This window comes from Rhinopithecus roxellana, chromosome 7, assembly GCF_007565055.1.
Source record: "Rhinopithecus roxellana isolate Shanxi Qingling chromosome 7, ASM756505v1, whole genome shotgun sequence".
Classification (NCBI taxonomy): Eukaryota; Metazoa; Chordata; class Mammalia; order Primates; family Cercopithecidae; genus Rhinopithecus; species Rhinopithecus roxellana.
Window position 1 is genome coordinate 90,618,180 of NC_044555.1, and position 72,089 is coordinate 90,690,268.

A 72,089-nucleotide genomic window follows, 5' to 3' on the forward strand; every position below is an offset into this window, starting at 1 on the left:
ATAGAACAGATACGTGCAGGTAGCACCCCCTATCGGTATACTATGTTTGATACCTCAAACTGTTACTTGAGGTCTATGAAACCGTTAACTGGTCAGAAATGGGAAAAGCCATTCCATAATAGCATCCTTTAAGGAGAAGCTTCAGGAGACATTTCTTGTCTGCTAAACCTGGAGCCAAAGCAAAGCAGCTCCTCTTTTTCATATATTAGAAAGTTTTTCTTTGTTGCAGTTCCCACAGATTAAGGTAATTTCTGCAAAACAATGAAGTCAAACCAGTGATGAGAAAGTACAACCAGGAGCACATCAGGCCTTACGTGGAATTCTTGACAAAACTGTCCTTTGAATAAAAAGTTAAGGTTCACACTAGATGACCTTTTATAACCGGCCTAAAGCAAGGCTTTGTCTATGAGCCACGTCCATGGAACTGGAAGGAGTTGATGCATTCCAACATCAGGTCTCAGTGGCTGGACTGAGAAGGTTGGAATTTGTCTTTAACTCGACTATTTCAGAAGCACTTTGCCACCTCTATTGGAAACAATTTTATTCTGGCAGAGCTGGGGTGGTGGGAGGCAACGTGCAGGACCCTTATGGACGCAGAAGTAGCAGGTTGAGGGAACAGCCGCTTCCACAGGTGGTTTACTTGGTGGGGGTGGTGGAAGGACAAAAGCAGAAGTCACCCCATCAGTGCAAGTCTCTCTAGGGAACTCTGCATCCTTCCTTAGCAAGGTTAGAGTGATTCTAGATGACGCTAAGGTTTGTGTAGGTTGTCCGGCCGGAAATCTCTGCACCTTGCCCAACTCTTGAGCTGTATGGAGAGTGAGAGAGAACTGGTCCCAAGACCTTCCCTTAGCAGAGTTCAGGGTCTCTCTGCTGAGCTGCAGCTCCTGTGACTATTACCCTTCAAACATCACCCAGGCAACCCTGTGACCCTCGCCCTCCTCCCCATCCTGCGTGGTGCGGCTCTTGCCTGCCAGCAGCCTCTACTTCTCATCCTCATCCCCCTCACTCATGCTGCTGATGGAGGCTGAGGCTGCTTTGGGTGAGGAAGGGGGTGAGGTTTTGAGTGGAAGCCATGAGAAGGTGGGCGATGGGGAGCGGGAAGGGGACCGGCTCCGGGTTGGGCTGCTCACAGGGCTCTGCTTCGGGGATAAGGCCTGCAGCATCCGGCTGCTCCTCTCTTGGAACATCTGCTTCTAAAGAGAAATTGGAGAGGAGGCATCTGTTAACTTCACCATCTGAGACAGCAGCAAAACAAAAAGGTAAGGCAGGCAGGAGAGCCACTACCCCAAAACTCCTGAGCTCACAAACCTACACTCGTACCACATCCCATGTTGTCCAAGACTATGTATAGTAAGGAACTGAGTGACATTCAGGGGCAGTGACAGAAGAGTACAGTCACCACTGGTTCTTTTTTTATTGAGACAGAGTCTCGCTCTGTCACCCAGGCTGGAGTGCAGTGGACTGATCTTGGCTCACTGCAACCTCAGCCTCCCAGGTTCAAGCAATTCTCCTGCCTCAGCCTCCCAAGTAGCTGGGATTACAGGCACTTGCCACCATGCATGGCTAATTTTGTATTTTTAGTAGAAACGGGGTTTCACCATGTTAGTCAGGCTGGTCTTGAACTCCTGACCTCAGGTGATCCACCCACCTCGGCTTCCTAAAGTGCTGGGATTATAGGCATGAGCCACCGTGCCCAGCTACTGCTGGTTCTTAACACTCTTTCCTTTTTCCCTTCTTTTCTTCTATCCACAAAATTTAACTGAGTGTCTCTGATAGGCAGGCAAGCAGCCATGATCTACGGACTGGAGAGGTGACAGAAAACAAAACCCCTGACCTCATACCTTCACAGATATTAGGAGGAATCACACAATAAACAAAATATGGTATGTCAGATGGATCTGTGGTCTGTGAGAAAAAGAGGGTGAGATGATAGCAAGTGGGGCTGGGGGCAGGGCGGCTGCTATTGCAAACAGGGTGCTCAGGGAAGGCCCCACTGAGAAAACGCTTCTTGAGCAAAGAACCTGGAAGAGACGAGGGGAGGGACCAGGTGAATGGAAATCAGAGGGCAGCGACTCCAGACAGAGCACCCCAAGAAAGGAGCATGGAATGCACACCCAGGAAGCGTAGGCAGGGCACTGCAGCTGCCCCCAGGACTGACGGGTGGGGAGGAGCGGAGGGAGGGGGTTAGGAAGAGGTTGCCAGAGAAGGCACAGAGGGCTATGCCACGGAGGGCCTTGGCAGCCATCGTGAGAACTCTGCCTTTCAGTCTGAAGGGACCCACGCAACAGGTCCCAGGAAAGGAGGAGGCCATCGTGGCAGTGTGGAGCCAGCTGGTGGGGAAGGGAGAGTGGGAGGCACTGCGGGAGATCAGGCCAGAGACATATCAGGCGGCAGTTTCACGTACAGTCTGAGAAGAGAAACCTCTGGAGAGTTCTGAGCAAAGGATTAACAATCTGCTGCTTGTTTTCAAAGGACCATTCCGACTGCTGTGTTAGGAACAGATGGCAGTGAGGCGGGGGCAGGAGCAGGGGGCCCAGTTATGAGCCCATTGCAATAAGAATCCAAGGCTAGGCATGGTGGCTTATGCCTGTAATCCCAGCACTTTTGAAGTTCAAGTCGGGCAGATGATTTGAGGTCAGGAGTTTGAGACTAGCCTGGCCAACATGGTGAAACCCTGTCTCTACTAGAAATACAAAAAAATTAGCTGGGCATGGTGGCGGGCACCTGTAATCCCAGCTACTCGAGAGGCTGAGGCAGGAGAATCACTTGAACACAGAAGGCGGAGGTTGCAGTGAGCCGAGATGGCGCCACTGCACTCCAGCCTGGGCAACAGAGTGAAACTCTGTCTCAAGAGGAAAAAAAAAAAAAATTCTAAGATGGTGATGGAGCCTGGCCTGGCCCAGGATGACGGCAGTGTGGTGAAAAATGGCAGGATTCCTAGTATATTTTCCCCCATATTTTTACTGGGGTATAATAAACTAACCCTTTTTAGTGTATAGTTCTGTGAGGTTTTGTTTGTTTGTTTTTTGAGACGGAGTCTCACTCTGTCGCCCAGGCTGGAGTGCAGTGACGCGATCTCGGCTCACTGTAAGCTCCGCCTCCCAGGTTCACACCCTTCTCCTGCCTCAGCCTCCCGAGTAGCTGGGACTATAGGTGTCCACCACCCCGCCCAGCTAATTTTTTGTAGTTTTAGTAGAGACGGGGTTTCACCATATTAGCCAGGATGTTCTCGATCTCCTGACCTCGTGATCCACCCGCTTCAGCCTCCCAAAGTGCTGGGATTACAGGCGTGAGCCACCGTGCCCGGCCAGTTCTGTGAGTTTTGACAAATGCATACAGTTGAGTGACCACCACTGCAATCAAGGCATAGAAGGGTCCCATCAGTTCCCAAATTCCCTTGTGACCCTTTGGAGTCTCCCCTCCCCCAGCCACTGGCAACAGATCTGTTTTTTGTCCCTACAGTTGTGCCTTTTCTAGAATGTCATCAAAATGGAATCCTACAGTATGTGGTCTGGCTATGTTTTCACGGTAGAGCCAACAGGACTCACTGACAGATGGGACATGGGGTGTGGGAGGAACAGGAATCAAGTGACTCCAGTCTCAGGCCCAAGAAATTGGAAAGCAGTGATGCCATTTCCCAGTTTGGGGAAGACTGTGGGGTGGGAGGAGATTTTGGTGGTTAAGATCAGTTTACCAGTTTGGGACCTCATGTGATGGTTGCTGGGTGCTTTCAGAATGGAGCCCTTCCCTGATGCTCCCACTGGGCCTCCAGTGCCGCCAGCCTACGGTGCCTGCTGCCTGCTGCTCAGCCCCCCAGATGCTGCATCCCACCAACTCCTGAGCATCCTGCCTGTGCTGCCTGCAGTCTTTCAATTGCTCACATTTGAGCCTTAGCCCCCAGCCACTCAGTTCAATCTTTTGATACGAAACTGGCCCTGAAAGCCAGTTCTCCTATTTACCATCTTAGACTTGTCCTTTGGATTATTCATTTTACAAACCATTACAGAGATCTTCTGGGGACCAGGTGCTACACAGGAGGAAGGGGAGGAAGAAGAGGGTAGAAGAGGTAGTCATGTCTCAGCTGGGTCTTTGATAATGACCAGGAAGAGGTGGGTGGAGATGGAGAGTGGGTCCATGGGAGCTGGTAGAGGATGGCCTTTCCAAGCAGAGCACGCTAAGTAAGGAGTACTAAGTCTAAGTTGCTTGGTGTGGTCAGAATCCCAAAAGACCATGGGGTGGCAATGGTCTGGACCTAGAGCACCACAAGGAGACTGGATTTCCTACTCAAGAACCCCAGAAAGATTTTAATCAAGGGCGGAGTTTGATCAGATCTGTGTTTTGGAAATACCTTTGGGTGTCAGCATAAAAGCAAAGAAGGAAACCATGAAGAAAAACATTGACATTTAACTACACAAAATTTTTAAATTTCTGTACCTCAAAAAAAAAAAAAAAAAAAAAACCCACCATGAAATAAGATAAAAGGCAAATGAAAAAATCGTGGAATTTTTTCAACGTTTACCTACAAATGATAGATCTCGGTATATAGACAGAGCTTATAAATCAAAAAGAAGAAGGTGAAAAGCTTAGTAGAAAAATGAGCATATGGCCTGTATAGGCAAGTCACAAGAGAAATTTGTAAATGAGCCAGAAAAACTGTTCATCATCACTAGTAGTTGAACAAATGCAAATGGCTGAAATGAGATACATTTTATATATCAGATTGCTAAAGTTTTAAAAATTTGTTACAGCTAGTGAGGACTCAGGAAAAGGGTTACCCTCATGTTACTGCTGGTAAGAGGATAAAATAGCAATGCCTTTCTGAGGGGTAATTTGGCAATAGATGCAAAAATTTCTATTTTCTGAGGAGATAATCAGATATGTAAGTAAATCTTTATTGTGTATAATGAATATTCAATGCAATGTATAACAAACAACACTGCAAATTCTCTAACTAGGTTAGAGAAACCTGTACAACTCCAAGATGATATAATAAGCAGATGAGGAGAATCAGGTTCTTAAATAATGTTTCATCATGTGAGAAAATGCTCATGAGCAACTGCAAAGCCAAAATGATTTTAGAACACTATGTTCTGCATGATCTCAAGTTTGTAGAAGGAATGTACATATATGGAGATGGGAAACAGATGGGAGTGATAACCCGAAATGTTAACAGAGACTGCTCTGGGTGATGAGACTGCGAGTGATTTTCAGCCCCTTCTTTACTTTCTAATAGTTATATAATGAATATATATTACTTTTATCATCATAAAAAAGCATCACAGTAGGAAGAAAGAACTCAGGTAACCCAAGCAAGGAGATTAGGCAGAAGGGCAGGTGTTACACTAATGACATTGGTAAGGAACTATTAACGCCACAGGCACATCACCAATAGCACTGCCTGCCCCCAACACTCATTTTTCCTTTCTAAGCTCTAGCCCCTTACTTTTTAGAGTCCCAAGTTTCCTCTAGCAAATATAATAACATATGATGGCTGATTGCTCAGGTCTTTTCCAGATTTAAAATTCTACACGTCTGCTAATATACCAATTATTTACCTTCCATTAAGGCATTGATAATTCTGCCCAAAGACATCAAACCCCCCTCAAACAAAAAAAAAGGTGCAGTACAACAGCACTCCCTTAGATTAAACCCATTTATGAGACAAAATCAAATGCCATAAGGATTGGGTGGCCTATTATTAACAGCAACATTTAAAAACATTCTTGAACTTCTAGCAGGCACTTTAAAATATGTGTTTTTATTACTGTAATCTTTAAGTATATTTTTTGTGGCAGCCATTAGCCCTCCTGCTGTTAATGGATTGTCAGCATTTCCATTAGAAGTTCACTTTCTAAGAAATCTACGACTTGTCTACTGTAGTTTGAATCAAGCTCATAGCTGAGAATATTCTGCCTGAGGGGATGAAAGAACTTGAATCTTCAATGATAAACAACAGTGTCGCACTTCATAAAATGCAATATCCATGCAAAATAACTCCCAGCCTCAATTTGCCAGCTCTCTGATCTGTTTCTGGTGCATTTTGAAGGGTGGTTCCCCTGCAAAGGAGCTGAATTCAATACAGACAGGAGACAGTTTGTAATGAGCTTCCTGGGAAGAAAAGCACTTTACAAATATAACAAATAAGGAAGAGCATGCATGGCATTTTCCAAGAGTAAAGGTATTTGAATTCAGTCTCTCACTGTATTAAGAGGTTTCCATTTATAAAGTTTTCCCCCAAGAAAATAATCCCATTTATAGTCCTGTCCATATGAAAGTAATTTTCTATTTCTCTCCTACAAAGTTTTCCCTTTTAAGAAGTACTTAACATCAGTCAGATGTGGTGCCTCATGCCTGTAATCCCAGCACTTTAGGAGGCCGAGGCGGGCGGATCATGAGTTCGAGAGTTCGAGAGCAACCTGGCCAACATGGTGAAACCCTGTCTCTACTAAAAATACAAAAATTACCTGGGTGTGGTGGCGGGTGTCTGTAATCCTAGCTACTTGGGAGGCTGAGGCAGGAGAATCATTTGAACCCAGGAGGTGGAGGTTGCAGTGAGGCGAGATCATGCCATTGCGCTCCAGCCTGGGCGACAGAGCGACTCCGTCTCAAAAATCAAAAACAAACAAACAAAAAACCAGAAGAACTTAACATCTAGTGGGGCAATAAATGTCTTGACAAATGCCTTTAAAGGTTTCAGTATTTCAGATATATTCTGGTATATCTGCCAAAAAGAAATGAAAAAGTTCCTAGTACGATCTGGTTTGGTTTGGGCCTTGGGTAAGCAAGATGAAACTCAAGGAGAGAAAAGGGCCCATGCTTCAGTTCTGGCCAAATCAATAACAACAACTAACCCTTACACAGTGCCCGGCATGGGTGCCAGGCACTGCTCTAAGGGCGTTGAAGTGTGAGCCAGGCTGGGTGTGGTGGCTCATGCCTATGATCCCAACACTTTGGGAGGCTGAGGTGGGAGGACTGCTTGAGTCCAGGAGTTTGAGATCAGCCTGGGCAACATAGTGAGACCCCCATCTCTACAAACAATTTTGAAAAACTTAGCTGGGCATAGTGGTATGCACCTGTAGTCCCAGGTACTCAGGTTGAGCGGGGAGAGGGTTTAGGTGGGAAGATCGCTTGAGCCTGGGAGTTCAAGGTTGCAGTGACCCGTGATTGTACCACTATACTCTAGCCTGGGCAACAAAGCAAGACCCTGTCTCAAAAAATAACATTTTTAAAAATGAAGTATGAACCTATGTAATCCTCGCAACAGCCCTATGTGGCAGCTATGTTTACTTTCCCCATTCACTGATGCTATGACTAAGTCCCAGAGAGGCAAATGAACTTGCCTTAAGCCATCTACTCAGAAAGTGACCCCTTGCTCATGACCACCTCTCTTGTAATTAGCTAGTTGCATAGTAAGAAACTTTTCATGTTTATTCACATTTTACTTGTACCTTTGTTTAAGGATAAAAATTTTAGGCTGGGCTCAGTGGCTCATGCCTGTAATCCCAGCTCTTCAGGAGGCCAAAGTGGGTGGATCACTTGAGGTCAGGTCAGGAGTTTGAGACCAGCCTGGCCAACATGGTGAAACCCTATCTCTACTAAAAACACAAAAATTAGTCAGGCATGGTGGCGTATGCCTGTAGTCCAGCTACTCAGGAGGCTGAGGCAGAAGAATCACTTCAACCCAGGAGGCGAAAGTTGCAGTGAGCCAAGATTGCGCCATTGCATTCCAGCCTGGGCGACAGAGCAAGACTCTGTCTTAAAAACAACAACAATAACCTTTTTATTTTTTTAAAAAAAAGACACAAATTTTAAAACTGTCAAAGTCTCAGGTGGGAAATCTAATTCAGATCCACAAACTGTATTTTGTAGCTCTTTTCTCAAAATCAAAAATCTTAAAAATTAGCAATGCCTAAAATTAGGATGATTATTTAAACAAACAAACAAACAGAAAATAACAAGTGTTGGTGAGGATGTGGAGAAATTAGAATCCTGTGCATTGCTAGTGGAAATGTAAAACTGTGCGGCCACTATGGAAAACAGTAAGGCGGCTCCTCAAAAAAATTAAACATACAATTACCATGCAGTCCAGCAATTCTATTTCTCAGTATATACCCAAAAGAATTGAAAGCAGAATTTGAACACCAGTGTTCACAACAACCCGAACGTCCATCAATGGAATAATGGATAAAAAAGATGTGATGTACACATAAAATGGAATATCATTCAGCCTTCAAAAGAAAGAAAATTCTGACACATGCTACAACATGGATGAACCCTGAAGACATCATGTTAAGTGAAATATGCCAGCCACAGAAGGACAAATACTGTATTATTCCACTCATATGACGTACATAGAGTGGTCAAATTTATAGAGGCAGAAAGTAGAAGGCTGGCTGCCAGGGGCTGGGGGCAGAAGGGGATAGGGAGTTCTTGTTTAATGGTTACAATTTTTGTTTGGGATGATGAAGAAGTTCTGGAGATGGATGGTGGTGATGGTTGCAGGACAATGTGAACGCAACCATTTAATCCCACTAAACTGTGCACTTAAAATGGTTAAAATGGGCCAGGCACAGTGGCTCACGCCTGTAATCCCAGCTCTTTGGGAGGTTGAGGCAGGCGGATCACCTAAGGTCAGGAGTTCAAGACTAGCCTGGCCAACATGGCAAAACCCCGTCTCTACTAAAAATATAAATAGTAGCCGGGCATGGTGGTGGCACATGCCTGTAATTCCAGCTACTTGGGAGGCTGAGACAGGAGAATCAGTTGAACCTAGGAGGTGGACGTTGCAGTGAGCCGAGATCATGTCATTGCACTCCAGCCTGGTAGACAAGAGCGAGGCTCAGTCTCAGAAAAAGAAAAAAGAAAGGTTAAAATGGTACATTTTATGTTTATGAATATATTTGTCACAAATTTGTTCTTTGAGACAGAATTTCACTCTTGTCCCCCAGGCTGGAGTGCAATGGTGTGATCTCGATTCATTGCAACCTCTGCCTCCCTGGTTCAAGCGATTCTCCTGCCTCAGCCTCCCAAGTAGCTGGGACTACAACCGTGTAGCACCATGCCTGGCTAATTTTTGTATTTTTAGTAAAGATGGGGTTTCACCATGTTGGCCAGACTGGTCTTGAACTCCTGACCTCAGGTGATCCACCTGCTTCAGCCTCCCAAAGTACTGGGATTACAGGCGTGAACTACTGTGCCCGGCCGCCAGCTGACATCTTGACTGAAACTTCATGAAAGACCGAGTCAGAACCATCCATCTGGGCTGCTTCCTGATTCCTGACCCTCAGAGACTGTGAGATAATAAATGTTTGTCATTTTAAGCCACCAAGTTTTGAGGTAATTTGTTGCCACCAAAAGCTAACTAATGTAGCCATAGACACCACACTTTCTGCTTGCTGAGAAAGCCTAGAGACAGCAGTAGAGGGCTGAGTGCCTATCATAAATCTAGATGGCCTGGTCTCAAGTACAATTCTGGCACCCGGCATTGTCACAGGCCTTAGGGGGATGTTGGTAGACCTCAGTTTCTCTACAGTGACACACCCTGACCAAAGGAAAATGAAGCAAAATGACTGCATCATGTGGACATTCCTATGGTGAAGGATAGAGATATGACCAGGAGAAAGAGGCTAGCCCCAGGCTCCACCCTAGTGCCTACCAACTCCTGTGAGACCATGGGAATGTTTCATAGTATAACTTTTTAGGCCTTTGTCGATATCTATATATTTATCTATAAAATGGCTATAGTACTACCTTCTTGTGTGGTTAAAATGGGTGAGGGGAGGCCAAGGTGAGTGGATCACTTGAGGTCAGGAGTTTGAGACCAGCCTGGCCAACATGGTGAAACCCCGTTTCTACTAAAAATACAAAAATTAGCCGGGCATGGTAGCACATGCCTGTAGTCCCAGCTACTCGGGAGGCTGAGGCAGGAGAATCGCTTGAGCCCAGGAGGCAGAGGTTGCAGTGAACAGAGATGATGCCATTGCACTCCACCCGGGGTGACAGAGTGAGTGAGACTCCATCTCAAAAATAAATAAATAAAAACAAATGAATAAATAAAATGGGTAGAATAAATGTGCAAGGACATTGAAAAAAGAATTCAACCTGCTATACAACTTTCAGACAATAGCATCGTCATCATCTTCTTCTTGTTTACTATGATCATCATCATCATCACTACTTCCTACTCAGAGATAGCATGTAAGGGTTTCAATTTTAGATTGCCATCCTTAATGTCAAATATGAGGTCACTTGGGGAGACTTAAAGACTATGGCCAGGCATGGTGGCTCATGCCTGTAACCCCAGCGCCTTGGTAGGCCAAGGCAAGAGGGTCTTTTGAGCCCAGGAGTTCAAGGTTACAGTGAGTCATGATCACACCACTGCACTCCAGTCTGGGCAACAGAGTAAGACTGTATCTCTACAAAAAATTTAAAAATTAGCTGGGCATGGTGGCACACACCTGTAGTCCCAGCTATCTGGGAGGCTGAGGTGGGAGGATTGCTTGAGCCCAGGAATTTGAAGTTACAGTGAGCCATGATCATGCCACTGCACTCCAGCCTGGGCAACAGAATGAGACCCAGCTTTAAAAAAGACTATACCACAAGGAGCAAACTCAAATATTCCCTGGGGCCAGATGGGCTGCATAAATGTGTGAGTAAGGTTAGGGAAGGGGGAAGGAGCAGCGGAGCAAGGTGTGACTATGGCAAACAAGAGCTCATGCCTTCCCTAAAATAAATTTTAAAACATTGTTAAGGGCAAAGCACACTACGTCTGCGTACTGAATTTGATCCACCAAACACCAAGTTGTAATAAAGTCCTGTACCTAGCACCATGAGCAAGGAAAGGCTAAGGCTATCTATCTATTTATCATCAATCTATCTGTCTACACACACACACACACACACACACACACAGGTATATGGGGTTGGGGATTTAGGTCTTACCATACAAATCCTTTGCAGATGCTGGAAGGTTCCGTGAATAGGTCTTCCTCATACATCCATTCATTCATACATTCATTTAACCCAGAAACATTTATGGAATATCCACTATAAGTTACATTCTATGCTGCATACCAGTCTCATTGTACCAGAATTTGTATCTTAAATCCTTCTATTTTGTGCCTGTCCAAGTTTGGGTTGTTTGTAACAGTACTGTATTTGCCGGTAATACAGATCCTCTATTTTAAGAAATGAGTTCCAGTCCCAAATTCACAAATAAAGAATTATAATAATAGCATATTCATGAAAAGCAAATTGCTTATCTTGGCGTTTAACATCCTTGTAACTATTCCTGTATTTTTAATGTCAACAGAAAAAAAGTAATGTCTTAGTCTGGCTGATACGGTAAATTAATGGTAATAACAGTTTTGACACTAATAGCAAGTTTTAAAAAGAAAAACCTCCAGTCTCTACACTGGGTTTCATTTCTTAAAAATCACCTTGGCTTGCTGTCATCAGACTCCCAAGAACAATTCCAGCTACTATTTCACCTTCACTGGGAGCCTGAAATGACTAAGGTCTATAGTTTTTATGAAATTATATATATATATAACACACACACATACACACACATATACACACATATACACATATATACAAAAACACACATATATACACACATACATATATATACACACATATACACATATATACAAACACATATATACACACATACATATACACATATGTTCACACACAGATATACACACACATAGATATACACACATAGATATACACATAAATACACATATATACACATATATACACACACATACATATATACATATATACACATACATTTACACACATGTACCACACATATATATACACACATACACACACACACACACACACACACACACACACATATATATATTTTTTGAGACAGAGTGTCGCTCTGTCACCCAGGCTGGAGTACAGTGGCATGATCTAGGCTCACTGCAACCTCTGCCTCCTGGGCTCAAGCAACTCTCCTGCCTCAGCCTCCTGAGTAGCTGGGACTACAAGTATGCGCCACCACACCTGGCTAATTTTTTTTATATTTTCAGTAGAGACGGGGTTTCACCATGTTGGCCAGGCTGGCCTCAAACTCCTGGCCTCAGGTGATCCGTCCACCTCGGCCTCCCAAAGTGGGAAATTACATTTTTTCCTTGACTTTATTCACTCCAAGTGGAGAAAACATCCACCCCCTTGAGTTATTATACCAGCTCTTATCAGCAGAGACAGGTTTCTGAATCCCTGTAAACGAATGAACACCTACATGGTTTCATTAAAAACTTCTAGCTGCTTCTTCAGAGCCTGGAAATTAGCTGTGAAAATGTGAACTATTAAAATACACACTAGATTAAATAGGAAATTTCAGACCATATGTCATAGACACCAGAGAACAGGGTCTGTACTTTGTCTGTTTTTATGTTCTTCTTTATGCATAGTGCCATGCATAGACAAGAACATTAAGAAATGTACCAGGAATTAAATTATCTGAGCTGAAATTTTTAACAGGCCTGCAGAAAATGAAAAGGAGCCCAGCCCTTGGCTCTTCCACCTTTGCCAGCTCTTTCTAGGAGTCTTCGAAGGCTCATGCAATCCTTGTAAACCTTTCACCCCTCTCAGACTCAGCCGATAGGACACTGTTGGCCTATAACACCCACCTCTATAATCACTTAGAGGCCGCCAGGTATTAAGCAAAGCATCTCTCCCAACTTCCCAAACATTGTTCTTTTTCTATTACTAATTGAGTGTTTTACTTTTAGATAATCCTATAATGAATGAGCTCAAACAAGCAGAGGTAGCACTGACAACCTGTCAATAAAATAATTAAGTCAAAGTGGATTTTGGTACAGACTTCTCATGTTATAATAGGAAACCCAGGCTACTTGAAAATCAGAGAAATCAAATGGAATTATGTCTTTTTGTTGTAGAAAAAATTTCATTTTTAGTATCTCTTTCATACAACCCTCATCAATCCTTTAGTGCCTCTAAAGTAAACTTTTGGTATCTCCTTTACAGACCCCTCATCAACTCTCCTGACAATACTGGTATTTACTTGGGAAGGGCATGCACAATAGAAATACCAATAAAGTACCAGTGGAGGTTTCCAGAATTTTCTTTTCCCTTTCCATAGTTATCATTCAGAGTCGTTCAGATTTTAGGCAAGGAGACCCTCTACATTTCCTCTCAGTTTTAAGATTCAGATCATGGCCCCAGTTACGAAAGACTGCTGTGCCTTATCCCAACACTTGCATGTCATGAAAAACCAGGGGAAAATCAGGGCATGATGGACACAGATGTAGGGCTAACTCCTATTTCTTCTCTCTCTCTCTTCCAACCAGTAAAAGAGGAGGGCTCCTGACAACAAAAACTGACTGACATAGTACATTTCTTTGGATTCTCCTCCCCAAAACGTAATTGCCAGTAGTTGATCCAAGAGCCCATCATCCATGTCTTGTAACACAAGCTCCATGCTGCCATTATCTCACTTCATTTGTACTCCCAAACTTTCATCATCTCCAATGGGGAGACTGAGATGAGTGACAGCATCAACCCCTGAAGTAATAGACACTCAAAGATCACCAAATGGCTTCCAAGCTCTGGATAAGAACTAGAAACTGAGACCAGACCTGGCTTTGTGTGCTACTGGGTGCCATATTGACGAGTAAAGCAGAAACTCAGGAAGGAAGTGACATGGACTTGAAGTCGTTCAGGCTGATGCCTAAAGTAGAGGGCACACAGTGGATCTGAGATAAGGGGCACCCTTGAGTGGCTCCATAAAAAGGAGGATAAACTGAAAACACTCATCATTGTGGGGTAAAGTGAAATAATTACATACCCATGCTCCATCAGGTCCAAACAGTTCTAGGAAGTTGCCAATGAATTCCCTTGACTTCTCTTCCCACTTTTGAATTAGATCATGGCTCTTTTCTTCCACTCTGTTCACAAATTCCTTTGATCTTTCCTCCACATTCTTGACTTTTTCCTTCATTTTGTCCACCTGGTTCTGGAAACGGTACCTCTTCTCCTGGTGAAAGTTTACAGGAAAAAAAAAAAAAAAAAAAAACAGATTTATCCAAGAGGACATGAGAGAGATCAATCATTCACATTAAAGGTCACATTTTATTTCAATTTGTATTTGTTCCTAACCTGAAGAGTCACGATGTTGCCATTTCCCAAGGGCTAGGTTGATGGAAAGGCACATCTCTTGTAAGAAAAGTCATCTGCCATTAATCCATTTGGATATGTAAAGGGAAGTAAAGGGAAGTACAAGTGGTTTTAATATCGTCTTTCTTTTAAACGTCTTTGAGTTGGATTCACTTATATAAGAGAATAAAAAACACACAGCTATCTTTTGTTGTGGGTAGATATTGGGCAAATAACCCCATTCAATTTGCTGGGACTTAGACAGAAGTATGAATTGCGTACACAATGACTATTCAGAAGCTGCCTGAGTTCTCTGTTTTACTGGGATATGGTTAAAACAATATTGCTTGAAATAAGTGGGCCATTGACTGGGCCTTAGAACCTATGTGTTATACTAAAATTTCCACTGTAACGATATTTTCCACTACGCTAATTTAACTGTATTGATTTCCTTGGTGGTGATGAAAGCTTTTGTACTGATAGTTTCTCTAGACTCAGATTTTGTTCTTCTTATAGTCTTTCTGCAGCAATGTCTACTTATGTGCTTGGAAACCATCGTATGCTGGGCAAGTCACATGTCACCTCTAAACCTCAGTTTCCTCATCTGTAAATTGGGGATAATAATCATCCCTACCTTAGGGTTGCTGTGACAATGCATGCAAAGTACTTGGTAAAAAGGCCAGCATTTAGTAAATGTTCAGTGTGTGTTGGCTGTTTTATTAGTATTAAGTGGCAGAGGCATTTGTCTGTGTTACCTGATGAGAGCAGTATTAAAACCATGAAAATAACATGAGGCTCTTCCCCCATGAAATCATGATGTTTCCCCTAAAGTGGTAAGGCTTATCGTTTTTCTTTACTTTGTGGGACTAAAGTTCATTTTGTGTTTCAGAAATTTTTTTTTTTTTTTTTTGAGATGGAGTCTCACTCTGTTGCCCAGGCTGGAGTGCAATGTCACAATCTCAGCTCACTGCAACCTCTGCCTCCCGGGTTCAAGCAATTCTCGTGCCTCAGCCTCCTGAGTAGCTGGAATAACAGGCATGCACCACCACACCCGGCTAATCTTTTGTATTTTTAGTAGGGACGGGGTTTCACCATGTTGGCCAGGCTGGTCTTGAACTCCTGACCTGAAGTGATCCACTCGCCTCAGCCTCCCAAAGTGCTGGGATTACAGGCATGAGCCACCATACCTGGCCTGTGTTTCAGAATTTTTTAAAACACCTGGAATATTGCAAAACTGGGTCAAGAGTCCTTGATTTCGACCTTCCAAACCTTCCTGCAGCCTCAGGGTAGGATGTGAGCTATGTGTGTTGCCACTGAGATATATATATATATACACATATACGTGCTATGGGAGGTGACTCTGTCTTCCATTACTTACTATGTGACCTTAGGTGAGTTGTTCAACCTCTCTGGGCCTTTGTTTCCTCATCTCTGTGTTGGGCATAGTCATCCTACCCACCCTTGTAGTCTCATCATGAGGATTAAATGATATAACCCAAGTAAAACACTTAGATGAGCATATGATGAGCTCTTGGCAAGTGTTAGCTGTTGGCTTTATATCACTCTTTTCCACAGTTCATTCTGCACTGGAAATAGTTACTATATATGGCTCTCAGGGCAGCACAGAATAGCTGAATGAGCACTGGGCTGGGAGTCATGAGACTGGGAAGTTGCTGCTGCCTCTACCTCTCCCTGACCTGAAGGACCTTGGACAGGCTCCCTTTTTGGGCTCAGCATTCCTCATCTCTAAACTGAGGGACTTGGACTGGGTGACTGACTGGCATCAGGTCCCTGTCACCTCTGAGGCTCCGTGATTTGTCTACACGCCCATGCAACACATTAGATTTCATCTCTGAACTGTAGCCAGGTTTGTCGTCACAGGAAGGCAGCGAGTGCATCCGAACTGCCTGCACGGTTCCTTGAGCTAAGTGGCTTATCTAAACGCCGTTTAAAGAGAGTGAGCAATAACTTTTGGAAATGGCTTGACATGCTTGGATGGTTGACCGAATTCAATTTGAAAGAACAGACAGTTTAATTTATTGAAATAACCAGGGCTTTATTCTCTATCAGATACTAAATAATCACTTTGACTGAATTATGTTCAGCCACTTGTTCTGGTGCCACTCAAACCCGACATTTTCCGACATTTCCTGACGTTCTGTTGCCCGGCTTATATGAAATCACGGAGCCTAGACTCTCAACGCTCCCTGCCTTGTGAGGACAATTCATGTTCACCAATTCACAATTAATGAGCCCCTCCTATTTTGAAGGTACCAATGATCAATCGTGTGAGCCATGGGATAATTATAGCTGCATGTAATTTTAAGTATCTTGCTTTGAAGATGAATCATCCTTTGAAAATGCAGCGTCTATTTTGGGGGGTTAGAATTCTGTATGTATGGAGGGTTCTTATTTTAATCAAAGATATCGGCACCTCAGAGCCCAGGCGAATACAGTTGTTCAGAATCACTAATATCATCTCCAGCAATTGGGCCGCGCTCTTTGCTTTTTAACAGCTTGTTTTGCTTGTTTTAAAGATTATTTTTTATTATTATTATTATTATATAAAAAATGACATCCTGAGGGAATCTAAGTCACTGTTAATGTTCTTTGTCTACTATAAAGACAAATGCACATTATGCTTGTTGCAGCACTATTCACAATAGCAAAGACTTGGAACCAACCCAAATGCCCATCATCAATGATAGACTGCATAAAGAAAATGTGGCACATATACACCATGGAATACTATGCATCCATAAAAAAGGGTGAGTTCATGTCCTTTGCAGGGACATGGATGAAGCTGGAAACCATCATTCTCAGCAAACTAACACAGGAACAGAAAACCAAACACCACATGTTCTCACTCACAAGTGGGAGCTGAACAATGAGAACACATGGACACAGGGAGGGGAACATCACACACTGTGGCCTGTCAGGGGGTGGGGGGCTAGGGGAGGGATAGCATTAGGAGAAATACCTAATCTAGATGACAGGTTGATGGGTGCAGCAAACTACCATGGCACATGTATACCTATGTAACAAACCTGCATGTTCTGCACATGTACGCCAGAACTTAAATATTGTTTTAACAGTTGCTCTATTATTAAACTAACAGCAGCCCTGTGGGAACAATATGGTAGAACTACAAAAGGAAGCCAAAGACTTTAAGCTTTATTTAAGCAGCTGTAATTTCTTTGGACAATGAAAAATGGCCATTAAGGTTTCTAATGAGCATCTGTAAGGCCTTAATCAAATGAAAATTTTAAAACGTTAGAATAAAAAAGTTTCTCTGGGTTTAGCTTTTCATTGCCTCTGCCCTCCTCCCTTTCCTTTCAGCAGAAGATAACTCTTACTTTTTACAAGGGGCAGATCTCCCAGAAATCCTTCAATCAAGTCTAAAAACTCTAAAGAGAGAGTTTGGGGTAAGGGGAGGGAAGCAAGGAAGCACCTTTATAAAATGTGAAGCTCACTACCCGTGTCCTTTGGTTAATTTATGTTACCCCTGTGGACACTGGTTTTGTTACCTGTAGAATGGGGATAATAATACATCATGGGTTACTGTGTGGGTTAAATGAGAAAATAAATACAAAGCATTAAGGACACTGCACAGGCATGGTGGCAAATAAATGCCTGTAATCCTAGCTACTCAGGAGGCTGAGGCAGGAGGATCACTTGAGCCCAGGAGTTCAAGACCAGTCTGGACAATGTAGTGAGATCCTGTCTCAAAAAAAAAAAAAAGTTAAATCAAATCAAACTTAAAATATTATACATAGTGAGACCGCATCTCTACAAAAAAAAAAAAAAAAAAAAGAGAGAGAGAGAACACAGAACACTGCAAAGCACTTAGTAAGTGCTCAATAAACAGGAGCAGTGGTGGTGGTGGTGTGGCATGGTGGTCTTCAGACGGTTTGAGGTGGCATGCTTACATTTATAAAGCTGACATTCAGTTCCTTGGCTGTATACCCTCTCTGGAGGTTACGTCGGGCATAAACATCATAGTCACGAACAATTCTGGTAATGATGTCCGATGTTGAGATGCCTTCTGTTCTCTGTGTTGGAACGAACATCCCTGTTTAAGCATAAAAGAGCGGATAGAGGAAAAATTAAGATCACCTCAGTTGACCCATCTCCTTTAATGGTTCCCCTTTACAGGACAAAGTTGGAGCTCCTGGGTATGCCAATGAAGACTTTATCTCTGGCCCCAAGTGACTCTTCCAGTCTCAGTTCCGTGGAATTCCTCCCTACCTTAAATGCTACATGTTCATCATCCCAGACCTGTTTCCAGGATGTACCATCCACTTGTCTGGCCCCTGCTGTTTAGCCATGCTGAGCCTTTCATTTCTGCCCTGGACACCCCTTCCCTGCTCATATTAACTGCAAAGCTCTTCCTCATCCTGCAAAGTCTCAAGGTTATGTCTCTGGGAAGTCTTTTCTGACATCACCAGGCAGAATCCACAACATTCAGAACCTAAGTTATCTTTCATTAACAAAAATATCGGGCCAGGCATGGTGGCTCATGCCTATAATCCCAGTACTTTGGAAGGCCAAGGCAGGCAGACCATTTGAGTCCAGGAGTTCAAGACCAGCCTGGGCAACATGGCAAAACCCTGTCTTTACAAAAAATACAAAAGTTAGCTGGGTGTGGTGGTGCACGCCTGTGGTCCCAGCTACTTGGGAGACTGAAGTGAGAGGATCACTTGAGTCCAAGGTCAAGGCTGCTGTGAGCAGTGACTGCGCCACTGCACTCTAGCCTGACCCCATCTCAAAAAAAAAATTTAAAGAATTGTCTCCACGTAGAAAATGCACATTTTGAAAGCACTGATAGTGCCTTAATTGTCTTTGCACCCCCAGCACCCAGCTCAGCCCCTGTGTCTAGCACATGGAAGGTGTTCAATAAATGCAAATTGAGTGAGAAAGTAAATGAAGACTAACAACTGAGTCAATGAATTAGATCACAGCAACTCTGCTTCATCCCCAAGGAAGTCTGCTCATGTTATACTGAAGGAAAAGAAGAAAAAGTGTACTATTTGTGTCGTCTCTGATCTGAAGGCATGCCTGTAGGGATGGTTAGATGATTTATCTTCCTAAGAACAGTCTACTATACATGGTAGTTCCACGACTCAAAGGCCCTTTCATCTAGAATATGTGGGGCTGAGTAAAAATAAACAAGCACAGAGGATGCCAAGTTCTAATAGAACTTTCTTAAAGTCTTCAAAGATAAATGTGGGTATATCAACAAATATAGGGCTATAAAGAGGTCACAAATATTAACAAAGACAAGAATCAGGTTTATGCTCACACTTCTGTTGTGAACTGAAATGACATGTTGTTGGCAACTGAGATCTTTCTACCCCATATCATTACAGCCACTCAGTCAGAGGCATCAGGCATGGGACAGTATGATGGACAAAGCCTGGGGACAACGGCACTGGGTTCTTGGTTTGTAGACGTGGGCAAGTCACTCAAACCCTCTGAAGGCAAGTTACTTAACTGTAGCCTCCTCAGCTGAGAAAAAGGTGATTGGACATGATGACCTGGGACTCATCTGTGCCATTTCTTTCTCTCTCACTCCCCACATCCAACCGAGTTCCCAATCTACTTCTTAAATGTTTCCCTAATTCGCCCACTTTCCTCCATCCTAAACCAGTTCAACACCATCTTGGCCAAAGATCACAGCAAGAACCTCAAAACCAGTCTCCAGCGATGCCATTTTTGTCTGCCTCAACCCATAGAGCAAGTTCTACAGAGCGTTCTTACTAAATGCAAGTCAGAGGTCTGCTCGAAACCCTCCACTGGCTTTGTGCTGTTCTCTGGATTCAGAGCCAAATCCTTAACTTGGCTGTGCAGCAGTTTGCATGGTCTATTCCCTGTGCTTGTCTCCAATTTTATCTCAGACCCTCTCCCCTTCACTCCCTAAACCAAGGCCCCGGTGCTATACAACTGCAGCGGGGGCACTGCTGTTGTATTCTGTGGAGTTGGGCAGTAGGCTGACCCTGCCTCAGCCCAGCCATGCTGGATTTCTTCAGTGTCCTGAAAGGGTTGGCTCCCCTCCCCTCACTCTGCCACAGACACAATCTCTACCTGGTTAACTCTTGGGCATCCATTGGGCTTCAGCTTTAGTGTCACTTCCTCAAGCAAATATCTCAACCTTCAGACTAGGTCTTCTGGTGTGTTGTTCCTTCCCATGGACCACTCCCCTTCCCTCCAAACACAGCAAGATCTTTATAAAATAACTTGTTCAACAACTGTCTTGTTGACTATAAACTACACTAGGGAAGGGATCACGCCTTTCTCATCCTCTTCTACATTCTCATCACTGGGTGACAAACAGGCACCATAGGAATATTTGTTGAATGAATGACCAGATGAATATTGATCTCTAAGTGCCCTTCCAAATCCATTTCTCTCTGAATGTTTCCATCTTGCAGCCCCCGTGACGGTGTCTCTTTGGAGCTTTCTTTTGATGTCATTTGCACGTTTATAGTATCACTAGCAGAGTGGCTCTGCTGATGTTAGAGACAAAACATCCAGTTTCTTATGTTCCATGGTCAGAGGACAGTTGGGGTTTGCCACTAGGCCAAACACTTCTTTTATCACCTTCTAGGAGGGAAGAATCTAACACGGAAAACCAAATGGAAGGCAGAAGATGTAAACATCTACATCTACACACACAAACATAAATAGCACCCAAATTGACCCAGCTGTGCAGGAGGCTCTGGTGGGTGGGGGAACCCTGAGACAACATACCCACCTTTGTGGGAACAGTGGGGAACATTCTGGTGAGAAATCCATCCCATCTTTCAGCAGGCAGATATTTTACCCACACCCCTCCTGCTGAAATAATCAGACAATTCTCTAGTGACTAATGGATTTTAGCAAGTCATGTAAGACATTGATGCCATGAGCCTACCCTTTCTTTGAAGCCAGAAGGTGAAGTCTCTGTGTTTGAGTAACTGAAAGTAGATTTGGCTTAGGGAGAGATTTGCTTTGGCTGGTTGGGAGGTAGGTCTCTGAAAGAAGCCAAGCCCTCTGTTGACATAATGAGATACCCGGCTTCCTTCAAATCCTAATTATTGCTCTGCTAAAAATATTCAGTAATGAGCACGATCAGAGAACCTTTTTTATCATGCTTTTCAGAATTGCAGCATTTGGTTATGGAGCTATTTTAAGAAGCAGCAAAGCACATGTTAATGAAGGAAACTTTCAACAGTAGTAGGCAATATTAGAATGGTGATGAGTAATGTGGACCTTACAGTCTATTTAATTTAAGCTCCATCTTTTCATCCAGCTTTGCTAGAGGATTTTGACACATAGTTCTGACAAGCAGAGCAGAGTGTTGTAAAGCTTAAGTCATGTCCTTGGTATCTCTGGCTTCATTTAAAGAGACTTTTGACTTTCAAAATAAGCCATGATTTGAGTATGAAAGCCAAATATAGATGCTGAGGCCCTTTCTGAGCATCTTTCTCCCATGATGAATTCTGGCCTTCTCTACCTGGGTTCCAAATAGATCATTACTGTGATTCTCCCTCCTGCTAAGGAATCAGCAGAGCAGATGTGATGGAGCACAAGGAAGGGTCCTTGCACATAGGAAAAGTCACACTGAGTCTTAGCCTGTGCTACTAGGGCAAGTAAAATACTACCTGACTATTCAATTTGGAAAGGGCATTGTGGTGGATTAAAGATGGCCCAATTCTCTTCCCCTGGAATCTGGGCTGGCCTCAGTGACTTGCTTATACCAAATGAATGTGGCAAGAGTGACTCTGTGTGACTTCCAAGACTAAGTCAGAAGAAGCCTTGTGGCTTCTGTCAAGATTGCTTTCTCTCTAGATATTGCCTCTCAGCTGCCATGGTGTGAGAAGCCCAAGCAACATGAAGAGGCCACCTGTATGCCCCAGTGACAACTGCAATTGAGCTCTGTGATCATAGCCAGCATCCAAGGTCAGCCTTCAGATGACCACAGCCCCCACCAACATCTGACAACTGTTTGAGAGACCCCGAGCAAGAACTACACAGTTAAGCCTCTGCTAAAATCCTGCCCCACAAAATCATGAGTGACATCAAGAGGTTCTTTTAAGTCACTAACTTTGGGAGTCACTTTCTTATGCAACAATAAGGATGCTGGATTGCTAGAGTTAGAAAAATGTTGGACCTGTTCCTACACCGAAACAACTGGAACTTGATATTTTATTCCCCAAATCAGGAAAGCAACATATTCTTAGCTCACTGACGGCCACTCACACAAAAAGAAAACCGCCACCAAATGCTTATTCCTATACACTATAAGGTAGCCAAGGAACTACTGCCCCCAGGAAACACTGATTCGAGAAACACTGGGGATAACTCAGCTGGATGAGAATGCCTGGTCCAGATCTTTGCTACTCTAAGTGAGGCCTATGGACCTACAGCATCTAACAACCTGAGAGCTCACTAGAAATGGGAATCTCTGGCCCCACCAGACCTACTGAATCTGAATCTGAATTTTCACAAGATTCCACAGATGATCTGAGGCATATCTAAGTTTCATAAGCACTGGTCTATAACAAATCCTTATGGCAATTTTAGGAAAGGAGCAGCTGGCTCACAGCTCAGATCTTACAACAACTTTAAAGGGTATTAATCAGGCCAGGCATGGTGGCTCATACTTATAATCCCAGCACTTTGGCAGGCCGAGGTGGGAGCATCACTTGAGCCCAGGAGTTTGAGACCAGTCTGGGCAACATAGGGAGACTCTACAAAAAATTTTAAAATTATCTGGGCATGGTGGTGTGTGACTGTAGTCCCAGCTACTTGAGAGGCTGAGGTGGGAGGATCGTCTGAGTCCAGGAGGTTGAGGTTGCAGTAAGCTATGATCACACCACTGTACTCCAGTCTGGGTGACAGAGTGAGACTTTGTCTCATAAATTAAGTAAGTAAAGTAAGTAAATAAATAAATATTAATCACGCCATGCTATAACCCATCTTGATGTAACTGAGGCATCTGCCAGTTTCTTCTCCAGTTCCAGAGCAGACTTCCAAGTCCAAAGTGTATGAGGTTTCCTTCCTTGGAACTCCTCACAAACAAGATTGAGACTTGAGAATGTCAGACCTCCCATTATCCAATGTTCTTGACTTCTGAAGAAGTCCTTCCTAAGAGGATGGTACAGTCCCCACCACCAGCCCTGCAGGGGATGGCATGGAGCTTCCCAGGCTGGCCCCCAAGGAGTGTGAACCAACAAAAATGCCATCAGGGAGAATACATACATTCTATGTAACAATCATTTTTCGAACTAGTATCCAATGTTGTTTTCATTTCTAGGGATCATGTCTGTCCTGAGGCCCTATTCTCATGGACACTGAGACCTCGATGACTTCAGGGGGAGGCAGATGAAGCTGAGAGTACAGGAGACCGTGTTCAGCCTTCAACTTCTAAAACAGTCTCTTTTTAAGGCTCATTTAAAAAGAAGAGTTAAGAAAGGCAAGAGTTTCACTAGGAAGAGCCAGGCTTTGAGGAGTATAAAAAGGGTGTTCTAAATCCCAGAAGTGTCTTTTGAACTATTAAGAACCAGAGGCTGAGTAGACTCAGGGTACAGAATGTTTGACTATAAGCCCCGGAGTGTATGTTAACCCTGGGAAGGCATGAAATTAATTAAGGGGCAGTTTTCTGCTCTCCAGGAAGAAGAAAAGGACCTCTGGGAGTTGAGGGGAGGAGTGCAGAGAGGGATGGGGAGGCAGACAGCAGAAGTGAGGAAACAGGAGTGCGGTCTGTCCCTTGCTCTGACTCAGGTTCAAATCCCAGGGGCAGGGGCAGGGAAGAGACCCCCTTAGAAGGCTCAGTGCAGGGCCACTGGTACCTTGCTTATGGTCAGGAATTTTGGAAGGAAATACTTTTACAGAGGCCAACATGGCGGACAAGTCAGACAGGGCGTGACATGGCTTACTCACATTGCCTGGTTTCCCTTGCCCTCTAGTAGATTATGGAGGACATTTTTTAAGTTTCCTGGGGACTCTCTAGAGGAACATGGAAGGAAGTCCAAGATTTAAGATCAGCATGACTGCTGGGCAGCACACCTATAGCCCAGGGAAGGGAATCCTGCGACAGAGGCTGTGGCCAGGACAGGCCAAAGCGGGGAGGTGACAGAGTCTCAGAGGCTGCCACAGGGGTCTGGTAGGTGGGGCTGATGGCTGAGCAGGTCTTGAGACCTCACAACTAAAGATCCCCAACCCATGCCAGGCCAGAGTGTTCCAGAAACTTAGATCACCTCAGGAGAAAAAGGCAAAAAGTTTACTCTACACAGTCTAAGTACAAACTTAGAAGAGTCTCAATGATTTCACACGTCAAGTGTTTTTTTTTCCTGTCAACTGTGGAAATGGGGTTTCCTAGTTAAGTTTAGTTACGGAAACCACTTATGGCCCCCCAGTTGCTCCTTCCCACACAAAAGACCTGATCACAGATTCCCCTGCCTCAGAACAGTATTTGGTTCCATGTAACATCATATGGAAGCAAGCCTCAACCAGCTTGTCCTGCCAGTCTCCATCTCTGCCTCCCACCTCTACACACCCTACACTACATTAACATGTTTATTTTCTCCAGATACGCTGTGCTTCATACAGTTCCACCTTCGAACACACTGCCCTGGCCTGCTGTACATACTCTGCCACAGGCTGGTTATATTTTGGGTAATTATTTATATCTTTCTCTGCTCTCTCTCAAGGGTGAGGTCTATGTCTTATTCATTTTCTCTCATACAATTCCTGGCTTATAGATGCACTCAGGGGATTCATATATTAAACAATGACAGCCAAAACCATCCAAAGATGGAACAGGCTGCCTCAGAAGGCAGGGAGCTCCCTGTCATGGGAAATGTAAAAGCATCAGTTCTGCCAGGAGCTGGCAATGATGCCAAGAAGGAGATAGGAGCCTGGGTCAGTGACCCTTAGGAGCCCACCCTACCTCAAGAATCTGAAGGTCCATGAGTACCAGGAAAAGGCTGTAGTGGCAGCGGGCTGAGTGGGAAATGGTGGGAGCAAGCTGAGTGGAGTCTCATTGGTCCCCAGGAGTGGGGAAGATGGCTCTGATGGCACATGTCAACAATGGCTCTAGTATAATGCAGGGAGCATTAGACTTCTTGAAATCCCTATGCATATGGTAACTCACTATAGTATCTGCACCTGCCAGATAATGGTTTAATGTATGTAGGAAGGTATGCATGGGTGTACCTACAGTGCCTATAGATGAGATGCATGGTAGATAGTAAAATAGCAGAAAATAAGCCAAGCCATTAAAACATTTACCCATTTTCTTTGCCTCTACATGTGGTAACTGATAATATTACTAACATGTGACAGGATGACACTAGAAATATGGCAGGACTAACTTTGGACACAAGGAGTCCAGATTATTAACTAGCCAGTTATCTATCTTCTTCTGGAAGGAAATTTCTTGGGAGTATCCTGTAATTTCATTGTGAAGACTTAATTATGAATGGGGAAAATGGCTGCCCTTTAAGTAATGGGGTCCTGCACTTTTCGTCTGATGAGCCCGGAAATTAAGCCTCAGACCTAAAGTTGAGCACTTTGGTGCTCAGGTTCATTCCTACATAAATACCTAAATGGTATCTGTGCCATAACTGAGCCTTAGCACATGTTAACAGTGGCTTGTAGAAGCTGTTTGGGGGACATCTAAAGTTGTAACTCCCTGTTTGTATACACTGCAGATGTCCCAGGGCAGATGTCTCTTATTACACCTGATTATTGTGATGTGTTTGACAGGTGAGCAGAGGGGAATGCCTCACCTGCTTCCTTTATGTGCTTGTAAACATCATCAGAGCCAGCAGAGGAATACGGAATGTCATCATGAGCCACAAAATCAATCTGTTGGAGAGAGAGAAGAGTGATGTCACCACTGGGATGGATGTGCATGTCTGCAGATTTGAAGGGCGGAATGGTGACTTCAGAATGCCTTTTCAAAATAAGGCAGTTGTATGTTACATTTATAGTGGAGACCTGAATCCTTTGGCTGAAATGTATTTCCAACTATTTTCATTTCTATGAGATAATGGGAACTAGAAGAATAAATGTTTTGGTTTCTCTCCTTTGCTGGTCCCTCTTTCTTGTCCTATCCCAGAGAGTAGGTTTTCTTGGCCTTCTGTCCTTCTGCATCTAAAGTTTATCCTTTGAGAACCCATTCATTCTTTGAATTTTTATCATCCCTCCTATGATGAGGAACCCAAATCTTCATTTCCTGTCCCATTGATGGCAATGGGCACTCACACTTAGGTCACATTTTATACTGTGAAAAGAAATTTGTCTCTTTCCTCATTCGATCCTCATAACCACTTTGTGAGGTGGGCAGGCCACATGTTACTACTTCAGTTGGGACAAAAGGTGCTGAAACTAGAAAATTTGTTAGATTTATCTGAGGCTTAAAGACTGGAGTGGGCTGCCGGGGTACCAGGCCAGGTTTAGTGGGCTGCCAGGGCACCAGGCCAGGTGCTCTTAATTCCCACTGCAGCCCTCTCTTTTGCCACCTCTTGCTGTCACTTTAAATCATCCTGTCCTGAATTTACTTCACCTTTCTGAAAATGAGTGACCCCTTCCAATGGCACTTTTATTTTATTCATTTTGGGTCTTGGGGAGACCGAAACCTTGGAATAAGCCTCTTTTCTCTACTTATTTCACTCACCCTAGGTTCCGCTGGGATGTGTGTGTGTGTGTGTGTGTGTGTGTGTGTGTGTGTGTGTGTTTGTGTGCACACATGCATATGTAGGTGTGTACCCATCATCTTCTCTCCACGGAGACTACACCAAATCTAGGACCTGGTCACCCAGATTACTGACACCAACTTGTATCTGGCCTTCCTCACTGTAGGCCTCCTCCTCTCCAAGCCATCCTGCTGTCACATGGGGTATCCTCCTTAAACAGGGTTTTTTTGTTTTTATTTATTTATTTATTTATTTATTTATTTATTTATTTTCTGGTCATCCTTATGCCTGCTCATCTTTATTCCTGTTTCCTGCAACATCAAGTAAACGCTCCTTGCCTAGATTTTAAAACCCTTTATAACAAGTCCTTTATAATGGGGTTTCACTCTACCTTGAGAGGTAATTTAGAGTAGTAGTAGTTAAATACTTGAGAGGTAGTTTAGCATAGTATGATTCCCTGCCCCACTACTTGCTAGCTATATAACTCATAAGTTGGGGGAAAGGATTCAATCAGGATTTCTCAAGCTCAGTACTAGTGACATTCAGGACTGGAGAATTCTTTGGTGTCAGGAGTTGTCCTGTGCATTGGCATGTGCTTAGCAGTATCCCTGACTTTTACCCGCTAGATGCCGGTAGCACCCCTCTAGCTGTGACAACCCCAAATGTCTCAAGACATTGCCAAATGTTCCTCAGGGCAAACTCGCCCCAGTTGAGAATCACTGGATTAAATGATATAATTACGTAAAAATGCTGAAAAATAATTAGTACGGAGTATATCCTCAATAAATGTTTATTATTATTATTAATTCTATTCTTAGCACTCAAACTTAATTCCTTTTCCTCTCCAATGTATAATAACAACTTCTCAGGGTAGCTGCGAGATTGAATTCAATTCATATAATGACAAAGCCCTTAGCACAGTGCCGGGCACATGGTAAACACTCAATAAATTACAGCCATCATTATCATTATAAGTATCCCCCATAATGCCTAGCACATGTTGAATATACAATAGATGCTTAGTAAAAATGTGGTAGTGATTACTGGAAGTAAATCATATTGTAGTTTTTCCTTTTTCTTTTTATTCTCACTGGGAAATTGTCTCTTCAGCTATTACTCATGCACATTTATCAGTGTTCTCTATTCTCTTCTGCATCGTGGCTTTAAAAATAGAAAAGAAAATTCTTAGAACAGCTTAATCTTATTTTTTTTTTTTGTACTGCTTATAAAAGGAAAGAATAGCTCCTAATGTGGGGCTGGTAGGGAGATACAAAGCACATAATTTGATGCAGATCAAAAGAATCTCTCATGTTTCCAACTAATAAAAATCTTATGTCAGTAGGATTCTCAGGGTCACAAAATCATAGATATAAAGTTCTTTCTTTAAAGGCTGACCTGTGACTTTCTGGATAAGATGTGTGTTCATTTGTTCCATGAAAAAGAATGCCTATGAATCAATAAGCATCAATAATGACGGTGGTGATGGCGGTGACAATGACATTTTTGGAACTCTTGCTATGGGCCAGCCAGTGTTCTAACTGCTTAACTAAGATTGTCTCTTAGATCTTCAAAACATGCCCACAAGGAAGATACTAACATCATCCCATTTTACAGTTGAGGTAAGCGAGTACAGTGTGGTTAGATATCTTGTTTAACGTCTCACAACTAGGAAGAGATAGAGGCAGGATTTGGACCTGGGTGGTTTAGCTCCAGGGCCCATAATCAAAGAAGTGAGAGGATACCAGCCCTCGGGCTTGGGCGGAAAAGAAAGGTGCCACATCAAGCAGTTCCACATGACAGTTTCTGAAATTACCTCTTTTAGAAATTGAGAGAGACTTTGGGCTTTCTGTAGTCTTAGCTGCAGAACCAGACTCCCTAATCTTGCTACTTAGAGAATGTGGGAGAATGACAAGTACCTTGTGTTTTTCCAGAAACTCTGGCGTGAGTGTCCAGGGAGCATCTCTGATTACTTCGTCTACGTAGCGACAGTGTCTGAGAGCTTCGTATCTCTCGGCTTCATTCATCACCGTGAAACCTTTGAATTTGTGGGTGAGATCATCACTGCAAACTGAAACAGGCAAATGCATTAAATGCCATTACTCAGCCCAGGACCTGCTCACAGCCACCCTGGTTCAGACAAGGCTTCTTCAGCAGGACAAAAGAAGCACAGCTTTGCTAGGTGCTTGTCATAATTGAACTCAGCTTTTTAAGGGAACAAAGGATTTGGAGAGCAAAGTAAGCTGAAATCCACTGACAATTCAGAATTTCATTTTAGTGCTAATTACATCTGCATTCTCCATGGAGGCTTCTATTAAAATTATTCTCTACACTACCTAATGTGACTTTCATATCTTTTTATTTTCCTATCCCACTCCTCAGTGAAAATTACCATTCAGAAATAAAATGACCAAATGAACAGACACAGAAGGGAGAGAAGGAGAGGAACCAAGAGGCCTGATTTATAGGAGGTTTGAATGGTTTGAACAATCAGTTCCAATTATTTTACTAGATCATTGTACTTTGTAACCCAAGTGTGAGACAGACACACACACACACACACACACACACAAATACATGTACTTCTGTTTCTGGATTGAGGGCCAGTCACTACACATCAGGCCATTCAATCAAGAGGAGAAAGTCATAAAATCAAAGGTTTGATCTAGTAGAGTTCATCCTTTCCACATCTCTTATCCTTTCTAGATCTCAGGTTCCTGAACCCTCAAATGGGGATATCTTCCACTATCAGCCTTAGAAAACATTTTTTGAGAACTTACAAAAAAAGCGCTTTTAAACAAACTGAACAATAAATACTATTCACTATCCTATCTTTTGGCTGGCCAAGGCAGCTTTCCTAAGATCTCCTATGTGACAGGAAGAAATACCATTGTGGGTACAGTCCCTGTTTACCAAGATCCCAGTGAGAGACTTGCAGTGGCCAGTCAGAACTACCTTGACTGATCTTTGCAATGAATTTTTTTTTCTTTAAAGTATTATGTATTTACAATAAATTCACTAATTTTTTTTTTTTTTTTTTTTTTTTTAGACAAAGTCTTATTCTGTCACCCAGGCTGGAGTGCAGTGGCGTGATCTTGGCTCACTGCAACCTCCACCTCCCAGGTTCAAGTGATTCTCCTGCTTCAGCCCCCTGAGCAGCTGGGATTACAAGTGTGTGTCGCAACACCCAGCTAATTTTTGTATTTTAATAGAGATGAGGTTTCACCATGTTGGCCAGGCTGGTCTCGAACTCCTGACTGCAAGTGATCCACCGGCCTCAGCCTCCCAAAGTGTTGGGATTCCAGGCGTGAGGCACTGTCCCCAGGCAATAAATTCACTAACAGTAAGTGCACAATATGTGTTTAATTAAAAAAATTTAATTGATGCATAATAATTAACATATTTATGGGGTAGACTGTGATGTTTCCATGCATGTATACATTGTATAATAATCTAATCAGGATATTTAGCATATCCATCACCTCATACCTTTATCATTTCTTTGTGGTAAGAACATTCGAAATTCTGTCTTATAGGTGTTTTGAAATATACAATATTGTTAACCATAGTCACCCTAATGTGCAATAGAACACCGGAACTTATTCCTCCTAACTGTAACTTGGTACTCGTTGATTAACTTCTCCCTGTCCCCTGTCACCTACCTTCCCCAGCCTCTGGTAACCACTGTTCTACTCTCTATTTCCATGAGATCAACTTCTTTAGATTCCATATATAAGTGGTATTGGTATATAAACACAATGGAATACTATTTAGCTATGAAAAAGAATGAAATCCTGTCATTTATGGCAACATGGATGAATCTGGAGGATATTTCATTAAGTGAAGTAAACCAGACACAGGAAGACAGATACTGCCTAATCTCACAAGATGTGTTTTAAAAACAAAAATATGATCATTTTCTTGGAACAGAATGATGGCCCACACCCAGAATCAAATCTGGCCACAGAGTAAGCATAGCCAACGGCCACATTCAGCATCCTTAGAAAGCCTTCTGTTGCAGTCCCTTCACATAATCCACACCCAAGCCATCAGGAAAACTGTAGGCTCTGCCTTCAAAGCACACCCGGAAGCCATGTTTTTCTCAGCACCTCCACTGCTCCCATCCCCGCCCCTTCATCATCTCTCCCAGGGATGACTGCAGTAGCCTCTTAACTGATCTCCTGATTCCGGCCTTGCCCACTCCCAACAACTTATTCTCATTGGCCAGAATGAGCCTGTTGAAGCTTGTCAGTCTGTGTCATTCCCAAACTCAGAACCCTTCCCATCTCACTCAGGGTAAAACCAAAGTCCTCCAGTGGCCCACAAGACCCATGCCTCTGCCCACTCCTTGCCTCCCTGACCAACCTCCTAGTGTCTCCCAGCTCCCTGGCCTTGCAGTTTCTTGAATACTTCTCCTCAGGTCAGGGCCTTGCACTATTCCCCAAAACTGGAATAATTGTGCTCCAAATACTCATAGAGCTCACCTCCTCCTCTCCCTCAAGTCTTTCCCCCTATCTTCTTCTCTTTTTTTTGACAGAGCTTTGCTCTTGTTGCCCAGGCTGGAGTGCAACGGCACGATTTCAGCTCACTGCAACTTCCACCTCCCGGGTTCAAGCGATTCTCCTGCCTCAGTCTCCCAAGCAGCCCCACCCTCTTCTGAATTGTGATCCTCTGCTACGTTACTTCTCCTCATGACACTTGTCTCATGTAGCTGTCTTATTTAGTTTTATTGTTGGTGTTCCCCTATAAATTCCCGAGAGCAGGGACTTTTGTTTCATTTTCTGATGTACCATACCTGGCCCCTAGTAGGCTTTTAATGATATTTCTTGAATGAATTAACAAAACCTGATACATATAGATACTCAACAAATCAACAAATATTTGTTATTATTTACAATAATAGATGTATATTTATCTACAGGTTTCTTTCTCTCTCTCTCTCTCTTTCCTTCTTTCTTTCTTTCTTTTTTTTTTTTTTTTTTTTTTTTTTTTTTTTTTTTTTTTTTTGACACAGAGTCTCCCTCTGTTGCCCAGGCTTGAGTGCAATGGTGCGATCTCAGCTCACTGCAACCTTTACCTTCTGGGTTCAAGCAATTCTCCTGCCTCAGCCTCCCGAGTAGCTGGGATTACAGGTGCCTGCCACCACACCTGGCTAATTTTTGTATTTTTAGTAGAGACAGGGTTTCGCCATGTTGGCCAGGCTGGTCTCAAAGTCCTGACTTCAAGTGATCCACCTGCCTCAGCCTCCCAAAATGCTGGGATTACAGGCGTGAGCCACCGTGTCCGGCCTACAGGAACATTTCAACAACATACATGCAAATGAGAGACTAATGAGTTTCTAGATATATATATATATATATACACACACACATATGCCTCTATATCTCCTATACATACTTCCTGAGATGTTTTCTATTGTAGCAGTTTATATTACCAAAACAACATCAACCATAAATCTGGCTTGAAAACTGCTGAGAATCAGAATCACCCAAGGAACTTGTTAAATACATATAAAGAAACCCAGCCCACTCCCTGAGATTTTGATTCAGTGGGTCTGTAGTGGGGCCCAGATAGCTCTGTCTTTGACAAGCTTCAGAGATGATTCTGATGAATACAACATTTGAAAACCCTGAAGCATATTATAAATAACTTAAGTCAAGAGCTCTATCTGTCTTCGAATCACCCATCATGCCCAGAGGTGGGGGTGGGGGGAAAGGTGGGCAGGAGGTGGCAGGTAGTAGGGCCATAATAACTATGTATTGATTTACTGACTATATTAGCTTTTGACCCCATAAACAGGAATTCTTTACGGGCCATGCAATATGATTTTAAAACTGATCTAAGACTTTTTGAATGTTCTTTTAGGACTTTATTAAAATACTACCCCAAGAATCATATTGAGCAGAAATGGATTTCAGACTCCATTTTCTATTTTAAACAGCACAAAACTAGGCCGCGCCATATCCTCCCCCTTTCTGAATCTGCACCTGAGCAATTTGGTATAACTTCTACATGACCAAGATAATGGCCTACTGATAGAGCACAAAGAAAACAAACATCCTGTTTATGCCAATACGGGGTCCTATTTTCCTATCCCAGGAGTGACCTCAAGAAGCAGCTGAACATGCTGACCAGTTATTGTCTAAACATTAATTACGCCCAAAGCAGCACTGTTGTTCTTGAGTCTTGGCAAATGCACTCTGACAACCAGATGGAGAGCTCTGGGCAGCGGTATTCCATGGATGAATTCATTGAGCTATCTGGGAACTCATGCTGCAGCTAACCTATGCTGGCACCTCACTGTGTTCCCACAGGAGAGAAAATACAACATAGGGGTTGAACTTGGGAACCCAACAGACTCAGGTTCTAATCCCAGCTCTGCTATTACCGGGAAAGTTACTCAAACTCTCTGAGCCTCAGTTGTCTGGTCTTTAAAACATGGTGAAGTTCTGAGAATTAAATTTGATCATCTTTATGAGCAGAGAGTAATGCTGAATAATGTTAGCCATTTATTAATAGTAGTAGGAAAATAGGATCATTCACGGATCTATTACTTCAGATTTTGTGTTCTGTCTTTTCCCTGCCCCCTACTCCAAGAAGGTATGAGGGCCCCGTGGTACAGACTCCTTTGTAGGTGCTGTGAACTCAAGTTGCTGGTAGACAGCCTGACTTCCTGGCTGCTGTTTTCCTGAAGCCAGAGCAACTTGGGGGGTATTCTGGAAAGAAGAAGACAATGAGAGACAAGAACTCTCCAAATTGCAGGGAAAGGGCCAAATGTCTATGGATCCCATAAGCAGCAGGTGCCAGTGGCAGGACCTCAGGAGATATGAGAATGTGAGGCCCTAGGCATGGGAGTTCCACCTGGGAACAGACTGCAGGTACCTGACCCGTGATAGGTGCAACGAATCTGCTCCCTTCTAGTAATTATGTGGGCTCAGACAGTGAGGGCAGTGCAAAAATGGCCCTGGGTTGAAGACTGGAGGCCCCTCTCCTGTTTCTATAAACATTGTGGACACTTGTTTGACTTTGGGGAGGTGAAGAGAGCCCAGCAAAGTCTGAGACTAGGCCAGGCACAGTGGCTCATGCCTGTAATCCCAGCACTTTGGGAGACGGAGGTGGGTGGATCATTTGAGGTCAGGAATTCGAGACCAGCCGGGCCAACATGGTGAAACCCCATCTCTACTAAAAACACAAAAATTAGCCGGGTGGTAGTGGTGCGTGCCTGTAATTCCAGCTACTCAGGAGGCTGAGGCAGGAGAATTGCTTGAGCCTGGGAGGCGGAGGTTGCAGTGAACCGAGATCACACCACTGCACTTCGGTCTGGGTGAGAGAGTGAGACTCTGTCTCAAAAAAAAAAAAAAAAAAAAAAAAAAAAAAAAAAAAAAAAAAAAAGACCGAGACTGAATTTCCTACCAGTCAGGCAAAATGGACTCTTAAAGAATATTTAGTTTCAATTAAAATATAATAAAATAAATCCAAGTTTGTGGAGTAATCTTTATGTCTTCTATAGTAGTAGTAGTATGTTTACTGTTGTTATTTTTATTGCCCTCCTGCGAAGCAAAGGTGACTATTTGGTGACTCTTTAAAAATTTTTTTAGAGAAAAAAACACTCTAGTATAAATTTTAATTTTAATTTTAATTCTTTGGCCTGTTTTTAAATGACACAAACTTGCAAATTAAAGTGGAGGAAAAAAGAGCTTTACAAGTGGAGAGTCTCAATTCACTAAAATAATGCCAACAAGATAAGCTTGCATAGAAGAATTTTCAAATTGTTACTGGCTACATGCTTAAAAAATTAGAAGTGCAGGTATTGGGCTGGGTGCGGTGGCTCATGCCTGTAATCCCAGCACTTTGGGAGGCTGAGGTGGGCAGATCACTTGAGGTAAGTAGTTCGAGACCATCCTGGCCAACATGGTGAAACCCTGTCTCTACTAAAAATAGAAAAATTAACCAGGTGTGGTGGTGCATGCTTGTAATCCCAGTTACTGGGGTGGCTGAGGTGGGAGGATTGCTTGAACCCAGGAGGTGGAGGTTGCAGTGAACCAAGATCATGCTACTGCACTCCAGCCTGGGCAACAGAGTGAGACTCCATCTCAAAAAAAAAAAAAAAAAAGTGCAGGTGTTATAATCATAGTGCAAAACCATGACAATTGTGGTGTCTTTTACTGCCTAAGGTTGAGAAATAGACTATAGTAGCTCCAGTTATCACAGTTTCTGGTCTTTTAATAAATGATTTCTGACAAATACCTAGTATTTCTACCAAATACCTGTCCCTATACTTGCCCTGACCAAAGTGGTTTCATGAGTGAAGTCTTTGCTCCACCCAGGGGAACTCCTATAGCAAACCTACCTGCATATGTAAAGGGGACCCTAGTTAATATGACAGATCCATCTAACTCACTGTAAGCATTTTACATGTTGACCACACATACAGTTATCAAGAACCAGCCTTTCAACCAACAACACAGGACATCTATTCTTGAAGAGCTCCCTAACTTTCCTCAGTATAGAATTGTCTGCCATTAAGTTGGTTGGTTTGTCATACTCCAGAAAGATAGTCTAAGATAAAGGTCTCCTTAAACTAGGATACATATACCCTCATGGACACACAAAGACTTTTCTTTTCTTTTCTTTTCTTTTCTTTTTTTGAGATGGAGTCTCACTCTGTTGCCTAGGCTGGAGTGCAGTGGTGCGATCTCGGCTCACTGCAACCTCCACCTCCCAGGTTCAAGCAATTCTCCTGCCTCAGCCTCCCAAGTAGATGGGATTACAGGCGTGTGCCACCACACCTGGCTAATTTTTGTATTTCTAGTAGAGACGGGGTTTCACCACGTTGGTCAGGCTGGTCTCGAACTCCTGACCTCATGATCCGCCCATTCAGCCTCCCAAAGTGCTGGATTACAGGTGTGAGCCACCTCACCCAGCCACAAAGACTTTTCAAAAGGTACCCATGAACAGGTAGTTTTAAATGAATCAATGTCCAGATTCAACTTCCAATGGTTCACTTTCCTAATATTAACTAGGTCAAGAAAGTCTCTGGGTCCAAAGCCATGCTTACTCCACTTTACAAAAGAAAGGCACCACCCAAACCTTAATATGTTGCACTGGAAGGGGTGGAGGGCGATTTAGCCTTCAAGGCAAACCAAATGGAAATCTCAGTTAGTGACCATTCAAAGCACCATGAACCTATGAAAGCTTCCTGTCTTTCCCTGTCTTACACACATTTCTGTTACAGGTGAAGCCTAGTGTTAGAAACTCAATATGGTAGAGTGGAGAATAATGCAAATTTTTGCCTAACAACTTTGCCTCTTCTTCTCCCAACTATTGTCAAAGAACACATGGATCTTTAGGGATAAGGCCCAAGAACTCAAAGCAAAAGGAGCACTGGAAAGAAATATTGAATGCTAAAAAAAATGGCTTTTTCATGTAGTTAAGGGTAAGCATTTTTTCAGCTATTCTTAACACTTGTATTGAATCCTAAAAATGGCTTTTCTCTTGTAGTTAAGAGTAAGCATTTTTTTCCAGCTATTTACTTTAAAATCACTTCAATAAACCAAAGCTATATAGGCTGGTACTGCTGCTTCTTAGAAATGTGACTAGAATATTTTCTAGAATGATCAAATTTTTTGAGATACATTGGAATAGATACATGGGTAAAACATTCACATAATTTTTTACAGACTTCATATGCATTATTTAAAAAGGAAGTTAAAAACCTGTGTTATCAATTTACATCATAAGATATTTATTCTATTTACAAGTCATCCTAATTCATCTCATTCTCTATGCTTATTTTCTACCTCTTTATAACAAAAAATCAAATTATTATCTGCCTCCAGACCAATTACTTTTGAATAATATATGCCCCCTTTCTATCTTGAAATATATAGGAAAAGTGTAGTCATGGAATCTACTAAAGATAACTATTTCTGTTTTTCATATTTATTTGATTATTTCCAAAAGGCAAACACTACAATTTGATACACACACACACACACACACACACACACACACACACACGTGCCAATATTTAGAGAAGGAATAACATGCCTTTTAAAAATCATATGCTTCTTCCTATAAATATCACATAATTTTATCTATAAATTACATTGCATTACTACAAATTAAGTGAATCGATTTACTGTCTTGTCTTGTTTATAACTTATTATATTAGATCTACATTATTTTAATCTTGACTGATTCTATTTTACACAATCCATTCTATCATTTATTTCCCAGTGTTTTTTACAAAGCTTCTTGAAATACATTAATACTTTTGAACTGAAAATACATTAATACATTTGAACTGAAAATACATTAATGCATTTGAATTGAAAAGACATTTTCTTGGTTTGTAGGTTTTTGGTAGGTTTGACAATGAGGACTGGTTTTGCCAATTCGGTTGGATGGTGTTTTCTGCAAAGTTAGTAATCTAAAACTGTAGCCCTGAGATTTTGTTTTTTAAAAAAGGTTGTAAGCAAACGATAAAAACATTTTATCAAAAATTACTTGATTGGCAATGGCATAATTAAATTACTAATATTACCATTTCCCCAACTCTTTCTGGCTATATCTAGTTGAATAAGTTGCTTTCAAGTAAAACAATAAGGGATATAATTAAGAGTCATTTAATAAGTCTTGATATAGCCTTTTGTTAGAATTCCCAGAAAGAGAAAAAGCAAATGATTCTAATAGCTTGGCAACAAATCCTTTTGCAGGTCAGGTCATTTCTAATCCATTGCTTGCAACAAATTTGAAGGAAGATCTTAACAAATTGTCACTCGATAGACCATTAAAATTATTTTTGATGGCAATAATAGTAATAAATTATGTTGTTATTTTTGGTAAATAACTCAGAAGTTCAAAGAATTGAGTGGCATCACTGTAACAAACTCCTTCCATTCTATCTACACATTTGCATGGACAACATATTTCAGCACTTATAACTATAACAAGTAAAATTGGGAAAAAATTGATGTTAATTTTAGCAGTAAGTTATATTCATCCGTAAGTACATCTACAGGTACATACTATTCATCTCATTAAGAGATACATTGCTGTCCAAATTTATGTTTAGGTTGTTAATTATTTATCAAAGTATATATAATGTGGCGCTTTGGTTAGTTATGCTCTAATGTATATACATATTTTTGTTTCAGAGAAGTATGATACAGTGATCGCTAAAAGATTTGCAAACATTAAAACATATCCCATTAGGAAAAAATATGGGAAAGAAGCAGAATAAAAATATAAGTTTGAGGAGAAAAAATGAAATGTATAAATATTTAAAAGTTAAAAAATAACTTGTTATATGTTTTGTAAATTTATGATGATGTTTCAAAGCATTACAGTATTTAGATGCCAATAGATGCATTAAAGTGTTTGGGTAACAATTTTGTTTTTTATTTATGTATTTATTTATTTATTGGAGATAGAGTCTTGCTGTGTCACCCAGGCTGGAGTCCAGTGGTGCAATCTCAGCTCATGGCAACCTCCGCTTCCTGGGTTCAAGCAATTCTCCTGCCTCAGCCTCCCGAGTAGCTGGAACTACAGGTGCACGCCACCACGCCCGGCTAGTATTTTTGTATTTTTAGTAGAGATGGGGTTTCATCATGTTGGCCAGGCTGGTCTGGTCTCGAACTCTTGACCTCAAGTGATCCACCCATCTCGGCCTCCCAAAGTGCTGGGATGACAGGCATGAGCCATTGTGCCAGGCCCACAATTTTGTTTTAAAATGTCAATATTGAATTTCTGGTTTCCAGTCTGGTATGTAAGGAGCTTAAAAGTGGCCACTCGGTCCTGACAACAAGTAAAAAACGAACGAATCGACAAATCTACAACTCTTCTTAGATCTATCAGAGAACTGAGGTTATAGGGCAAACCACTACTCCCAAAATTGGAGAGAGAAACAGGCAGATAGAGAGAATATTAGCTTACTAAAGCAGAAACCCACAAACAGAGTTACCTCCCCAGGAACCAGTGCTGGGATTGGAAAATTTAAACTGACAAATCGCTGGCACCTCAGTGTGGACAAGTCTAAGAGTTCAAGAAGCCATGGGGACAAATACTTTTGTGACATTTACCTCCAGGAGCTCAAGCAGGGCCTCAGAGTGAAAGAGCAAGACCCTCTCTCTTAAAAAATACATAAAAATAAAAATAAAAGTTTATATGGAAAGGAAAAAGATCTAGAAAAACCAACTTGATATTGAAGGAGAAGAAAATGTCAGAAAACTGACACTATCTGACTTCAAAACTTACTATAAAGCTACAATAATCAAGACAGTGTGGTACTGGCAAAAAGAACAGACAAATACATCAATGGAACAGACAGAAAGCCCAGAAATAGACCCAGACAAATATATAGAGAACCAATCTTTGACAAAGGAGCAAAGGCAAGCAAATATAAACCTTTCAACAAATGGTGCTGGAACAAATGGACATTCACATGCAAAAAAAAAAAAAGAAAGAAAGAAAAAATTAACCTAGACACAAGCTTACATCCTTCACAAAAATCAAATGTAAATCCCAAACTATATGTAAATGTAAAATACCAAACTATAAAACTCTACAGAAGAAAACCCAGATTGGTTTCTTCTGGGTATGGTGATGACTTTTTAGATACAACACCAAAGGCATGAACCATGACAGAAACAATTGATAAGGTGGACTTCATTAAAATTAAAAACTCCTGTTCTGCAAGAGACTATGTTAGGAGAATGAGGAAACAAGGCATAGACTGGGGGCCGGGCGCGGTGGCTCACGCCTGTAGTCCCAGCAATTTGGGAGGCTGAGGTGGGCGGATCACCTGAGATCAGGAGTTCAAGACTGGCCTGGCCAACATGGTGAAACTCCTTCTCTATTAAAAATACAAAAATTAGCCAGGTGTGGTGGCACATGTCTGTAATCCCAGCTACTCGGGAGGCTGAGGCACAAGAATCGCTTGAACCTGGGAGGCAGAGGTTGTAGTAAGCCAAGATCGTGCCACTGCACTTCAGCCCAAGCAACAGAGTGAAACTCTGTCTCGAAAAAAAAAAAAGACATAGACTGGGAGAAATTATTTTAAAATGATACAACTGATAAAGGACTGTTACCCAAAATATACAAAGAACTCTAAAACTCAACAATAAGAAAACAAACAGCTGGATTTTTAAAAATGTGCTAAAGACCTTAACAGGTACCTCTCCAAAGAAGATCTACAGATGGCCAGGAAGCACATGAAAAATGTTAAATATCATATGTCAGTAGGAAATTAAAAATTAAAACAACCTACTATACACCTATTAGAATGGCAAAAATTGAAAACATTGATACCACCAAATGCTGGCAAGGACATGAAGCAATAGGAGCTCTCATTTATTGCTGGTAGGAATGTAAAATGGTACAGCCACTTCAATCTGCAGTCGAATGCTTTACCTCTGGGCTATACCCGCTCCTGGTACAGCCACTTTGGAAAACAGTTTGGCAGTTTCTTACAAAACTAAACATATTCCTACCATGCAATCTAGCAATCACACTCCTTGGTATTTATCCGAATGAACTGAAAATGTATGTCCATACAAAAACCTGCACACGGATGCTTATAGCAACTTTATTTATATTTTCCAAAATGTGGAAGCCACTAAGATGTCCTTCGGCAGATGAATGGATACACTGTGGTACATCCAGACAATGGAACATTATTCAGCACCAAAAAGAAATGAGCTAGCAAGCCATGAAAAGACACTGAGGAATATTAATTGAATTTTATGAAGTAAAATAAGCCCATCTGAAAAAACTACATGCTGTATAATGCGAATTATATGATGTTCTACAAAAAGTAAACTATACTAAAAAGAACAGTGGTTGTCAGGGGTTACAGGGAGGAAGAGATGAATAGGTAGAGCATAGAGGAATTTTAGGGCAGTAAAAATATTATCTGTATGGTACTATCATTGTGGATACCTGTCATTATACAATATAGCTATGAGTTTGGACAATGTAAAATGTTATCTAAACCCATAGAAGGTATAACGTTAAGAGTGAACCCTAATGTAAACTATGGACTTTAGGTGATAACGATGTGTCAATGTAGGTTAATGGATTGTAACAAATGCATCAGGCTGGGGCAGGATATTCATAGCAGGGGAGGTTGTGCCTGTGCAGGAAAGGAGTATACAGGAATTCTATGTACTTTCCATTCAATTTTGCCATGAACCTAAAATTTCTCTAAAAATAAAGTTTATGAATTTGTAAAAAGGTTAATACTTACAATATTCCAGAAATTACATATTTTATAACTACTTAAATTAAGAAGCAGACACCTAAATGTTATTTACTTATTTTATTTATTTATTTGAGATGGCGTCTCGCTCTGTCACTCAGTCTGGAGTGCAGTGGTGCGATCTCGGCTCCCTGAAACCTCCACCTCCCAGGTTCAGCGATTCTAGTGCCTCAACCTCCTGAGTATCTGGGATTACAGGTGCCTGCCACCATACCCAGCTAATTTTTGTATTTTTAGTAGAGACGGGGTTTTGCCATGTTGGCCAGGCTGGTTTAGAACTCCTGACCTCTTGTGATCTGCCTGCCTCGGCCTCAAAAAGTGCTGGGATTACAGGCGGGAGCCACCACACCCAGCCTGATATCTAAATTTTAGACGTCTACTTTAAGCTGTATAAGAAGGTATACAGTTTTTTCAAAATTCCTTTAGAGATTGTGGGGAACAAAATTTCAAGACTCCTAGTCTAAGACAGTGGTCCTCAACAAGGATTTCATCATCCTCTAGGAAGCATTTTGGAAATCTGTGGGCCATCTTCAGTTGTCATAATGGTTGGAGGCAGCTACCAGCATTTAGTGGGCAGGGGCCAATGAAGCTAGACATCTTGCAATGCATGTGGCAGCTCCACATGAGAATTTTCCCACATCCTGCAAGATTTCTGAAAATCCCTGCATAACATTTAAAATTATTTGAGCTTGAGTGTGCTAGCTCATGCCTGTAGTCCCAGCATTTTGGGAGGCTTAGGCCAGAGGATCACTTGAGCCCAAGAGTTTGAGACCAGCCTGGGCAACATAGCGAAATCCCATCTCTACAAAAACCAAAAACAAAAAAATTAGCCAGGCATGGTGGCATGTGCCTGTAGTCCCAGCTACTTGGGAGGCTAAGATGGGAGGATCACTTGAGCCCAGGAGTTTGAGGCTGCAGTGAGCTGTGATCGCTCCATTGCACTTCAGCCTGGGAGACAGAGCAAGACGCTATCTCTAAAAAAAGATGATTAAATAAAAAACTTAGAAAAATAGAATTATTTGAGTCTAGAATCTGCCTTTGTTTTGCATACAATCACAAAGTATTTCTGCAACAGTTATGATAGACACAGAATTTTAGAGGAAGGCAATTACTATGTACATCAAGGAAGATTGCACTTTGTTTTGCTTACAATTTTACCAAAAGGCATTCACCATTTGGGAAATCACACCCTGACAGCAATGCCACTCTTGGGATTTGAGCTCTTATACCATGCCCCCATAGCAGTCTGCCTATACACAGGAGGTTAGAGATTCCATTTAACAGACTTGGGATCAAATATTAAATTAATGGAGACATATGAAATATAGGATGTCATTGAATTTTTTTTTTTTTTTTTTTTTTTTTTTTTAAGACAGAATCTCACTCGGTGGTCCAGGCTGGAGTGCAGTGGCACGAACTCGGCTCACTGCAACCTCCACCTCCCGGGTTCAAGCGATCCTCCTGCCTCAGCCTCCTGAGTAGCTGGGGCTACAGGCGTGCACCACCATGCCAGGCTAATTTTTTGTTGGATTTTTAGTAGAGACGGGGTTTCACCATGTTGGCCAGGCTGGTCTCAAACTCCTGACCTCAGATAATTCACCCACCTCAGCCTCCCAAAGTGCTGGGATTACAGGTGCGAGCCATTGCACCCAGCCAGGATGTCACTAGATTTTATTAACAGAGTGGTTAGAAGATATTTCATAGTATTACCATTCAATTATTTTATATGAGATAATAAGAACAAGAAATCTACAAAGAAAAGAACACACTGAAATTACTGTTGTTTGTGTTGCCCATGGTTGGTGTTTTTCTTGTTTGTTTGTTTTAGAGATGAAGTCTCACTGTGTTGTGCAGGCTGGAGTGCAATAGCTATGTACAGGTACGATCATAGCTCACTATACCGTTGAACTCCTGGGCCCAGGTGATCCTCTTGCCTCAGTCTCCTGGGTAGCCGGCACCTCAGACATGCACCACCATGCCCAGCTTTCACTCTTACTCTGTCACTGTTCCCAGAAGTCTACGTACTATTTCTTTATAGCTTCATGTTGTATTGTTTTATTTTCTTTCTGTACTCCAGTCCCTGTCACTTACCAAAGGATACGGTCTTGTGGTCATCCTAGTAGTTCAATATGCCCTTGGCTTCTACAACCCATGTAATAGCCATTGAGGGAATATCCGAATTTCTTTGTAAACCTGCTATAGAGGACATTGTTCTTTGGATTACTCAGTGCCCCTTACACAGTGACCCTCTGAAACAGTTATCTCAGAACTCAGGCAGGAAAAACTAGTTCTTCCTGATGGCACAATTCAGCTTCTAGATTTTGAGAGTGATAGAATGACTATGTGGCTCCCTTTGCTATAGCTGCTAAAAAGTCCAGGATTTCTTACTGAAATTTTTCTCCTTTTATTCTGCTTTATTTCTTGGCTCCAAACTTCTGCCCATATTAATTTCTCTGAGTATTGAATCATCTGTGCTTTTATGGAAAGCCTCCTTAAGATACACAAATCAAAAAACTAACACATCACCATGTCTTCTCTGCTTGTCCCACACTGTCGTCTTGACTGGTGAGAACCCTGCACAAGGAAGACCGGATGTTCTGGCTTTTGAGTGCTTTTATTTCATTCAGGTCTCTGCACAAATGTCACCTCCTCAGAGAGGTCTTCCCTGACCTTTATATCTAAAACATCCCTCCTTCCTCCACCCAGTCACTCTTTTCTCTTATCCTATATTTCTTCATAGTACCACTACTACATATTTACTTGTTTAGTGGGCAATGACTGCCTTTCCCTCAGACTCCAAGTTCTCTGAGGACATAGACAGTCTATTTTGTTCATGGCTGCAATCCCAGTATATAGAAAAATGCCTGGCACATAGTAAGAGTTCAATAAAGAGTTGTTAGATGAAGGGGCCGGGAGCGGTGGCTCATGCCTATAATCCTAGCATTTTGGGAGGCTAAGGCAGGTGGATCACCTAAGGCCAGGAGTTTGAGACCAGCCTGGCCAACATGATGAAACACCATTTCTACTAAAAATACAAAAAATTAGCCAGGCATGGTGGCATGTGCCTGTAATCCAGCACTTTGGGAGGCCGAGGCAGGTGGATCATGAGGTCAGGCGTTCGAGACCAGCCTGACCAACATGGTGAAACTCCGTCTCTACTAAAAATACAAAAATTAGCCAGTCATGGTGGCACGTGCCTATAATCCCAGCTACTTGGGAAGCTGAGGCAGGAGAATCACTTGAACCTGGGAGGCAGAGGTTGCAGTGAGCCGAGATCGTGCCATTGCACTCCAGTCTGGGTGACAGAGCAAGACTCCATCTCAAAAAAAAAAAAAAAAAGTTGTTGAATGAAGAAATCATTCAGTGAATCAGTTAAATCACTGTTGCCTAATGACCTAGAGAGCTACTGATATTAACTGACTGCCTTCTCCAATTTACAAGAACATACTGAAAGCTACACATTTCCTTTGATCTTACCTTGGTTGTGATAACACAGGGCCACAGCTAGTGTTCCTGTTAACTGTGACCCACACCTAACCACCTCCAAACTTAGGCCACCCAAATGACCAAAGCCCAAATACAGCAGAGGTCTCTCCAGGGCCCCAGTAGCCTAGGACCAGATTCCAGGTGGTAGTGCTTTCTCAAGGAATGGTTTTCAGGCTAAAGGGAGGTAAGCAAGGGTTGGGTTCTCTGCCTGTTTTGGGTTCCCTCTGCATGACTTGCCCAGTAACCGTTGCCTTTCACCATTTCTTCCTTCTGGAAAGAACTCCATTCAATGGTCCTGTGGTCACCATCCTTGGCAAAATCTGCAGAAGAGTTCCTCTTAAATATCCAACAAGTGGTTTTTGGCTGGGCACGTCGGCTCATGCCTGTAATGCCAGCACTTTGGGAGGCTGAGGCAGGTGGATCATCTGAGGTCAGGAGTTCAAGACCAGCCTGGACAACATGGTGAAACCCCATCTCTACTAAAAATATAAAAATTAGCTGGGTTTGGTGGCGCGTGCCTGTAATCCCAGCTACTCAGGAAGCTGAGGTGGGAGAATTGCTTGAACCCAGGAAGTGGAGGTTGCGGTGAGTCAAGATTGTGCCACTGCACTCCAGTCTGGGTGACAGAGTGAGATTCCGCCTCAAACAAACAAACAAACAACAAGTGGTTTTTAATTGCAGAAGGTAACAAAATGCTTTAAAAAACAGTTATGTAGTCTCTTACCAGTACTTTTTTTTCTCCCAGTAGAGGTGTAAGATGTGATGGTGCCTAGTTTATATGCCACAAAAACTGATTACTCTGAATGAATATGCTCCTTCCAGAAGCTACACAAGTGAGATACAGGTCTTCCGAGTCAGGTACTCTCCGTTTTAGCCAAATTGAAATAGTTAGGCCTCCTGGAGGAGGAAAATTTCAATCCACATCTAACGATCCTTCTCTTTGCATGGACTTAGCGAGTAAATTGGTCCCTTCGTTGTGAACCAAGATTACCTCAGTATATAAATCTCCATGTCTTTAACACACTGCCACAAATTCAACTAAGTGGTGCTGTTACAAGCCACTAGTGTTAGCACAACATTGTCCTACGTGTGTGGGTCACACGAAAGAAATAGATAATGACCTTGTTTGTTCTTCATCATCCTAACTCCCTTCAGTTCTTTGAGATTTGAAATCAGAATAATATTGCTTCTCTTATCCCTCTAAAAAATTTTAGAAACATAATTTGGATCAAGCCTTAAACACTAGGAGAAAGGAACTAATGGAAAACATGAAGCATTTACCCTTAGTAGTACTATCAGTCCATCTCTCTCTGAGGATCGGGGTTATACAATCCCATGATGTAACTTCCCCTATGGTTTTTCAAACATCATTTTAAATTTTAGGCATTGAACAAGAAAACCAGTATGGGCTGAATTGGAAGCATTAACAATGTGAGATTTTACTGATGGAACTGAAAGGGGCTCTTTTCAGAAAGCATATTATAAAAGAGTTTTCTAGACAAAAAGAAAATGCACTTCTTACCTCCTACCAACAAGTAGCTGTTGGGAAACAGTGTTTTTGCTTGCATAAGGGCCCTTGCGTGACCCGAATGGAAGAGGTCAAATATTCCATCGGCGTATACTCTGACAGGCCTGTCAGCTGTGGGAGAAAGAAAACACTGTTAACAGAACTGCAGAATGAGGAATCTTAGCTACCTTCCATCAGTCATAAGAAACTTTCTAGATAAGACACAATCTCTACATACCATCAGTTTCAGATCAGTGCATGAAACTAATTTTAAAGAGGTTCTTCTGAAAACATCAAAGCAGAGCAAAAACATAACAAAATTAACATCAAACCAGGGAACACACATTTTTAGCCAACAGAAGAGACAAACACAGAGCACTAGGGAGTTGTCTTGACCCGGACTGGAGTCTAGGTGACTGAGCCAGCAGAGTCAGCCCAGCTGAGACACATAGGCAGGAGTAACTGAGGAGCTCAATGGAAACAGCAAATGGCTTCATCCTTGAGTCTGGCAGTCCTGAATGAAGACCCCAAGTCCCTGTTCCCAAGGGCAATGATGTACTGGAATCTGCTCACATGGCTCACCTTACACCTTTCTTCCCAACTCCAAGTCATGTTGGTAGCCTGAAGTCAGCCACGGCAGAATGCTTCCACGACAGAAATTGGCAAATGCTACAAATCAGGGCTTATTTCCTGCTGGAGGACCAGCTATTAAACCTTTACCAGCATACCACTGCAAGGCCACTCCCTAACCTCTTCGGTATAATAAGAGATGAGGGACATATGCCTCAAAGGGAGGAAAGTCAGGATGTAATGTTGCATGTAGAAGTGGTGCTCAGGGCTGAAGATGAGCAACAAACACTATAGTCCTTCCTAGGGAGAAAGGCCAAAAGTGAAGAGGTCTCACAGACAGTGGCATACAGTGCTTTAAAAAGTGCTGTTCCAAGAGGAAGAGGGACACACTTCAGTACAGCACCCCTGGGAACCAGGAGACTGGGATAACAGTATTGCTCAGCCAGGCCAAAGACCCATCCCCTTCAAGTCAAAGAGAGAAATTGGGTATAGACTTCCATCAATTTGGTAGACGAAGCAAGTCACAAAATTATTCTTTTTAGCTGGTTGGAGGAAGGACGTTGCAGCTCTATTATATCCCCATCCTGATAGTCTGGAAGATGCCTGCTACATTTATATAGAAAATTCTATATATTTTGCCAACCTTGACACCTTTCTAGACTCTCAACAAAGGAACTAAAATGTGAAAATCCAAGAAAGGGATTCAAAAATAGATGACAGGAGAAAGAAGTAGTTTCTCATATCCAAGTGCATTTTAAGCACCCTTGTCACCTCTTCTCCATGGCTACAAACAACATAGAGACATTTTATTCTTGCAGTGAGAAGGAAAGAGACATATGTAGCCACAATAGTGTTTTGTTGTTGTTGTTGTTGTTTTTCTTTCTTTTCTTTTTTTTTTTTTTCTTTTTTTTCTTTTTCTTTTTTTTTTTCTTTTGAGACAGAGTCTTGCTCTGTCACCCAGGCTGGAGTGCAATGGTGCAATCTTGGCTCACTGCAACCTCCACCTCCCGGGTTCAAGCAATTCTCTTGCCTCAGCCTCCTGAGTAGCTGGGACTACAGGCGCTCAGCACCACATCTGGCTAATTTTTGTATTTTTAGTAGAGATGGGGTTTCACCATGGTGGCCAGGCTGGTCTCAAACTCCTGACCTTGAGATCCGCCCACCTTAGCCTCCCAAAGTGCTGGGATTACAGGTGTGAGCTAATAATGTTCTTTAAAAAGAAATACAAGGACTATCAGTTAAATATGGTGAACTGAACACACAGATTGTCTCTACTTTCTCCCAGAAACACCACAACAATTACTAAGAGTTAAAAGTTAAAGAGTTAAAAGTTAAAGTTAAAAGTTAAGTTAAAAAGATAGAATCCCCCCAAGGGCAGAGAAAACAAGAAAGGCAATGACAATGGATGAGAGACATCAACAATATTATGGAAAGTTGATTGTCAAGTGTTGAGTGCCTACAGGGAATAAGAATCAGGGATGAAGAAGGTAGAGAAAGGGACCACTAGTTTTCTTTATAAGCTAAGAGTACTACTGACTTTTAAAAATGGTCGGGCGTGGTGGCTCAAGCCTGTAATCCTCACACTTTGGGAGGCTGAGGCGGACGGATCACCTGAGGTCAGGAGTTCCAGACCAGCCTGGCCAACATGGTGAAACCCTGTTTCTACTAAAAATACAAAAATTAGCCAGATATGGTGGTAGGTGCCTGTAATCCTTGCTACTTGGGAGGCTGAGGCAGTAGAATCACTTGAACTTGGGAGGCGGAGGTTGCAATGAGCTGAGATTGCGCCACTGTACTCCAGCCTGGGTGGCAGAGATAGACCTTGTCTCAAAAAAAAAAAAAAAAAATATATATATATATATATATATATATATATATATATGCATGTATTACATTGATGTTATAAAAATAAATTTTCTAAAAAGACAGAAATCAATGCCAACTTCTGTTGAATGATCTTTAAGACTTATATTTAAAATTGTGATTATCTCTTGATGCAATGCAACCTCATTAATTTGGAACATAAAGAAATGTTACATTAATAGATTCAGATGGTACAATGTTTCTAATAAATTAAATTTCTCTAATAAAAAAAGTTGAGAGACTTTATGTCAGATAGGGAATTGCAATTATTTCCAATTATACACAATTTTGAACAAACAGAATTGCCTTCATAGGATTATACTGTATTCTAAATAAGGCACAGTAAATAGAAAATGCTTTGAAATAACAAACTGTCTAATGAGGGAGCCTTGCTTTGAATGTTCTTATTCAATTTGAATTCAATTGAGGAAAATTTGTTTTAAGATATAAACCCCAGGGGAAAGCAGATGGCAGTTTTGTAAAACTTTTTGTTATTGGTTCAGAGGTGATCAAGAGAAATGAATTCAGGAAGCAGGGAGGAAAGAAAAGTAAAGAAAGAAGATGCAATTACTGAGAAAAAAAGGCCATTTAGTAAATCTGAAGAGTATTTACAAAGTTGATTTTGCAATAAGCTCACTTTTAAAAATTGTGGTGTGTCAGCAATTTCCAGACTGTGGGAAACTCTCCAGGACTCCCCTCCCCTGCCAAAAAAGGACCCTGATCTTTCATCTCTTTAACAAATAAACTTCAAGGCAAAAGAGAGAGAGAAAGAAAAAGAGAAACAAAAGGGGGATCTGCAGATTGAAAGAGATTTTAAAAACACATCATCCTGCTGTAAAGTATGGACATTATTTGGATTGGATTCAAACAAGCTATATATAAATGATGACATAAGGTAATTAGAAATTGGAACACTGGATATTTGGTGATATCAAATAATTATTGTTAATTTTTTCAGGTAAGATGATGATACAGTGGTTATGTTTAATAAAACCAGAGTTCTTATTTTTCAGACATATATACAGAATGCTAGGAAGTCTGGGATTTTGTTTCAAATCGTTCAAGAGGACAGAGTAGACAGAGGTGTGCATGGTGCAAGACTGGCCATGGGTTAGTGGTTGTTAGGTATGAGTGACAAGCACAGGAAAGTTCATTATACTGTTCTTCTACTGTGTGTGTTTGAAATACTCTATAATAAAGCTTTAAAAAAAACAGAGTATGGCTTTTTAGTTTGTGTATTGATCTGTTTTAATCTTTTGTTTGAGATTCTGGATATGCTTTTAAGCATCTGGTGACTCTCCAGAGCATATATGTGAGATACCACTGACCTGTGAAGCTGGAGGTTTGGCAATGACCAGAAGTCAATTGAAAACAAAAAAAGAATGTCAGAGTACAACTATTCCATGGCATGGTGGAGAGACATTAAGGTGGCTTCGAATGATCTCTGCCTCCTGGTGCTCATGCCTTTGTGTAATTCCCTCCCTTTGAAGTGTGTATGGGACCTGTGCCTTGCTTCTAACCAGTAGAATATGGGAAAGGTGGTAGACATTATTCCATGATTATGTTACATTATAAGACTCCATCTTGGCTGGGCGTGGTGGCTCACACTTGTAATCCCAGCACTTTGGGAGGCAGAGGCGGGTGGATCACCTGAGGTCAGAAGTTTGAGACCAGCCTGGCGAACACGGTGAAACCCCGTATCTACTAAAAATACAAAAAAAAATTAGCCTGGCGTGGTGACGGACACTTGTAATTCTAGCTACTTGGGAGGGTGAGGCAGGAGAATCTCTCGAACCTGGGAGGCGGAGGTTGCAGTGAGCTGAGATCACACCACTGCATTCCAGCCTGGGCAACAAGAATGAAACTTTGTCTCCAAAAAAAAAAAAAAAAAAAAAAAAGAGAGAGAGAGAGAGAGAAAAGAAAAGGAAAAAAAAGAGTCCATCTTGCTAACAGACTCACTCTCTTTCTGCACTGGTGGCTTTGAAGAAGCAAGCTGCCATGTTGTGAAAGGGCTTATGGAGAGGGCCACATGGCAAGGACCTGCAGGTGGCTTCTAGGAGCTGAGGGTGGCCTCTGGTCGACAACTGGTAAGAAGCTGAGCCCTTGATCTTACAGTCACAAGGAAATAAATTCTGGTAACAACCTGAGTGAGCCTGGAAGCAGATCTAACACCAGTCAACCTCCAGATGAGAACTGAACCTGGGGTGACACCTTAAATGCAGCCTGTGAGACTCATGACGTTTGCTCTCCAAAAGACATTTTTACAAAAATGAAAAGGTGAGTCATGGACTGGGAGAAAATATTTGTGAAATATAGAACTTGTATCTAGAATATATGAAGAACTCTCAAAACTCAGTAAGATGAACAACCCACCACTCAGTTAAATAAAGCAAAAATATTGAACAGACCTTTCACCAAAGAAAATAAATACAAGGATGGCAAATAAATACAAGAGAAGATCCTCAATAACATTAGTCATTAGGGAAACACAAATGAAAACCACAATGAGATAACATTTCATACACACTAGGATGGCTAAACAAAGTTTTTTAATTGACCATACCAAGTGATGTTGAGAATGCAGAGCAACTGGAACGCTAATAAACTGCAGATAGGAATTTAAAGTGGTACAATCGCTTTGGAAAGCAGTTTGGCAGTTGGTTAAAAAGTTAAACACACATCTGCCGTACAGCCAAACAGGAGGCAATCACCAACCACGTTACGTTTAAATTCACACTATTGTGGGGTATATTAGGGGTTTCTTGGTATTTGTTTCAGATTCAAGCAACAATAAAAGGGTGATTGATCATCTTTGATTATGGCTATTAACAAGGCTTGGATTGTGGCTATTTTAAGGCATTTAAACCGTACCTTAGAAATACATACAATTCACAAAACACATATATTTCACTTAATCTTTGCATCAACCCTATGAGGTAGTCAGGCGAAAGTAGACTTATCATTTCATGGAGGGGCAAATGGAGGCTCAGCGAAGTTAAGCAGCTTACCGAATGTCATACAACCAATTTACCATGATGTTTGAGTGCAAATCAAACTCACCACTCTTTCTTCTACCTTGTTGACACCTGCTAGAAAACTACATGCTAATATGAATTCTTGTCTTTAAAACAAAACAGAAACTATTATTAAACACCCAGTAATTATTGCAATTAGTACTGTTTTTTGTACAACTGATGTGCGAAAAAGGTGGCACAAGTTAAGCTTTTAAAATCTTATAGTTACATACTTATTGTGTACTATTTAGTTTTATATAAACTTTGCAATTACCATCTGCTTATCACTAGCCAGTGATACTAGCTAATGATACTATTTTCTGTAAATGATTGTGATTGATGTTTGCTTTTTAAAATACGTTAAAGTTTTAGAACAGAGAGTATATATAAAGAAAAAGTATTAAGTAAATTACATCACAGATGGTACATGAATAAGGCAGATTCATTAAGGCGGCTCTTGAAAAATGTAGTCAGGGAAATTCTACACACTGTGGAAACAGATAATACAAACTTCCTTTTTGAAAAGGAAAATAGAAAATCAAAACCGAGATTCCCTTTAAAAAAAAGTCAGTTTAAGGCCGGGTACAGTGGCTCATGCCTGTAATCCCAGCACTTTGGGAAGCTAAGGTGGGTAGATGGCTCAAGCCCAGGAGTTTGAGACCAGCCTGGGCAACATAGCGAAACCCCATCTCTACAAAACATACAAAAAATAGCCAGGCATGGTGGCACATGCCTGTGGTCCAAGCTACTTGGGAGGTTGAAGTGGCAGGATCAATCGCTTGAGCCTGGGAGGTTAAGACTGCAGTGAGCTGTGATCACACCACTGCATTCCAGCCTGGGTGACAGAGCGAGACCCTGTCTCAAAAAAAAGAAAAAGAAAAGAAAAGAAAGAAAGAAAGAAAAAGAAAAAGAAAAGAAAGGAAAAGGCAGTTTTAATGAAAAGGAGCCTATGAAACAATCTCCCAGACTTTTCCTTTATGTCAAGACAGAGGATTGATTCTCCATGCATCGGAATACATACAGCACCGTGTATGCGCATAGCTCCACAGCTGGACTAGCTAAGACCAAAGGTGCCAATTCTGATTGCTATTTCGCTTTATTCTGCTCTTTCTCTTGAAGTTTCATCACCCTTGTGACATCACAAACAAGGTCAAAAAGCTAAGAGGTATGGGCAGAGTTTGTCATTACCTCTTCTAGAATTTGTACCCCAGCCCCTGTTTGGGCAGTTCTAAATTTGTAAAACATATTTTAGGCGATTATATTATGTCACAAAATATGGCTAGTGTAGGAGATGGTAAGAGAGTCCAGTTATAGCTATAATCTAGGCCAGGCACAGTGGCTCCTGCCTGTAATCCCAGTACTTTGGGAGGCTGAGATGGGCAGATCACTTGAGGCCAAGAGTTCAAGACCAGCTTGGTCAACGTGGCAAAACCAGCTCCACTAAAAATACAAAAGAAAAAAAAAACCAAAAAACTATAATCTTGAAGAGCATTATCAAATACCAAATTCTGCTATGTTTTGTCTTTTTTGAGGGCATGCTCAAGACAGTGCCACAAACAGGTAAATTGCTTACGACTCTTGAAACCAAACCCTTCTTGAAACTCTTGAAAGCAAACCCTTCTTGACCAAACCCTTCTTGAAATTCTTGACCAAACCCTTCAAAAAAGTAACGTTTTTCTTGTTTTCTTAAATGGTAATCAAACAGCAAGATTCTTAAAAATTCTCTGAGCTTTTCTGCTAACAGTACAATGCTCCAACAATTAAGATATTAGATAATCTCCCTGCCACTCCTTCTAACCACTGCCAACAGTTGCTCTTATGCAGTGGCACTCAAAGTGTGGTCCCAGGACTAGTAGCAGCAGCAGCATCACCTGGGAACACACCACCACGCCCGGCTAATTTTTGTATTTTTAGTGGACATAGGGTTTCACCATGTTGGCCAGGCTGGTCTTGAACTCCTGACCTCAAGTGATCTGCTCGCCTCGGCCTCCCAAAGTGCTAGGATTACAGGCATGAGCCACCGCACCCGGCCTGATATTTGAAGTTCTAAATAAAGAAATTTCCAACAGAAGTATCCTGGCTAGGTACTCATCAACATCACAGATTTTCTTATATAATTTCCCAGGGTTATCACCTAAGGTTAGGGGGCAGAATTTCTCTTCTAAAGATCAGGAGTTCATCTTTGTTCCATCTCACTCCCCCTCTAATGACCTGTATTCCACAGAATCCACCACACGGTTATTTCAAAATACACCACCATCTTATTACTGCTTAAACTGCTTGGCAGTAGGCAATGCACAGGTGCCCAATTTCACCCAGTTAGCTTGATACCAGCTCAAAATACCAGAACAAACTCTCTCTGCTTCTATTTCCAGAGGAAGAACTACTTCTCTTGTCCCAAACTTTCTTTCTTTCTTTTTTTTTTTTTTCTTTTGAGATGGAGTTTCATTCTTGTTGCCCAGGCTAGAGTACAGCGGCTCGATCTCAGCTCGCTGCAACCTCTGCCTCCCAGATTCAAGCAATTCTCCTGCCTCAGCCTCCCAAGTAGCTGGGACTACAGACATGCACCACCACACCTGGCTAATTTTATATTTTTAGTAGAAACAGTGTTTCATCATGTTGGCCAAGGTGGTCTCAAACTCCTGACTTCAGGTGATCTGCTTGCCTCCAAATTTTCATTCATTCATTCACAAAATATTTATTGAGCACACAGTATGCAACAAGTGTTTCTCTAGATACTGATAAAACAGCAGTGAGCATGGCATAGTCCTGCCACTACAGAAGATCACAGCTACTGTCTGTCTGAGCATGTTTTCACTTAGCTCCATGGCCTGCTGTGGACCATGATTCATAAGAGAGTTCATTGCGGTAGGCAAAGCAGGGGTTTGAGGCGAAATCGACTTGGGGGTCAAATCCCAGCTCTACCCAGTCAGCTAGGACATCTGACAAGTTACTTTTCAGTTCTGTAAGTCTCCTTTGCCTCCTCTTCAGAAAGGATACAATAATAGTTATCTCATATGGTCTTTGCAAAGAATACACAGCATCACATTGAGCAGATATATACAGATATATGTAAGTTCTACTTCCCTTTCCTTTCCCTAGAAAGGTAGAGGCCCTTTCAGTTTGGGCCTGATGCTCATTCTTTAACTTTAGGTCAAGTCTGTTTTCTTCATGACCACCTGGACTTTTTTTTTTTTTTTTTTTTTTTTTGAAATGGAGTCTTGCATTGTTGCCTAGGCTGGAGTGCAGTGGTGCGATCTCGGCTCACTGCAACCTCTGCCTCCTGGGTTCAAGCGCTTCCCCTGCCTCAGCTTCCTGAGTAGCTGGGATTACAGGCATGTGCCACCACGCCTGGCTAATTTTTTGTATTTTTGGTAGACACGAGGTTTCACCATGTTGGCCAGGCTGGTCTCTAACTCCTGACCTCAGGTGATCTGCCCACCTCGGCCTCCCAAAGTGCTAGAGTTACAGGCATGAGCCACCATGCCTGGCTGGCCACCTGGACTTTTCTTTGGCATCCCTTGGATATATTACTTGGTTGGTATTACTGTGTGTGGTCTCCAGACCACTAACTTTAGAATCACCCTGACTGTCTGTTTAAAATGCAGATGCCTTGCCTGGGCCCATCCCAGATATGGGAAGAAGGGAATGAAACAGGAAATCTACTTGTTTAACAAGCTTACCAGGTGATTCTTTGTACACTGAAGCCTGGGAACAACAGCTTTGGCTGCTCTGTACTACCTCCCCAACCTTGTTTTGCCTTTTTCAAAAGCAACTCACACAAAAGCTTCCTAACTCTGCCTACTCTGCTTCTCACTTCACTCTATTGAAGGCTATTCTTATAGGAAGCACAGTGTCATGGTTGAGAGGTCAAGCTCCAAGACAAATAGGTTTGAGACCAAATCCCAACTTTACCACTTACCAATGGTTCTCCCAGTGTGATCCCTGGAGCAGTAGCATCACCTGGAAACTTGTTAGAGATGTAACTTCTTGGGCCCCACCCTAGTTGGACCGAATCAGAAACTTTAGGAGTGGAGCCCACCCATTTGGGTTTTAAGAAGCCCTCCAGCAGATTCTAATACAGGCTCCAGTGTGAACCACTGCCATTTACTAGTGAATGACCTTGTGCAGATTCACAACTTCTCTAAGCCTTCATTTCCTCATCTGTGAAATACTAAAACTACTAATCACACAGAGTTGTGATAGTGAAATGACATGATACATATAAAGACCTTAGTACATAGTAAGTACTTAATAAATATCCATTATTATTATTAGGCAAGCTGTTCTTCGTTCCATGGATTCTTTCAAGTTTTTTTTTTTTTTTTTTTTTTTTTTTGCAGTGGCAACTAGAAACCACTGAGTTATGCCATGTTCTTTTTATTTTATTTTATTATTATTTTTTGAGACAGAGCCTCACTCTGTCACCCAGGCTGAAGCGCAATGGTGGGATCTCAGCTTACTGCAACCTCCACCTTCTTGGTTCAAGTGATTCTCTCACCTCTGCCTCCCAAGCAGCTGGGATTACAGGTGCCTGCCATCACGCCTGGCTAATTTTTGTATTTTTAGTAGAGATGGGGTTTCACGATGTTGGCCAGGCTGGTCTGGAACTCCTGACCTCAAGTGATCTGCCTGCCTCAGCCTCCCAAAGTGCTGGGATTACAGGCGTGAGCCACCGCGCCCGGCCGAGTTATGCCATGTTAAATGGCTTAAAGTTTACCTGTTCAACTAGTCTTGTTTTTCACCCCATCCCAATCAACTAAAACAACACTCACTTACTTCTACACAGCTCTCTATTTCTGTGTCTTCACTATTCCCCTTCCACCTGCCTGCAATACCTTTGCATCTTTTGCCCAGAGTCCAAATCTTAGTTCTCTTAAAAGGTCTGTTCTGCTTCCTCCCGGAAGTCCTGCCTGATCACTTAGGCCAAATGAATCTGCCATTCTCTAAGAATCAATTATCATCTGTGTTGCAGGTTTTAACGCCTAAGACGTGTTTTTTATTTCACATCTAGTTGTCTTGTCTCCTGAAAAACAGATGGTACCTTATAATTCTTTCCAAATCTCTTCCCTATCCATCCTCTGGCACAATGCTAAAGGGATGAATGAATGAACAAACTTCTATAGCACACCCCACTCTTTTTAAGGCACACTTGAAATGTTTTTTTAAAAATGCATTCTTTAAAGAATGGTAATAATTATAGTAGCTTAGGTTTGTATATGCCTTCATGGTTTTAAAAATGCTTTGGAACTTTCAACGCATCTAGTTATCACAGAAACCTTGTGAGGTAGGTATTGTTGTCCCTGTTTTGAGGAAACAGATTGAGATCTTTCTAGTGACTTGCCCAAGGCTGTAGAACTAACAAGTGATAAAGCCAGGGCTCAAACTCCCCGGCTCCTTTGGTTGGTCTGGTTTATCACTGCTAATGTTTACCCTTCTTTACCCTTGCACTGTGTTATAACCTCTAAGTTCAACTCTCTGCTTGAAAGCAAGTGCTGCTCCTTAATGATGGGCCTTTCTGATACTTTTTTTTTTTTTTTTTTTTTTTTTTTTGAGATGGAGTCTTGCTCTGTCGCCCAGGCTGGAGTGCAGTGGCACAATCTTGGCTCACTGCAATCTCCACGTCCCAGGTTCAAGCGGTCCTCCCACCTCAGCCTCCCAAAGTGAGTAGCTGGTACTACGGGCGTGAGCCACCATACCTGGCTAATTTTTGTATTTTTAGTAGAGATAGGGTTTCATCATGTTGGCCAGGCTAGTCTCGAACTCCTGACCTCAAGGTGATCCACCCACCTCAGCCACCGAAAGTGCTGGGATCACAGGCATGAGCCACTGCTCCCGGCCCCTTTCTGATACTTTAAATGTCAAGACAGGACCCATTTGAGAAAAAAAAGGTACAGCCTCACCTGGTGTTCCTAAGCGGGCCTGAGCAATGGTCAATTTTTCATGCGGTGCTCGACACTGGCAGTTGGTTTCATCAGCAAATGGGGCAGGTGCGGTCAGGGTCTAGAAGGGAGAAAAAGAAAGGGAATACAGTCTGATGAACTTTCCTTTGGCACTAACTTGCTCTGAAGTTTTATTCCTGTTGGCTACACAGGTGTGATTAAGAAGTCAAATATATCCGCTGAGTCTTTCAGAGAAATACTGTACTGTTAGACATAAAAATGGGGCATCATCACTGAAACCTTTTTGTTTGTTTTTTACGGATGCTTCAGAAATAACAAAAGCTCTTCAGTGTCTATAGTATGCCAGGTACTAGATGAGATACTCTGCTGTTATCTCTTTTAGGTTTCACAGCCCCCTGTGATGCATAGATACTTCTATCCTTCTAGAGCATAGGATAATACTATCCCTATTTCACAAAAAGGAAACTGAGGCTCATCAGGGTTAAGAAATATGCCAAATCATGCCCTTGGAAAGTCACAATGCCCAGTTTCGAACATTTCACAACCAACGAGGGCAGTCTTCAAACATTTAGACTCACCCACACCCAGGAGACTCGGCTGGAAAGAATGCCATACTCAGAAGCGTGGTGCGACATCTCCTATATTTCACACACACCAGCTTGGCCAATGACAAACTCTGATGTCTCTTTCAATGTAAAGGCCAAAGCTGTTATCTGTGCCTTGGGAAGGCTTAAAAGCTCAGTAATTCGGGCAGGCTGCAGATGACTGCTACTGTGGTAGCTTCAACAGTGACCAGCGGCTAGAGGCCCCGCCCCAGGCAGCTCGGACTGGGGCTCTGGGGAACGCTGTGAGAAAGATGTAGTCACTTGGAAGCCTGCCCAGGAAGTGGCCCTGCATTTTTTAGCCAGCCTCTTAAAATGAAAACCTCACTCTCTCCAGACAAAGCAAGCGGTGTTTTTGTAAACAAGGCAAATGCAATCCAGAGTTGTCCATTTGTAGTCTTTGAACTGTGCTGTGATCGCAGTCACCACTACATCATCTTTGTGATTTTTAAAGCTAAAGTGGATTAGTCACGGTAAACATTATTCACAGCGCTGCATCAATTGTTTCTTAGAGATGGAGACAGGTTAAGATGTGTTCCTTAACCTGGGGACACTAGAGTGAAGAATGATCCATACATTTGGACAGGGGCTGTGACTCACTTCTGCCATTTATTTATTCACTTGCTCACTCATTCAAATATGTGACAGGCGCTATCTTGGAATCTGGGGATAGAAGTAGGGATAAGACCAATAATCCCTGCCCTTGGGGAGCCCCCATTCTCTGCACTGACGAGAACTGATCCCTCCCCTGTCCCCATCCCCTCTCCCCATTGCAATCTCTTCCACCCGAGAAGCTCAATGTTGTCTGGAGGCCTGCCAGTTATCTGAGATTTTCTTAGCCCTCACTTTCTCCTTCAGGGCTCTGGAAGCAAACCAAGACTTGGGACAAGGATTCAGGAAACTTGGGTTCACTATTGGTTCTTTTTCAGATACATTATGGTGACCTCATAGGCTATGGTAGACAACAGTGGCATTTGTAATGTGGCAAAGGGGTGCAGTGAAAAGAACAAAAACTCTGTAGCCACAAACCCAGGGTTCAAATCCCCTCTCCAGCACTTACTGGCCATGTATTTTAATTTGGCTCTTCTGGTTGAAGGGAACTGACACTCACTAACATTAGCTCAAAGGATGGAGGATTTCTTTTAAGACTACCCTGGAACTAAAACTGGAAAAGGAGGAAAGGGCAGAACGTGGCCCCAGAGAGAGTGCTCTGCACCAACTTGGCTGCTCTCTGCACATGATCCTTTCTGTCCCACCCCCATTGACTCCATTTCCTTCTACTACATTAAAGCCACTGCTTGCTTTCCACTGCCTCACAGCTTCAGCTCTAATAGGCCGGCCCATCATGGCCTCCTCAGCCTCTCTTCACAACACTCATTTAACAACTTTCCATTGTGCCTTTCAGCCCTAGCCTCCTACCAACTTATTGCCTCTTTCCATGTTTTCTAATTCAAATTTCTAAGGGAGAATCTGATTGGCCAAATTCATCTTTTCAAATCAGGCCTTAATCAGGATTGGCTGGCATTGGGTCAGGGGCCCACCCTGGGGCCCAACAGATGTGGTGAGGAAAGTCGTGAGTGGCCCACCACTACCACTTCAGGAGTTATACTTGAGGCAGGAAATATCTTTGACTTTGTGTGCTTAAAAGCAAGTTCCTTAACTTATTTGAACCTCAGTTTCATCTGTAAAATGGGCTATTCATCTTGCAAGGCTGTTGTGAAAAGCAGAGATAATATGTGTAACATACCTGGTACTTAATAAACTGTAGCTATTTTTACTGCTATTATTATTCACTATTATATATAATATGATATAATAATAGATAATATAGTTACCCATAGAAACAAGGAAATTGACTCGTTTTTATTTACTTTATTTATTTTTTTGAGACGGAGTCTCATTCTGTCTCCCAGGTTGGAGTGCAGTGGTGTGATCTCACCTCACTGCCACATCCGTCTCCTGGGTTCAAGTGATTCTCCTGCCTCAGCTTCCCAAGTAGCTGGGACTACAGGTATGCACTACCACACTCGGCCGCAAACTGACTTATGAATGGACTTTTAGCACACAACCCAACTGAGTAAATGGATTGGCAAGTGGGATTAGCTTATATTAATGATTCATTACCTGTTAATATATGTGCGCAATGAACCTTTTCCACATGACCTAAAATAAATTACTATTTGGAGATCTTGTATGTGCTAGTCACAAAGTTTATTAAAGAGGAGATAGTGTTGCCATTTTCCAAGAACGGTGTGTTCTTGAGGGTATGAAATCTGTTAATAAAAACAGGGATAGGGACAGTTGTAAAGCAACAATAGTTACTCAAAGGGGAAGAAAAGGTTTATATGCACTGTGCATTTCGTTCTTAATTATTATGGCCTAGAAGTAGGAAAGAAGGAGAAACAAAGAGATGGAAGGCAGAGAGAATGCCTAAGTGCGTGAATGTGTTTGTGTTTGCATGTGTGCACAGGTGACTATCTTTAACAGCAGTTGATATGAAGAAGAGCTATTTCTTGTTATGTATAAAGCCATGTGCTCAGAATGGGGAGAATGCAAAAATAAATGAGCCACAGCCTTGCTCTCCAGAACATTGCTTTCTAAAGCACAGCAGGATACTTCTAGAGTTGATCAAGCTCTGCATTCAGGAAGACTTTGGTTAAGGCCCAGCTACTACCAACCAGCCCTGTGACCTGAGACAAAATTTTGTCAGTCCGGCCGGGCGCGGTGGCTCAAGCCTGTAATCCCAGCACTTTGGGAGGCCGAGACGGGCGGATCACGAGGTCAGGAGATGGAGACCATCCTGGCTAACACGGTGAAACCCCGTCTCTACTAAAAAAAAATACAAAAACCTAGCCGGGCGAGGTGGCGGGCGCCTGTAGTCCCAGCTACTCAGGAGGCTGAGGCAGGAGAATGGCGTGAACCCGGGAGGCGGAGCTTGCAGTGAGCTGAGATCCGGCCACTGCACTCCAGCCTGGGCGACAGAGCGAGACTCCGTCTCAAAAACAAAAACAAAAACAACAACAACAAAAAATTGTCAGTCCAAACACCCCAGATTACAATTAAAAAAAAAAAAACAAAAAAACTCTTTCTCTGAGCCAGAAAAAATCATTTGCTTTATAAAAAATTCTATGCTCCTTAGGTTCTGCCTCTTCCATATACTAGAGGCACATCAACTTCAGGACAATATGAGTAAGATAGAGGCTTCTGGGAGGGGCAGGGACTGAGCTAACTTCACCATTTGCCAAAGCTGAAATGCTTCCAGGGATCCTCTGGTGTAGACCCTACATAAAACTGAGGCCTGATAACATAAGGTAATAGCTAAATCTTTGAGTATCTACTTAGTGCCATGTATCCATCGATATACTAAGCACTTTAAATGTATTTGCTCATTTAATTTGTACAACACCTCTGTGAGGTAGATATTATCGTCACTGAACCAGTTTTCAAGGTGACACCAAGTGACAGCAAGAAGCAACAGCAATGGTAGATCCCTCAAACTCAGTTACCTTTTTGGTTCCCTGTGAGCTGAGGAAACCCTCAGGATTTTTAGACTATAAGGATGAAGAAACCTCAAAAAGGAGATACATGATTTCCTGATAGAGAAGGGGGTACTCAAATAATTAACTGAAGAAATAAAAGCATGTAACCATATTTTTGCCCAGACTTAGTGAAGCAGGTCAAATGACTTACTTGTAGTTATTTGCAAGCCTCAGGTTAGATTATAAATCAGCCAGATCACATTTTGTAGTGTGTATTAGCACATGATATATGTTTAATATGATGCTAGCTGCTTGGAGGGTAGAGAAATGGAGGAGAGAGATAAGAAAGGAACAGAATTGGCTTTGCAGCAGCAATCTTCTAAAATGAAGAATGATCCTTTTAGAATGGGAGAAGGTATTAGTTTGAAAAGGCATGTTCAGTTTTCAATAATTTCATATTTGGGGAAACCACTACTCTTTTGAGCATGAAAATAATAGAAACTAAGCTTCTGAACTGGTGAAGATTGTCAGAAGACAAGACTATGTCCCTCTAGAGAGCCATATTCCATATTTGGGGTTCGGTTGGCACATGAGATTTTTATGTTTAGCAGAAGTCAGCAAGGATCATAAAGAGTTAAGAAGCCCTGGCCCAGTGCCCTGAACCTCACATATGCAAGGGCCTTGCCAGACCAAAGACTTGGAGCTAGATTGCAATAAAACTTCTTTCTACCTAATTGAAGATTTCAGAATACTCAGTCACTACAAGATGAATATGTTACCTATTTGTCACACAAGTTCTGGTTATATAAACTATGCCATAGAATCATACCAAAGCCACATTTCATCAGGCTTTTAAAGAAGACATTACATGTTGGGCATTTCATGTATAGAATCCCTTCAGTTGGACATTGTCAAATATTTACTTAAAACAAAAGTTATAAGGTACTGGACAATGGACAATGCAAATATTACTTAAGTGAAAAAAAAAATGGTTGCTAGAATCTGCATTTATGCAATGTACATCACTGACTGACAACTGGACCAATCAGACAACAAGCTAATCAACCAATCAGAACTTAGCACAGTACTGCTGATGGTGATAGGCCAACCGCAGAGTTGCTTGTTTAAGTGAAGCTATTCTTAACTCCAGTGGGGCAATCCCATCAGACAGGCCTGAGTTCAAATCCTACCTCCATTATTTAATATCCCTTTCCCTATTTTTACATTTGATTTTTAGCAAATTGCTGGTTCTTAATCTCTCAAGCCTTAGTATCTTTGTCTATGAAAGGAGGATAAGCTGTTGTGAGGATTAACTAAAAGAATGTGTGGGTAATAAATATCTTCCCTTTTGCCTCTCCAGAATCCACTCTCTTTCTACCCTTCTCTATGCTTTTCCTCTACTCTTTTCTGTATGGCTTCCCCTATGACTGCACCAATGGGATCTCTGCCTCCTGCTTCCAGTTGGATTGGGAAGCATGTGAAACAGTGGAGGGCAGGACAAGAGTGAGCTCAGGGTATTTGTCTCCCTGGCTTCCTCTCTGCTAGGAAGCAGTGTGTTGGTTCTGTCCTTTTACCAAAATTCGCAGCTTCTGTGAGGGGGCCCTCTTTATAGAGCTGTCTGTGTGAGGTTCTGGTAACCACACTCACCACTTGCCCCTACCAGTCTGGGGGATGGCAACTCCCCATTGTTTCTAGGCCAAGGATACTATACTATTCCTTGAGGTTTCCTTAAACCCTGCCCATACCTTTATAACTACTACCTTTATTAAAATCTCTTTAAATTTCACCTTTAGAGTGAGCCATCTGTGTCTTGACAGAGCCTTGGTTAATACAGTGTCTATAACAGTTTGTCAGGCTCCAACATTAGCTAGAAAATGCTGATGAGGTATGTTAGAAACACAGAGATCAATTGAAAAGTGAATTACCCGGAGTAACTAAAGTTATAACCATCTCAAGAATGTCTCTAGTAGAAAAGAATTTTACAAAGACAGAACATTTTATGCCAAAAAAAAAAAAAAAAAAAAAAAAAGGATAAGAACAGGACTTCAGAAAGAATCTACTTCTTCCAGGTAGGCCTTTTGCTATGAAACTCATCAGCTTTAGAACCACAAATTCAGAATTACAAAAAGACGTCACAAAATCTCATCCAGCAGCCTCATACTGTTAGGTTTATTTACTTGTTTCTGAACATATTTTTAAAGCCTTATTTATTATGGAATCAGAATATTTTGTCTTTTGAAGATATAGAGGACAGAAAAAAATAGATAATATAGTTGACCATGGGCCCAACACACACGAATCACTGGATTCTTAGACTGTGTCATTGATTATGTAGACTCTTAAATCAGGCAGCTGGTGCAAAGTCGTCACCAATAAATGTCACTGGAGAGAAGAAAAAAGAGGCCCAGTATGTGATTCAGCACCAAGAAATATCCATTTTTTTCATTTAGTTATGTATGGTATGCACATGTTATAAGTAACAGGCACCATTGAAAACAGCAAGACAGATACATATGTACTGACAGAGAATGATATCTAAGACATTTTGTTGAACGCAAAAAGCAAGTCACAAAGCAATATGTATAATATGTATGTATACATGCTATCTAGTATGATGTCATTTATAGTAAAAAGAGAGAGAAGGGGGAAGAGAGAGAAAAAGAAGAAAAGAGAGAGGTAATTGTGTAGAAATAGTTTAGGGCTGGGCGCAGTGGCTCACGTCTGTAATCCCAGCACTTTGGGAGGCTGAGGCGGGTGGATCGCCTGAGGTCAGGAGTTCAAGACCAGCCTGGCCAACATGGTGAAACCTCATTTCTACTAAAAATACAAAAATTAGCTGAGTCTGATGGTGCATGCCTGTAATCCCAGCTACTCGGAAGGCTGAGGCAGGATAATTGCTTGAACCTGGGAGGCGGAGGTTGCAGTGAGCTGAGATCATGCCACTGCACTCCAGCCTGGGCGACAAGAGTGAAACTGTCTCAAAAAAAAAAGAAAAGAAAAGAAAAAGAAATAGTTTAGAACTTTGCTAATATGGTAGCCATTAGTCACATGTGGCTATTTAAATTCAAATTAAAATTAATTAAAATTAAATAAAATTAAAAGCAGTTTGTCATTCACATTAGCCACATTTCATGTGCTCAATAACCCATGTGACTACCGGGTACTGGGTACAATATTGGGCAGTGCAGATATAGAACATTTCTATCATCACAGAAAGTTCTACTGGAAAACACTGGACTTGAATGATACACATTGAATTGTTAATTGGGGTTACCTCTTGGGAAGAAGATAATATTTTAGAGAAGAGATGAAGGGATTTCATTGTTTATTCCATATATGTCTGTCATTCTGCTTTATTTTTAAAATGAGAATGCATTCATGCAATGTTCATAATGCAAAAATGAATTTAAAGAAATATCTCCTCTTCTTTAAATTCAGAGAGGCAGAAAATTTAATCAAGGTTCAGGTGTCCCAAATGGGGCAGGGGTGGGGGAGAGAGGCCTATATTAATAAAAGAGGAGTATTTTGAAAAATAAAAAACTATTACCCAAAAATTAACTGTTAAATGATATGGTTTGCAGGTATATGGAATATTTAAAACTCATCTGAGCTTTTAAAAATGTTTAAATTACTTTCATGGTATCTACCCATCATTCATTTTTCTAACATCAGACAAACACTTTTTGAGTCCTTGCGGTGTGCCAGGCACTGTTCTAGCTTCTGAGGATACATCAGGAAACAAAACAAAACAAAAAATTTTGCCCTCATAATACTTAAAGATAATAAACAAGCAACAAAAAAGAACATAAAACATGTAGTATTTTAGTTAAAGGGTGATTATGTGTTATAGAAAAAAATAAGGCAAGGAAAGGGAATAGGGAGTGTTGGGGGTATCACTGTAAATAGGATAGTCAGAGAAGTTGATGTATGTGTAAATATATAAAGGATCAAGTGAGCCATGCGGAGAAAGAGCATTCCTGGCAGAGAAAACAGCAAGGGCAAAGGCCATGAGGCAGGAACTTGCCTGGCTTCTTCCAGGAATAACTAGAAGGCCAGTATGCTTGGAGGAAGCGAGCAAAAAAGAAAAGATGTAGCCAGAGGTGAGGCAGGAAGAAAGGAGATGAGAGGCACCCAGTCGCGTGAGCCTTTTAGGACACTGTAAAGACTGGCTTTCACTCTAGGGAGATGGGAGCCATCAGAGCATTTTGCTTTGTTTCGTTTTTGAGTCGGAGTCTCACTCTGTCGCCCAGGGTGGAGTGCAGTGGTGCGATCTCGGCTCACTACAACCTCTGCCTCCTGGGTTCAAGCGGTTCTCCTGCCTCAGTCTCCCAACTAGCTGGGACTACAGGCATGCGCCACCCCACCCGGCTAATTTTTGTATTTTTAGTAGAGACAGGGTTTCGCCATGCTGGTCTCGAACTCCTAACCTCAGGTGATCCACCTGCTTCAGCCTCCCAAAGTCCTGGGCATCAGAGCGTTTTGAACAAGGCATGATAATGATCTGGCTTAGCTTTAGTAAGACTATCTGGCTAATGTGTTGAGAATAAACTGTAAGAGGTCAAAGGTAGAAACAAGAAAAGCACTGAGGTGTCTGGTGTAATAATCAGGCAAAAGAAGACAGAGGCAGGGGTCAGGGTGATCGCAGTGGAGGTGGTAAGAAGTGGCCAGATTCTGGATAGATTTTGGATATATAAAACTTGAAATAGATTGGATGTAGGGTGTGAAAGAATGAGAGGAGTCAGGATAATTCCAAAGCTGCTGGCCTGAAGAACTGGAAAGATGGCATTGCCATTCCCTAGGAGGGGTAAAACACTGGAAGAGTAGATCTAGGGGTGGGAGGGACAACAAGGAATTAACAATTTCATTCTCACAGATTTGGTTTGACATGCCTATTAGATCTCCAAGTGGAGATGTCAGGTAGACAATTGGGTGTATAAGTCTGGTGTTTGGGAGAAAGGACTAACTAGAGATGCAGGTTTAGAAACTGACAGAGTATGTGATATATAAAGCCATTAGACTAGATTCACTCATTCAGCTAAGGGCATGGAGGCAGGTAGAAGAGAGGTCCAGGTCATCAGATGAGGAAACACTGTATATTTAAGCTCAGTCTCTCCCTGCTATTAGGGAAGCTCTAAGAAAGCAAGGACTTGGTCTGTCTACTCATTGCTGTATCCCTATTCACCAGGCAGTACCTGGCATATAGAAGGTCCTTAAGAATATTTGTTGAATGGGGGAATTTAAAGTCACAGGAGAGAGAATGATCATTGATAAAGACAAATACAGACTTTAAACTCAATAACAAAATAAATATATTGTCAATCTTTCATAGCTTTTTCTTATCATCATCATAATATATATCATAGAAAATTTGGGAAAGTTAAGAGAGGAAAATAAAAGTTACCAATAATTCTTTCTACTTCCCAGAGACAACCATAGTTAGCTTTCTATATTTCATTTCAGGCTTTCTGGTATGGCATATATACATATTAACAAGTTTGGAATCTTGCTGGATAGACAGTTTTTTTCACTCAATATATCATGATTATCTTATCATGTCATTTAAATAGTTTTCAATCTCACTAATTTTGATAGCTGTAAAACATTTCACTGAAAAAGAACCGTAATTTAAATACTTCTCTATCATTGAATATTAAATTATTTATATTTCACTAATATAAATAACATTCTAAACATAATTCTGAACCTCTGATTATTTCCTTATGATAGATGCCTAGAAACTGAATTACTTAGATCAGGGGTATGAACATTTTAAAGATAAATATTTGAAGAACATTTCAACATGTATTGGTAAATTACCTCCTACAAAAGCTGTATCATTTATACTCACATTACAATGTATGAAAGCACCTATCTTGCTGCCATCTCACTGGCATTGAGTATTACCTTTGTCAGTTTTATAGACCAAAAAATGGTAGCATGCTGTTTCAATTTGCATTATTTTGATTACAAAAAGATTGAACATTTTTCAAATGTTTATTAGCCATTTGTATTTTCGTCAGAGAATAATCTGTCCTTTGCCCATTTTTCTATTGTTGAGAATAAGTGTTTTGAAGTTGGTTAAAAGCAAAACAATAGCACAGTTTAAAAATTATCTTAAATGTCTTTTAAAGACACATTTCCAGGCTGGGCTCAGTAGCTCACTGTTGTAATCCCAGCTCGTTGGGAGGCAGAGGCAGGCAGATCGCCTGAGTTCAGGAGTTCGAGAGCAGCCTGGGGACCATGGCGAAACCCTCTCTCTACGAAAAATTAGCCGGGCATGGTGGCGTACGCCTGTAGTCCTAGCTACTCTGGAGGCTGATGTGGGAGGACTGCTTGGTCCCAGGAGGTCAAGGCTGCAATAAGCTGTGATTGCATGCCACTGCACTCCAGCCTGGGTGACAGAGTGAGTCTTGTCTCAAAAAAAAAAACCAAACAAAAAAAAAAAACCACGCATTTTCCAACTTTATTTGGAGTTCCCACATAATAACTTCATTTTGTAAACCAGTAAACCAGTGCCTGAATGCTCACATCTTGGTCAGCCTAGTACATACTGCCCTTCTGGTGATCAGAGATCAGAATTTTTATTATGCCCTGGAGATACAGGCTTCCTTAAAACACTGACCACTCATAAACCATAACTCCATCTCATGCGGCCACTTTCCAACCTCACAGCAGCAGTAAGTGAACATCAAATAGCTAGAACACTCATAATACTATAAGTAAAACCACATTTCATTGATTCTAAAATGTACATTTCTCCTCACATTTTAACATCTCTGAGAGTAGGAGGGATCTTACAATAGATATTATCTTAAAATCAGTGTTGGCCATTTTTTCCACATTGTAACACCTTTGAAATGGAAGTGCAACTTACCATGAATAACCTCTTAGACTCATGAAATACATAGATGCTATTAACAATAGAAAACAATCTTTACCAAGAGATAAAAATTCCACATTCTAAATAATTTTTTTCTTAGGCAATTGAACTTAAGGAATTTATAGTGAACATCAGTAACAATGTTATATCATATTCACATCCCAACTCCTTCCCCAAAGGACTTGAGGTGACTTAAAAAATAAAATTTGAAAGTTTAAAATAATAGTTGCAAGATCTGGGGTGAGGAGGAGAAATATGTTTTTTTGTTTATTTTTGTTTTTCTTTCTTTCTTTCTTTTTTTTTTTTTTTGAGACAGAGTCTCGCTCTGTCACCCAGGCTGGAGTGCAGTGGCCAGATCTCAGCTCACTGCAACCTCCACCTCCCAGGTTCATGCTCAGCCTCCCGAGTAGCTGGGACCCCAGGCGTCCGTCACCACACCCAGCTAATTTTTTGTATTTTTGCTAGAGATGGGGTTTCACTGTGTCAGCCAGGATGGTCTCGATCTCCTGACCTCGTGATCTGCCTGCCTCGGCCTCCCAAAGTGCTGGGATTACAGGCGTGAACCACCGTGCCCAGCCAAAATATGCTTGTTTTTTAAAGGTCAGGGGTGAAATGAGCCCAAAGAAATGCTTATCACAGTCCTCTACATTTCAAAAAGGTAAGACTACAAAAATGGCTTTAAGCTCCCAGCAGTCACAGCAAAGAGGAAAACAAAGTTAATATTGTCCTTAAGTACAAAGCAAAATAGCTATTGAGGAAAAAGCATAGCATTTTCCTGATGCTGAGTTCTGAGAGAAATTCCTCCCGTGGTGCCACCTTAAAGGGCGTGCTACGTGGTGCTGTAGTGACATCGGTACTGACACATTCAACAACAGCCCCCTAGTAGAGAAAGTCCTGGTTTTTTTGTTTGTTTTTGAGACGGACTCTTGCAATGTTGCCCAGGCTGGAGTGCAGTGGCACGATCTTGGCTCACTGCAAGCTCCGCATCCTGGGTTCACGCTATTCTCCTGCCTCAGCCTCCCGAGTAGCTGGGACTACAGCGCCCACCACCACACCCGGCTAATTTTTTGTACTTTTAGTAGAGATGGGGTTTCACCGTGTTAGCCAGGATGGTCTCGATCTCCTGACCTCATGATCCACCTGCCTCGGGCTCCCAAAGTGCTGGGATTACAGGCGTGAGCCACCGCACCTGGCCAGAAAATCCTGTTTTTTGTTTTCGTTTTTTTCATATTTGTCTCCTACTCCAAGCAAGGCAGAACCCCAGCACCAAAAAGTAGTTCAGAAAAGCATTTTCTTCAAGGGGCCAAACGAACGTGCACCCTGAAAATACAGTTTTTTCTCCCCGATGGTTGGATCCAAGGGTAAGATTTAGAATGCCTAGACCAATATTTTCTAATGTGGGATGGGCAAGACAATCCATTAGACAGCAACACTTGTGTTTATACTTCAGATCCTTGAATAACGCTATCTTGTTCAATGTCCTTTCATTATAACGTGGATGAGAAAAAAAAAAAAATTGGTTCCGGGTCAGGGCCACCGTCTGTGAAGCATTTTCACATTCTCCCCATATCTGTGTAGGTTTTCTCGGGGTACTCTGGTTTCCTCCCACATCCCAAAGATGTACACATCAGGTTAATTAATGTCTTTAAATTGTCCCAATGTGGGCTGGGCGCAGTGGCTCACGCCTGTAACTCCAGCACTACGGGAGGCCAAGGCAGGCGGATCACCTGAGGTCAGGAGTTTGAGGCCAGCCTGGCCAACATGGTGAAATCCCGTCTCTACTAAAAATACAAAAATTAGCTGGGCACGGTGGCACATGCCTGTAATCCCAGCTACTCAGGAGGCTGAGGCAGGAGAATTGCCTGAACCCGGGAGGGGGAGGTTGCAGTGAGCCAGGATTGCACCATTGCATTCCAGCCTCGGTGACAGAGCAATACTCTGTCTCAAAAAAAAAAAAAAAAAAAAAAATTGTCCCAGTGTTATGAGTGTGGTGTGTGTGTGAGTGTGCCCTGCGATGGGATGGTGTCCTGTCCAGGTCTGGTTCCCACCAGGTGCCCTGAGGTGCCAGGATAGGTCCCAGTCACCCATTACCCTGAACTGGAATAAGTTGGTAAATGATTATCTTGTTTTTACTAGTCTTTCTTAAATGTATACACAGCTCACATGTATTTCAACGTTGAATGATACTAGGAGTGTTTTGGTCTTTATTTAGAAGTGTAGTGGTGTTGAAGTGGCTTCTTTCTCAGTACAGTTATTGATTTGTGGTGACATGCCTGAATCAGCCAAGTCTGTTCCTGCTCCAAAGAAGGGTGCCAAGAAGGCGGTGTGACCAAGAGCCAGAAGAAGGATGGCAAGAATCACAAGCATAGCCACAAGGAAAGCTACTCTATTTACATTTACAAGGTACTAAAGCAGGTCCATCTCAACTCTGGTATCTCATCGAACACCATGGGCATCATGAACTCATTTGTCAATATCTTCAAGTGCATCATTCTTGATGCATTACAAGTACTCGACAATCACCTCCAGGGAGATCCATACAGCTTGCGCCTGCTGCCTAGGGAGATGGCCAAGCACACTGTGTCTGACAACACCAAGGCCCTCACCAAGTACACCAGCTCCAAATGAACAACTTCTACTTTCAAAAACCAAAGGTTCTTTTCAGAGCCACTTAAGCCAGGTACAGAAAGACAAATATTGCATGTTCTCACTCATAAGTGGGAGCTAAACAAGTTGATCATATGGAGGTAGAGAGTGGAATGATAGATACCACTATCATTGAGATAGTGGCTGGGAAGTGTGTGTGGGTGAGCGGGGTTGGGATGAAGAGAGGTTGGTTACTGGGTACAAACATACAGTTAGATAGAAGGAATAAGTTCTAACATTTGATAGCAGAGTAGGATGATTATAGTTAACAACAATGTATTACATATTTCAAAATAGCTTGAAAAGTGACTGGGCATGGTGGCTCACGCCTGTAATCCCAGCACTTTGGGAGGCCAAGGTGGGTGGATCACCTGAGGTCGGGAGTTCGAGATGAGCCTGATCATCATGGTGAAACCCCGTCTCTACTAAAAATACAAAAATTAACTGGGCATGGTGGCGCATGCCTGTAATCCCAGCTACTCAGGAGGCTGAGGCAAGAGAATCGCTTGAACCTGTGAGGCGGAGGTTGCACTGAGCCAAGATCATACCACTGCACTCCAGTCTGGGCAACAGGGCAAGACTGTCTCAAAAAAAAAAAAAAAAAAAAAAAAAAAGCTAGAAGATTTGAAATGTTCTCAATACATAGAAATGATAAATACTCAAGGTGATGGACACCCTAAATACCCTGGCTTGATCATTACACATTCTATGCATGTAACAAAATTTCACATGTACCCCATAAGTATGTAGAAATATAATGTAATCAGGCCGGGTGCAGTGGCTCACGCCTGTAATCCCAGCACTTTCGGAGGCCAAGGTGGGCAGGCCACTTGAGGTCAGGAGTTCAAGACCAGCCCGGCCAACATGGTGAACCCCCGTCTCTACTAAAAAATAAAAAAATTAGCCGGACATGGTTGCATGCACCTGTAGTCCCAGCTACTCCGGAGGCTGAGGTGAGAGAATCGCTTGAACCCAGGAGATGGAGGTTGCAGTGAGCCAAGATCATACCATTGCACTCCAGCCTGGACAATGGAGCGAGGCTCCGTCTCAATATATATATCAA

General features: G+C 42.0%; 1 protein-coding gene across 1 annotated transcript; it reads right to left on the bottom strand.

Annotated features, from left to right (window-relative positions):
- Nucleotides 1-483: 483 nt before the first annotated feature.
- On the bottom strand, nucleotides 484-58,054 carry PCYT1B (phosphate cytidylyltransferase 1, choline, beta). The gene is made up of 8 exons (XM_030933651.1): nucleotides 57,998-58,054; nucleotides 57,420-57,519; nucleotides 46,085-46,201; nucleotides 28,736-28,887; nucleotides 25,911-25,989; nucleotides 18,066-18,208; nucleotides 13,829-14,017; nucleotides 484-1,193 (listed from the first exon to the last, which is right to left on the bottom strand). Exons 1-8 carry the CDS (start codon nucleotides 58,052-58,054, stop codon nucleotides 981-983), a joined length of 1,050 nt encoding a protein of 349 aa, XP_030789511.1. The 3' UTR covers nucleotides 484-980.
- Between the last annotated feature and the right edge of the window lie 14,035 nt (nucleotides 58,055-72,089).

Coding starts and splice junctions, on each gene's coding strand:
- PCYT1B (XM_030933651.1), bottom strand. CDS start 58,054: ATGTCGCACCACGCTTCTGAGTATGGCATTCTTTCCAGCCGAGTCTCC. Junction 25,990..28,735: donor AGTTTCTGGAAAAACACAAG/GTACTTGTCATT, acceptor TCTCTCCAACAG/ATTGATTTTGTGGCTCATGA. Junction 1,194..13,828: donor TTGGACCTGATGGAGCATGG/GTATGTAATTAT, acceptor ATTTCTCTTTAG/AAGCAGATGTTCCAAGAGAG.